This window comes from Xenopus tropicalis, chromosome 6 (assembly GCF_000004195.4).
Source record: "Xenopus tropicalis strain Nigerian chromosome 6, UCB_Xtro_10.0, whole genome shotgun sequence".
NCBI classification, from domain to species: domain Eukaryota; kingdom Metazoa; phylum Chordata; class Amphibia; order Anura; family Pipidae; genus Xenopus; species Xenopus tropicalis.
This window is the reverse complement of record NC_030682.2, coordinates 121072859-121144947: the sequence shown is the minus strand read 5'-3', so window position 1 is coordinate 121144947 and position 72089 is coordinate 121072859. Positions and strand designations below refer to the sequence as shown.

Here is a 72089-nt window from a genome sequence, read left to right as displayed (position 1 = left end):
GCATCTTAAAGCTTAGTGTAATGGATTGATACAACACAGGTTTTTACATGGCAGATGCAACAAGGCTGAAATTGACACCGTTTATATTTCAAAGAATGTGCAAAGCTAAACATACAAGAAAATCTGCAGATGTATTAGAAAAAGCTTAGCATACCATAAGTGGAAACATATAAATTAAATAGATTCTATTAGACAAATATACTTGTTGTCTATATATACACAAAACACTGATGGTGATATCTCAGGATAAAAAAGCTGACCGGTCTGTGAAGAGTCTGGCCATATCTATAAATCAAGCTTCCTTTTAAAGCTGAGTCAGTGTAGATTAAAATGAGTTATTCAGGCTTAACCTGGCCACATACGGGCAGAGTTAAGCTGCCAACTCAGCACCTACAGACCAAGTCAGCAGTTTATCTGCCCAGGCATAAGCCATCTGGAATGATTTGATAGATTGGATCAGCTGCATGTGTATGGCCAGCTTTACAGTCCGCTCATTTGGCAATGTTGAGCTGATCTACCCTCAATATGGCCACCTTAAGTGGGCGATATCGGAGTAACTTGATCGTTTGGCACTTGGTGCAAATGATCTGATTACAACAACAGGAATAGGAGCCTCCAGAACGAGTCCCCAACATGGGCAGATAAGATGCAAATCAGTCTAAAGTTCTCAAATCGTCAGCTTAAATCTACCCGTGTTTGTTGCATGAAACCCATGGATATTGAATGACTTGTCCATGGCCATAAGCAATTGACAATGGAATCATTCAGGCCTTAAGCACTAAGCCATGTTTATAAAACCATAATTTTTCACACATCTTTAAGGAGGCTGGGGCATACCTTTCCTTGCTGATCCGTTTGAAAAACTCTCTGAATGTGACCTAAGGTGGCATAATCAGTGGTGAATGGGTGGGGGGGGTCACATGAATTGCTTCTGTTGCTTGTGTAGAAAAGAATACAGCTTTCTTATGCAATTAATCTGCAAGGTATCTGGTATTATTCTTTTTACATGAGATCATATATTCAGAACCAATTTAATTGGGTTTAGCAAATACTATTTCAGAGCTGGATGCTGTAATATTAGGGCAATCTTTAGGATCACTGCAATGTTATGGGAAGAGTTGAACCACAATGTAGTTATTTGAAGCCCCTACATGCAGACCAGCATATGGCCGTATAGCTTGCTCTTTATTCTATCACTCAAGGCACTAAACACCTGGCACAGCTCTCTATATAATTACAGGAAACTTGTTGCCGCCTGTCCCCAGTGTATTCTAGATGGAGGGACAGGCAGGACCTCTAAGGAATGGGGTAAGAATTTAATTTTTCTGCTACAGAGAGATGCATTCTAGATTATTACACTATATGCCCTTCCATCAAGGGAAATATATATACATTAGGGATATTCATGTTTTTTTTATCACAGGGGCAGTAGATTGCCTGGTGTTTTTAATCCTTGCTTTGCTTATCCTATCATTTAAGGACTAAACATATTGATGTTCACAATATCTGAGTATGGAGCTTGTGCTGTACCTTGCTTTAGAAATAACCTCCCTATTTTCGCAAGGCATCAAAGGAAGTGGAGTCATTAGCTGGATAACTTTACTATAAAATGCACATACATTGTTACAGATTTTTTCTGATTTTTTTGTTGTTCTGAACATCTAACACATTATTAAAGGTTGTGTTACCAATCCACGGAGGTGATCCTTTTAGACCCAACCATACTACCATGTTGGACTTTTCCTAGCAGGGTATCCAGTACGTGCCATGAGGGCACTCCTTCAATGTATTCAGCAAATTACAGCAAGTTAGGTGTAGGAAGTTTCTACAAAATAGAGGCTAGTGATGGCAGAACATGGCCCACACTTGACTTGCTTACCCAGATGGGCCCTCCCTAAATGGAAGAAGAAGGGGAAGCAGTTGTACAGCTACATCAGTTCTGCTGCTGGGAAGAAATTAAACAGCAAGAAAAACAAAAAGGATTTATTGTCAAAGACACCCTAAGGTTTGTACTCACAGATCAAATGAGTAGTAGTATTGTTATTGTCAGTCATGAGTTGACACCACTGAGGTTCAGAAGCAATAGTCTAAGCCTGAATCCCTTTTCAGTACTGTGGTCCCTTCACTTTAGGCACTAAACCTCGTTCATAGGGTCCCTGTTCCCTGACTCTCTCTAGAAGGATTGTCCCTCAAGGGTAGAACTCTTTACTGGGCTTTGTTGACACTAGGCTCCCTGGACACATCCACCTGGGTCAAAAGATGGAGGCCAAAGAGGAAGAACCAATCCTTTCTTATCCCTTTATTAAAGTGTGACAGGAAATGGTCGCAAACTATGGTTATGGGCCAATAGCATAGATTTGCCTAGCAACTAGGGGAATAGCACATGTATGTTATTTGCATCCATAGGGACTGTTAACCCCTTGGGTCCCAACATAAATAAAGGATAATAATATATTGTCTGTATTTGCACGTTCATTTCTTCCCAGTGCTTTTGACAGGGACATACCCTTAGCCACATCTCCGTGCAGTAGTGATGCGTGGCCCAAGGAAAACTCAACCCACACCTTAACACGCAAAACTGTAACCCGCATCAATTTATACTCTAATCTTTTGTATCACGTTTTCCATTCTTGTATAGCTTAATTCATTGCAGGCTCCAGTATAAGCAAAATCCTTTAAATGTATAATTTTAAAAAAAAAGGAGTTAAGTCAGCCAAGCCCCAAGCTGTGCCAACGTGCTAAATAACATTATATAAAGGCAGAATCTCCTGGGCATCTACAGCTGTTAAGCTACAGTGCCCAGTGTTTTCCAGCTGTGTTGGGAGTTGCGGTTAAGAAACATCTGTAGAAGCACAGGTTGGAGACACTGGGTGTAAATAATCTGGATACAGACAATCATGTTCAGATGCAGATGTGAAATGAAATGTTATTGTGTCAATAACTAATAGATTACTATAAAATGTATAGAGAATAGAGCCATGTAAAGATTAGGCACGTCAGCCTTTTATAACGTAACAATGAAGAAAATATCCAGGCATGAATCAACAAGGCTGTTGTAATTGCAGCTGTAATATCCAGGGACAATTTCTATCCTCATGAGGATTTACCTCCTATTCTCTCATTTGCCCTATGCATCATGCTTTACTATTAGTCCTCTCTCTTTAGAGCTCTGCTAATCCTCTAGTCTGCTTAGTTTAGGAATTTCCTTGGGCAGAAGATTGCATTGTGAGTCCCACGTGAAAGAATACATTCTGGTTCACATTCAAGAATGTGTGATATATTAAGTAACACAGACTTGGCTTCCCAAGGTAAATTCTAACATATCTGATTACATTTGGCTATCTGCACATTCAAATAAATGGAGATCGAAACGCAGGAAAAAAAGTCTCTTACTAGAGAGAGAGAACATCAATCATTAGCTGCACCGAGGTCCAACATAAAGCCCTCCAACTGTTGAGCTACAGTAGGGTAAGCTGCACTTTTGGTCCAACAGTTGGAACCCATATCGAACTTCAGTTGGAGTTAATGGCTATGATTCAGTACTAAAAATCTAAGCAGTTGGATCTGGTATAGAGATTATCAAAGTATTATAGATCTGCTGCATCCTTAGTATGCAGTAAGTCAACAAGACATTTTTAAGAATAAAGGATCACTTCCCTCAAAGTCATGGGGCCATACTATATACTTTGGCCAACACAACCCAAGTTCAGTAGAGCCATATTCACTATTCATAATTCTTCCTTCAACATAAAATCTACTCTTTCGGTAAGTAAACCACTTAAAAACCTCTCAGTTTGACTACCAGCCTATTGTGCCATTGGTCACCCATTGAAGGTGAATATTCCTCTTGCTGGACTTCCTCATGAATTCTCAAAAGGCTTTCTCTAGTAGGGCTATCCAGCTGTAGGTCTCTAAAGGGCCCATTATATGAACTAGCTCTGTCCTTTCTGGGCCTCCCTGACACTTCTTACTCTCTTCCTCATTCTAGAATATTTCAGGGTGAGCTGGGTTTCTGCAGCCTGTACAAAATTTTACCTAGCAAAAAGAGGTGAATGTTTACCATTTTCATGAAAAGGTAATTTGCCACAACGTGTCCTACTGTCCTTTTAGTAAATTGGTAATAATGTGGCAAATTTCCAATTATGGTAAAAGTACTCCAAATTTTAGCTTTCAATTGGGAATTAATATGCCTTGTAATGTGCCAGCAGAAAGTAATTCAAAGCTGACAACACAATTAAGTGCAGTATCACATAGATATTTCTATAATCTAAAGCTCATGGAGTTTAGAAACATATATTTAGGCGCTAAACAATGCATTCAAATAGAGACATTTATTTACACAATATTTTACTTTTCAGACACCATGGGGTTGATTCACTAAAGTGCAATAATGCTTATTGCATGCTTTTTTATGCGTTAAAAAGCATGCAATAAATAACGACTGATTCGTCAAATTAATTTTGCATGCGTTAAATCGCATATTGCAGGCGCTAAACAATGCATTCAAATAGAGACATATTTATTTGAATCAATATTTTCACAATATTTTACTTTTCAGACACCATGGGTTTGATTCATTAAAGTGTAATAATGCTTATCGCATGCTTTTTTTGCGTTAAAAAGCATGCGATAAATAACGTCCGATTCGTCAAATTAATTTTGCATGCGTTAAAACGCATATTGCATGTGTTAAATCGCGCACTACTGCAATGAGTTATTTTTAACGCATTGCATTCATTCGCGCGTAGAAATAATCCTAACGCATGATTCACGAACACATATGTAGCGCTAAACGTGCTAAATATCGCATTAGTCTGTGCAAAGATTTGGGGCAGGCGGTACTTAAAGAAAATTGTGGTTGGTGAGCTTTTGACAACACAATATGGACTTTGCAGTGAGATTTTTTCAAGTCTGTGTTGGCCCTAGAGTGATGCAGCCTCCAGTTTTCAGGGAAATGGTAATAATCTGAACAGTATTTTTCCGAAAGTAATGGTTACATGCGTAAAATTGCGCGCTAATATAGCACGCGGTGAAATATATTGCACGCGACAGGAAACGGCATTGCGTCTAAATTTTGACGCATGTCCTTTTAGTGAATTACGCGTTAAGTCGCAAAAAATAAGAAGCAATAACATTTTTAACACATAAATAGCGCTCGTTTTAACGCACTTTAGTGAATCAACCCTCATGTATGGAAGCTTTGCTTACTGGAGGAAACCAGACAAACTGTACGAAATATAATCTTAAATTCCATGCTTTTGCTTGTCTGAGAAGCAGGTAGTGGACGCTCATGAGTATCATTCAGAGCTGCCAATACAGTGTATGGTAGATGGGGTGATTATAAAATAGTCCAGGATGCTGTCAGGAGCTGGAATGGCTCCAAGACTATAATATATTATTAGGTAAGTGCTTTCACATTCTCATTGCATTTATAAACTTTCATCTAACCAGAGGTTAATGTAGACTTGTGCCCATCACTTTCTGCAAGGACAGACTACGGAAATGATCAGACATTTGCAGTGTGACAGACTAAAATGTGTCATTTTTACTATTTTCTTACAATATGATGTTCAGTAAGCTTTCAAGTATCCTATGTGTTAATACCTAAACTGGTTCATTGGATATAAGATTATATTTCTTCCAATTATAACAACCATATTTTGATAGCATGAAACATGGCATTGGTTAATATGCTATGCTTACAGTATAAATTAAAGGCACTAAGCTTACTTAAAACCTTACTTGAAACCTTACAAATAGAATTTCTTTTCGCTGTGTCTATTATGAGATCACAAACTGATTGAGGTCTGATTTCTAAAAAGGTGTGGATGAGAAAGGAAGCTTTTATTATGTTGTACTGGTATGGGATCCATTATCCAGAAAACCATTATCCAGAAAGCTCTGAATTACAGGAAAACCATCTCCCATAGATTACCTTTCAATGAAATAACTACATTTTTATAAATATGTAATAAAAAAATACATTGTACTTGATCCCAACTAAGATATAATTAATCCTTATTGGAGGCGAAACAATCTGATTGGGTTTATATAATGTTATTTAAAATTATTTTTTGGCAGAATAAAGGTATGGAGATCTAAATTACAGAAAGACCCCCTATCTTGAAAACACTATGTCTTGAGCATTATGGAAAACATATCCAATACCTGCACTGTATATAATCAATATATTCTCCGAATTTATGCGACTTCAATTTGTGTCCTTTTGTTTTCCAATTTTTTTATCATTGCCTTTTAAAATTATTTTGAAAATGTAAAATGGTATTAGATGTGAATTTTGTATTTTCTTTATCTTTCTATCATATTTGTTATTAGTTTTAAAGTAAATGTTTGATTTGCAACATGACAAAATATATTTACAATTGATACAAATCAATAGTCATGTTTCAGGTTTTTAGCTTTGACAATAAGTTTGCTAGGATAATTACATCATTGGCTCATTTGAGATACAATATCTCAGTCTCTTAGTATAATGCCCAATTCCTAATGAATATCTGTCTAATTTTGTGATTAGAAGATCTAATTTTATTGCTCCTTGTGAGTATACATTTTTCAAATAAATATTAACAGTTTCCACTTTAATCCAATATAAAATATATTGACTGGGCTAGGTTATGGACTACTGCCATAACTAAATATAAATAATTATCAAATTTGGTATAACATTTTTTTATAGTCAGATGTTCCTTCATAAAAATGCAAGGATTTAGGACAATATTTAGCTTTGTTTTAGCTAAATAAGTTTTCAACCAGATCAGAAATATTTTGGACAGGACCAAAAATAGAAAAAAATGTCTATATGCTTTACATTTCAGACATAAATTGTCCAAAATATCCATGTTTTAGTATACCCTCATAGTATATTGTTTCTTATAACCCATATGTAAGAGTCTAAATTGTTGATCTCTTCAATTCTCATTAGTTGTACATTTGACCATTTTTCAGCTGCTTTCTGTAACAGGATGGTAACAAATCAAAATGAACCAAAATGAGTTTGGTCAAATAATTCTAATTTTATTCATATTTGGTTCAACTAATTGTAAAATAGATTTATATAGTGGATGGCTATCAAAATATATATTTTGTGTTAATCCATATGTAAATTGCAAACTAAATTATTCAATTCATTCATAAGGCTGTTTGACCATATCCCAATGGAATAACTGCCATGTTTTTTCATCTCTTAGGTGTCTAATAAGTAAAATTACTCTCTTTTTCCTGTATTTTATATTTTTCAGCTTTCTCTGTTATTATTCTAGCTGGCTGTGTAATCCACAAAATGTCTTGATGTCTTAATATTCATATCATGTCAGTCTCTGGCACACAACAGCTTCATTTTCTGACTGAATTCCTCAAGGCAAAAGGATACCTGCAGCATCCCATTATAACATTTCTGAATAATGAAACGGACTTTCATCTATAAGGATGTCATCTAGCAGCCTTTTAACTTTGGACTGAAAAGAATAAGGCCATGGAATCGGGGAAGTTTTGATTACAAAATGGTTCCAATTCCACATTAGTGCTTTCTGCCTTCCATTAAGAAATGGCTGCAGCTTCACCTATTGACGCATGGAAACTCTGAAGTTCCCACTACCTCTTGACTAGGGTTCCCTCAGCATTCTGCGTCAATAGGCGCAACACACTTGCACCAAAAGAATAGGGCACACACTTTTCTGCCAAACACCAGAAATAACACGAGGCAAACTTAAAAAATATTAGGTGCCCCATTTTCGGTGAAGTGCACACACAGCTGTGTCTATTTTGGGAATCAGACAGTAGGCACAGTGGAATTGCATCAAGAGGATCGCTATTTGAGCCATAATGATACAGGAATTCTGCTAAAAAATGTATTGTGGCAAAGAAAACATGCTCTCAAAATTACAATTTGAACACTGCATCAAGACCATTGAAGGCCATTAAATGTGCCCTTAATGTTTTGTGAAATGGTTGCACCTAGATAAAGACTTGCAGAGAGCTGGCATCAGGGAAATCATTATGGAATTCTCTAAACCAAGGATACCATATGTGTGCAAAATGCTATATCCACCTTAGACCAAAAGACTGTCCTCTCATTCTCAATTTGTTTATTAATTCTGCATGTTGCTGAAAGTTTTTCAACCTTCGTAATTCCTAATTATAGTCAAAGTATCTTCCAGTAACTTAATTTGTGTTTCTTTAGAAAACTCTACATTTATTCAATTTAGGTTTGCATTGTGACTTGCATTAAAGGCAAGACTCTTTTGTTTTGGGCTTTTTTGTGTTCCTATTCGTTTGCAAATTCTGGGTACAAAGTCAGTTGCCTTCCTTCCTGTGTATGCCTTGTATGTGTTTGCCAAGACAGGAGCCCAGTTAAAGTGAACGACTGAGAATATGGTTTAGTAACTGATGACTGCAAGACAGCTGGTTCTGTGTTATTCTTGGTTTAAAAGGAAAATTGCTCTGCTTTCCTTAATAATGCATTGGATTACTGCTCCTCTCTATATAAGCCTGCTCTGTTTCTCAGGCCATTATTCCAGTTTGCAGAAAGATTTATTCAACCTGAAAAGAAAAGCATGGAAAAAGCGATTATTTAATATTTCCTGACTTATCCCTCGCTAGTGTAAAACTTGTGTTGTAGCTTTTTAAATTAACTTTCAGTTTATTAACTTGTCACAGTGAGCTTCATTGCTGCACGCAAAAACAACAAAACAGCCCAATTGTTGCTAGTGGGACAGTGCTAACTCAAATTACAGCCCAGTGGGCCCAGACACCCCAGCCTGACACTGTGAACAGGAAATATATACCGGTAGGTTTCCCAATTCAAAGGTGATTGTTTTTTTGCTGAGAGCACATTTTCCCATAGGTGACAAGACCAGCCTGTGTTATTCCCCACTAAATGATCCTCAGTAGAACAGTATCATCATATTTAGTTAAGCTTCTGAGCTAGGCTCATTTGGGCTTATTTACAAAGGCAAGTGCAAAATTAAGGGGCACATTTATCAAAGTACGAATTAGTCTGAATGAAAAAAAATTGTATGTTTTCTGACTTTTAGAACTGTACGTGTTTTCTACGAACTTTCTGTTAATTTTCGTGACTTTTTTGTACTTTGTGAAAATTTGTGTGCCAAAATCGTATTTGTTGCGCAGAGTACGAAAGTTTCTGATTCCTTCAAGCTCCAGTATCGTGACTTTCCTTGGGCTAGGTTGGAGTGCCATTGAGTCCTATGGGAGGCTTCCAAAAACATGTACAGAAGGTTCAAAGTCAGAAAGTTTTTTGCGCCTTTTACGATCGTTCGGATACGAAAATTTCAGAACTTTCGGATCGTACAACAATATTTTTGTATGACCACGATGCCATCCAAAATTTTCGTATTTTATATGATTTTTTCTTAAACATGTACATAAGCATCACTGGGCTGGTGCAGCTTGATCTGATAAATTGTAAGTATTGATGCATGGGAAACTTAGATTTACCTGCACCCCGGGCCTGGCAGGAATTCCAGGTCTAAGTGGCTTGGGTACATAGCTGTATACACCAAAGCACTGCAACTGGCACTCGACTTACCAAGGCACAAAGCCGTATCTAGGTCCAGTGCTACCCTACCTCCTTAACCCCCATGCTCTGTCACTGGATTCCCAAAGGAGCTCTCCAGTATTTGTAATTTTATTTCCAAAAAAGATAATTTATTATATAGGCACTAGTGATGAGCAAAATGTTTTGCTGGGCACACATTCGCTGTGAAATTCCGCATTTCGCCATTAATGAATATTTTTGCGAAACTTCGGCACAACAAAAACTTGCAGAGTGGGGAAATAACTCATGGTCGCGCCAAAAAAAGTTGTGCAGTAGTTGAGTTTTGCACATTTTTCAGCAATTTAAAAAATTTTTCGGCAAAGCAAAACTGGACAGATTAGCTCATAGGCCCCCAAGGGACACCCCCAAAAGCTGCTGCCTTAGGCGTAGAACCTCATGATACCTATATATTAATACACCTCTGCCACGGCAGCTGCTAATTTGTCTCCATATTGGTGCATAGTATGCATGTTTTAGTAGATACCATTTAGTATGTGCCCATTATAGGGAAAATGGCAGCAATGGGAGTAAAATACATATCAATATGCTGCCAAATTTTGCATTGTGTTTGTAAATGAGCAATGGGAGGTCTTTTTTGGTCTTTTCTGTATGATATTAACTAGTTTTGTTGCAAGCACAAGTTTCTCTTTTGCATACATATATACAAATATACTTACACACAGTCAAGAACAACTTGGGAATAGAGGGCCTGACATCCCTGCCAAAGCCTGTCTGGCTCCTAGCAAGGATCTGTCCTGCCATGTAATGTAGGGACTGAAATGAACAAAAAGAGTGACTGGTTTGTAAAAGAAGACTATGCAGAAGGCACTTAGGTAATATCATGGGCTGTTGCTTCAGAAGAAAATGCTGATTGTTACAGCTGCTTTGCAGCAGTGTAACGAAGTAAGAAAGTGCAGTGATCTGGTCACACACACCATCCTTTTGTCTCTTTATGAAAGATGATAAATGGATGCACACAGGCAGGCTTTCTGCTCTTCTCCGCTACCTTCTTTTGATCTTTTCAATCAAAGGTGGGGATTTCTCCAGCAATCCAGGCTCTTTTCATCCTCAATGCAAAAGAGGACAAATGTTGTGCCCTGGAAACAAAAGCACCTCAAAACAAGCGTAACTGGATCTAGCCACAACAGCAGCACAATTTGTAGAAATAAAGAGGCCGAGATACTGTTCTCATAAACAAGATCCTCTAACAACAGTAGCTTTCTGAGGGATACAGGAGCTTCAATGAGCCCTCTCCCTTCCCCGTATGCTATAGGTCATTGTTGGCTATCAATGAAACAGACTCTGGCTCCTCTGCAAACCGTTTTTAAATCCAGTGATAAAATATACAAAAGTATATTTTTTCATCCCGTTTACTGAAGCATCAGAAAATGTTTCCCAGCCTGCGAGTTTAGTTCTACCGCTGTGACAACAGATCAGGGCTTCCTTTCAAAGTGAGCCAATGCTTCAGTTTTTACATCAGAAAAGGAAACAAACTCGCTAAAACCCTTCATCTTAAGCTGGCCATACACATTAAGATTTTTAAAAGATCTTTTCTTTTTTTTATTATAGGACCAAGCTTATCCTAAAACAATCTTTTAAAAGTACAATTTGTCCATCAACAACAACCCTTTCAAATGATATTGTCTAGTTGAAGCTAGGAAACGACTTGCTTGATCCTGCAAACAACTGGACAATAGATACATTTCACTGTTAAAGAACAACATTTTCAAATCTGCCTGATTTTCTGACTGATGTTGGATGAAAAATCATTAGATATACCATCATTCGGTGTCCTCTAACCTTAACATGGCCACCTTAAGATGACATGGCTCTGAGCAACAAAGACCTTCTCCAGTAATGGGTTTGGGTTCAGTTTGTATAGATTGCAAGCAGAAATGGTCTGAGGAATAGTATCTAGTCTCTCATTCTCTCTGCAGGGTCATGCAACATGGTGAGATAACACTGACCCAAGCGCAGCTGAAATTTCCTTACAATTTCCAATTCTCAAAGGTTTATCTCACTGAGATCAAAACGCAGCTGTCACAACGCTGTTGGCTTCTCTCTCATGGTGCCATGGAATCATTTACAGCACATTCACTTTGAAAATACAGTGCCACCATTGTAACCATTTGTATTTTAACATAAAATAAAAAGTAATATGTGAGAAAGGGTATCTAAAACAAGTGGCACACATACTGTAGAGATTCTGGATGTTTAGCCCACCACCATACATTACATGGTACTAAAATGCCTCAAACAGTGGTGCTCAAAGTGTGGGAATGGCCTTCTTGCTGGGTCTGAAACAGAGGAAAGGGGCTAAGCCTAAAAGCCTATTAGATTGAGATTTATGGGAGAATGGCCATTTGCTCTTCTAGATACACCTCAAAGTGCAGCTTGAAGTTTAGTTTTGGAAGATATCTGAGACAAAATGAATTTGCTATTTACCTTTCCCCCCAGTTTCTGTTACCCTAGTTAAAATGACATTACATAGTAACATAGTAACATAGTAAGTTGGGTTGAAAAAAGACATACGTCCATCAAGTTCAACCATAATGCCTATATATAACCTGCCTAACTACTAGCTGATCCAGAGGAAGGCAAAAAACCCCATCTGAAGCCTCTCTAATTTGCCACAGAGGGGAAAAATTCCTTCCTGACTCCAAGATGGCAATCGGACCAGTCCCTGGATCAACTAGTACTAAGAGCTATCTCCCATAACCCTGTATTCCCTCACTTGCTAAGAATCCATCCAGCCCCTTCTTAAAGTTATATAATGTATCAGCCAGCACGACTGATTCGGGGAGGGAATTCCACAACCTCACAGCTCTCACTGTAAAAAATCCTTTCCGAATGTTTCCCTTCTTCTAAATGGAGTGGGTGCCCTCGTGTCCGTTGGAAGGACCTACTGGTAAATAAAACATTAGAAAGGTTATTATATGATCCCTTTATATATTTATACATAGTTATCATGTCACCTCTTAACCTCCAAATAGATGATATCTACTGCATCCCCACTGTCCAGCTTCTTACTTACCTCATCATAAAAAGCAATTAAATTGGTCTGACATGACCTGTCCTTCATAAAGCCATGCTCATTACTGCTCATAATGGCATTCTCCACTACATAATTTTGAATGTGATCCCTTAACAAGCCTTCAAATAACTTGCCCACCACGGATGTCAAACTTACAGGCCTATAATTGCCAGGCTGAGATCTTACTCCCTTTTTAAATATGGGAATGACATTCACCTTCTTCCAATCCCTAGGTACCATACCTGATGAAAGAGAGTCTGAGAATATCAGAAACAAGGGCCACTGCAATTCTGCCCCTAGCTCTCTCAGTACCCGAGGGTGTATTCCATCTGGCCCAGGTGCCTTGTTTACATTTATCGTGTGTAACCCTTTAAGCACCATATCCTGTGCCAACCACTGTGTAGTTGGAGCTGAGGCAACAGTGCAGCTATTGGGTGGGACTTGGCCCACTGGTTCCTCTACTGTATACACAGAAGAAAAGAACTGGTTAAGCACATCTGCCTTTTCTGTATCCGCTGTAACCATATTGTTACTATAACTCAATGGGGCCACACCCTCAACCTGCATCTTTTTACTATTAATATACTTAAAAAACTTTTTGGGGTTAGTCTTGGCCTCGGCCGCGATGCGCTCCTCATTTTCTATCTTTGCCTTCCGGATTGCTGTTTTACAACACTTGTTATAGTGTTTATAATCATTAAACGCAGCTACTGTCCCCTCTGACTTATATTTCTTAAAAGCTTTCCTTTTTCTCCCTATTAACTTCTTTACCTCAGAGTTAAGCCACATAGGGTGATTCTTAACACTTCTACTTTTTCTTATTAATGGAATAAATTGAGAACAGTAATGATTTAATATCATTTTAAATGACAACCATTTCTGCTCTGTATTTTTATCAGAAAACATAATGCCCCAATCTATGCCCTGAAGCGCTGCCCTTAAGGAGCTAAAATTTGCCTTCCTAAAATTCATTGTCTTTGTTGCCCCCGTGTAAATTTGTTTCCTGCACCAAACATTAGGTTTTGTTTATTTATAACTCTATGACAAAGGAGCAAAGTTCTCCCTTTTATTTTATTATTGCTTTTAATATATTTTTTTCCCCTGATTTTAAACATTGCAAATTCTTACACCAATGTTACATTAAAAAAAATAAAAGTTTAAAACTGCTAGTTGATCCAGAGGAAGGCAAATACCCCTTCTAAAGCCACTCCTGACTCCAAGATGGCAGACCAGTCCCTTCTATCTAAAACAATGTAAAGAAATAGCCCCTTAATGAACTGCTGTGGTAAATGCCTGAAAATGCTGACTGCTGCCATGGACTTGGCAGTTATGTTTTTGGAGCGCGCAATGCACATAATTCTTCAATTACGAATCATACCTTTACACGTAGCTAAAAGATGATGATATTGTATTCTTTTCTACACAACTGAAAATATTTTGTGCTCACTGGATCAAAAAGCAGTGGGGCCCTGTCCTTAGCACCTGTCCTGTGGCAATCGGTAATGACAGGGCTGCCCTCATAAGGCTTGGTAGTAAGTAGTGCAGAGAGATATAACCTGAGTGAAGTGGTTTTTTTTGCCAGCCTCACTCTGCTGGTGTATGGGGCCCTCCGACAGGCATCCCCGACTATCTTGCAAAAAAATCATCCAGATGTCAATCAGGCAGGCTTGATTTTTCTTTTGAACCAAGGACTGCATCAGCTCATTGATGCATTCCTTGCTCCGACTTCTCATATCCCCTCGGGTCTAATGATCACATTAGCATTATATTACCCACCCAAAGTGGGCATATTGGGGGGAAAGATTTGCTTGATTGGCGACGTTGGCAAGCAGACATTACCGTTTATGACCACCTTAACTAAGGTGCAGATTGTTGTGACCCAGTGTTACCATATAAACGATGGAGCACAAAGAAAATAGACATGAAATAAAGTGGTAAAGTGGAAAACATCAAGGTCAAAAAAATTCTGGTACCTATAACTGGCTTTTATACCCTATACAAAACAATTTTCTAATTTTAAAAATGTATTAAAAATTTCAAAAATAGAGCTCTAAAGTCTTCAGTTTTCTGCAAAAAAAAAATGATACCTATTGCCAGATACCTGTTCCAAGTGGGAGGTGCAGTTCATCAATGATGGGCATCCGGCTCGCTATAACTGGTATAAATCATAAAAAAGTTCATTAGAAAGCGTAATTGACCTTCAGGCTGGTCTAGAGTGTTCAGAAATATGATTTATACAAATACTGCCAACATAAAAAAACTGCAGACTTGGTTTTAACATTATATATATATGCTTATACGGATTTTTCATTTCCTGGATTTCCTGCTTTAATTCTGCCGAACACTTGAACTAAATTCAAGATTAAGTGCCAAGAGTTAAGAGGCACAAGAAAAAGAAGGTCTTTACTCAACAGAGCATGCCATCTAAGTGAGTAACAATAGGGTAAGAAGTACATCAGTTTACAGTGTTTGAGGCGTACTGTAATATAATAAGTGCCAAGGCTGAACCAAATGTTATGCCAGTGCTTTAAGGAGATTGGGGGGTATTCTCTACTGAGGAATTTGGGGATAGAATTCTAGAGGGAAGGAACAGCAAGACAGAAAGCAGGGATACAGCAGGCCACAGAAACTGTTGGTGTGACCCAGGTATAGTTCTGAGAGGAATGAAGGAATCGGCCAGGATTAAATGAAGAAGCAAGTGAATGTAATGAGGTACAGGGGAATCATGGGCTTTGAAGGTCAAGTGAACGATTTTGTCAAGTGAAGGAAAGTTATTCTTAATGCATAATGGCCATAGCTTTGCTTCAATAAGACTTATCCCTTTGGCATGGGATTTAAAACGTGGCTCCCCATTTCTTGATGTTGCTCCTAGTGACCTCAAAGAAAGTGCCCATTTTTTAATGTCTGCCTGGGAGGCAAGTTTTTGAAGCACAAGGAAACCGTTTTAGAGGCCCCTGCAGGCTATCAGTTCACACAGGGGTTCCAAATAGCCAATCAAAACCTCTTATTTGGCATCCCCAAATAACTTTTTTCAGGCTCGTGCGGCTCACCAACACTTTTTACATCTGAGTGTGGCTAATGAGTAAAAAAGGTTGAGGATCCCTGCTGTAAAGAATTTATTATTTTGCTGCTATTGCCATTGTGAATGGCACGGAGGCATTCAAGATGGAATCCCCAGTTCAAGACCCTTAGTAAATCTGTTCAGGTTACTCTATCTCGAGCACAAAGCACCCTATGATGGCTTTCTAGATTGGTAAAAAAACATGTATACCTATATGATTCAGGAAGGCACTGTAAGGCTAATAACTCCACCTTTCCTTCAGCCAGTGACTATTTTTAAAGTACAGGTGGCCCAGTACCACACTGCTGACACAGCCAGAGGTCTAGTAAATAACATATTTATTACTGGGATGCAACAATAGTAATTAGTGAGGGAGAACACCAACACTTCTGAGGTGTCGGTAGGCCCTGCCAATTATCTCCTTAGCACCTGGTATTTACCAAGCTGCTATTTTATAAATACTGCCACAATTCCTTCGCTATCCTAAAAAATCTAAAATAGGAAACAGACACAACTGTGTGCACCTAACGATGAATAATATAAATTAAAGCAGTAAGGAAGGAAAGACACAATAAGCATATTTATCCCTATTTCTAATGCTGTAATGACGCCATCCATTTGAAAGTGTTGGTGATGTGAAGCCCAAATCAAGATATCTTTTCACAAGAGAGAAATTATGTTTTCACTTTAGGGGCATATTTATTTATTGGTTTATATTCACTTTCACTATATATATTTCATTTTATGTGGACTATTAGCATTACCCTTCAGTAACAATTTGTGCAAAAAACATTATATTCCCTCAGTTAAATGAGGGCTGTGCCAAGATACAGTGAGTAGATATGTTGCTCCATTCCTGAGCAGCAGCAATTATTTTTTTTTTTTTTAAATAGCTGTATTTACAATGTTTTTTTCTGAGATAGAGATTAAGCCATTCAAGAGCTTTCCCTAAACATGAAAGTCGTGGAAACAATGAAATTATGAAAAAATACTGAATTGGGATTGAGTTGGGATTGTTTTCTTTTTTTGCAATCAAGTGAAAATCAATAAATCTGCCCCTAAATATCCTCAAATTTAACCTATTGTATATATATATATTACAGGAGCATGGGCTGTCATTACTAAACCAAAGGATCTTATTTAAGAGAACTCAAGCTAAGCTTGTGACAATGGATTAACCTCTTTGAGCCAACCAAGTGACCCATTTCTGTTAAGCGATACTCTGAAAAAAATAATTGCACTTTTCTTTTTGTAAATCAGTAATTTATACAAACAAGAGGCATGGAAGGGGCCATAGTTCACAGCACAAGTCCGTGGTGGGCAGGATCACAAGAGACACAATTTTGAATTAACTTTTGCAAGTGGTACCTGCAGGTCTTTAATTACACAAAATTGTTAAACATACAGCAATACAGTTTGTCATGTGCCATCACTGACAGTCACTAAAGCTGTTTTTTCACTTATCCTGGCCTTTATTTTATTGTGCCTAAACAGGGTGCCATCTGATAAATTCTTGACTTGGAAAATGAAAAAAACATTTTTTTAAGGTGATGCACTGTCAAAAGACCTTAGAAAAACCTTGATCGTAACAGTATAAGTGTATCGAAATCAGCGCAGTGTGCAAAGTGTAATTTCGGACACAAATAACCGCTTTACCTATAATGCATTTTTTTTTCATAATTCCAATGTCATTTTGCATGTGTTCTGGAGTTGTGTTTGGCACAATAGCGTTTTGCTGCAAGTTTTGTCTAGCATTTTCAGAGTGGAGGTTGCGTCACTTCGTTGCACATGTTCCCAATGACTTTGCATCAAACTCACTGGGGGCAAGTCTGGTGCACCCATTGATGCAGCCCTATGAGGGAACCCTGGAGACAGCACTAAGTCTAGGGATGTGGTAGCTCCATAGTTTCCAAGCATCAATAGGCTCAGTTGTGGACCAATCTTTGGAAGAGGTAGAATAGATGCATTGGCCACCGCGTGGAAGTGCAGGTGCAAGTCCCTTAATGAACTATGTCAATATGAACTCGCCACTGCTTGCATTTTAGAGCCTCCACATTTGTGGATGCATTTGGAAATAACCCTATATAATATCATCTGTGTTTGAATAACATTTGATACAATGGGAGGGCGTTATGGAACAAACTACCCCAGCTCTTTTTGGTCACTGCACAAACAACTTATGACTTGTGTTTCAGATCTTCCCAAAACCCTCAGGCGGTATACAAACCACCTTCTATTTCCCAGCCAGCACATGAATTGTGTCTTTAGCAGGTGTCCCCAGCTTGTTCATACAAATATGATTTTAGTAATATTATGCCCTAGCTAACTAGCTTGAGTGTAATCTGAACACATGCACAATTTAAATACACTGTATTGTTAATCGTGTATTTCTCTGTAGTCTAGGAGCTCATACCTTATTGCCCCAAAATACTTCAATGTGTGTGCAGACACACTCACTTTGGGTCAGCAAACACTATTTTTCAAACTTTGATAACTACGCCACTAAAATGTAATACAATTGCTTAGAAAGCTGTGAAAATTCCCTTCGGATGAACACTGAAAGAGAATGCTAATTTTCACTCTAAGACAAATATGTCATTTAAACCGTGTTTGCAGATCTGGTGAGGCATAACTCCTTCTCCTTACAGATCATAATTAAAACCAAATGAAGCCCCGCTGGGGATATTATTCTAACATAGCAAGTCCATTAGTGTTTTCTGTACCTTCATTTGGTAGAACTGCGCTCCGGAACCAGTGAAACATTTCTAAACAAAAATTGTTTGAAGATACCACTAACCCTTAATTTGCAATAAGTGTATCGATTAGGCTTTACAAATATAAGGAAAGTAGATATAACCAGTTGGCGGATGAGTACTCTAAAACATGGTCAGAACAGTACAAATCACAAAAAGCTTTATAGTAATTTACAGAAGAATGGTATACATTTAGATACAGAGGTAGAAATTCAGTTTACAATGGTTACTATCTAGAGTTGCTAAATTCAAGGCACAACTGTAAAATATTTTTTTGTACAAAAAAAAAAAAAAAAAAGTGACGTTATTCTACAACACACAAAATTATTTTTACAACTTGTCACATGTACAAATAGAGCGACATCCCCCCTCAAGAGCATCTGTTGAAATCAGATCACTGAGAAGATACAAGATTCCTTTTTTGCTTTTCATATCCCCCAGAGTCCACAAACAAAAAGCAGCCGTGATCTCTTCAATTGCTTTGAAGGCTGGCATACCATGCAACAATGTGCATATGGAAATAGGAGTGCCAATAAGGAATAGGATACACCCCTCCCAAGAGGTGTTAACGCTGAATCCCTTCTATACAGGACAAGCAAGTACCAGGGTTAAAGATTCAGTTATTCCTTCTTGCAAATGCTGGATTTCTATTCAAAAACCTTAGGTGGGTCTAGTGTTCGTCTAATTTTTTATTTATCCTTTTTTAAAATACATATTAGTGTAACAGTGCATTGAAAAAATGGTTTGAAAGATTTACTGCCTGTATATTAGTGCTACAGACAAAATTTATTGCTACATTTAAGCTTCATATATATTTACTGGTCACATTTTACAAGTAATAGTCAACAGTGTATAAAAGAGTTGAGGGGGAGAATAACCACATGTGCATTACGGTCAGTCCACACAATGCAGAAAGTGGAACGGTGCTCATGAACAAGTGCCTCTCCCAATCCAGTCGGACTGACAATTATAAAGTTCACCTGTCAACCAATTATAGATAAAAAAAAAAAAAAAAAAAAAAAAAAGGGTGGTGGTGGTGGTGGGGAAATCAATACTAAATACAATCAAATGTTAAATTCCATTTTTTGCTTCATTGTTGTTTGTGGCCTGTTTCCTTTGAGCAATAAAAGGGTACATGCACTTGTCTGCTCCCAGGAACCGGTACATGCAGACCACAGCTTCGAATGGCAGGATGCTAAGGAAAAAATAAATCAGAATGGTGATTAGTAATCAAGAATATGCCAGAATTAGAGAGTCTGCTAAAGACTTAAGGGGTAATCTCCTTTGGGTAAGTAAACTATTGGGTGCAAAGTTGTCTGCTACAAATAGCCAATCCACTGCTGCCAACTGCCTATGTTCCTGCACCATGTGCCTGACAGTGCACAAACAAGCAACTGTGCATTTAGGCATGAAATCCACCATGTGCGGGCATTGCCAGGCAGAACTGTGCATTTTTGTGCTGATGGAACATGGGGCGGATGGAAGCAGGTAAAATTTCACGTGCAACATCAGTTTTAGAGACAACACTCTAGATCACAGTGTTTTGCATTGTTATAGTGTCTTTATGTCTCTAGCTTTACAGAAGACACTCATGCGCGTGTAGGTCAGACTATTATTTCTTGAAGACATGTCATTCACAGTTTCTCAGCAGTAGATGACACAGCCCTGCTGATACACTTGCAGGTCATGAAATTTGCAGCAATAGCAATCAGTCTGCCACCTACCCACTAAGGGGGATAAATGGTGTAAGAGGCAAAACACTGCCAACTGCCCCTTGTGACTGAACTGAAATTCAAAAGATTAGTTACCTTTTCATGCATGTAACTATGTACATGAGGCGGGGTGTACAGATCATAGGCTGGTCTGTAAGGATTGCTCTCATGGCCTGCTTCACACAGTAATCTGGTTTCAGGGGTGGTAGGAATGGCTCAATTTCTTTCCTGAAAAAAAGAATGTTTCATTTAGTTCTATTTACACATTCCTGCCTGGTGTCTGTCTTTAGACTTCATAACAGTGATAGGATAACAAGATGCACCTGGGACAGGGTTGGAATTGCTCAGTGAAGATGAGTTCAGAAATATGAGGTTAAACGCACACCGTGCCTTTTCAGGTCTGCTCATCTGGCCCTGATACCATGCCCGGGAACATTTTTCATGATTGTGTTGCTCCCAAACTCTTTTATATTTGGTTAAAAAAAGGTTGGGGAGCCCTGTTCTAACTTCTGATGGTCATTAATCCACCTTACTTGCATTATTATTATTAGTTGTATTTGTCTACATCTGTATTCCCATAATTATGCGGGACTGAACATATTCATCTTGAATTAAATATGAAGTTAGGCATTTTACTATGTATTGGAAAAAGCTGCAGATTTATGCAGGGTTATGTATTAATTGAATGTCAGTCACCCTGCATGGGGTCTTCCACAGATCAAAAGACAACCCAGCAACATAGTAGCAACTTGTCAGTGCAACAGATATTACATTTAATGGGTTAAACTAGTGCCCTAAACTAATTTTATTCCTTGTACCTCCACTGTCAGTCTCAGTGCTTCATTCTTACCCAAGTATACTCTTCCTCTGTAATAACTGTAAATATCTTTGAATGTATTTTAGGCAGTTACAGAAAAACTCCAGATCCTGGACATCCCTAACATTACATCCTATACAGTAATTGTCCAAGAATAAAGGGAGAGGGAGAGCAGTTCTCATAGAACAAAAAATTTTGTAAGTTGGGAATAAAACCGAATGATCAGTTAAAATAACACGGGCACCACCGCTTACTAACCTTATCCTGCACCCGCGGAACATGCCAGTATCCACCAGGTAGGGACAAACCAATGTCGTTTTAATGCCATCTTTATCTGCAGCTTTTAGTTCGTGGCTAAGAGACTCATGAAAACCAACGACACCAAACTTGCTGGCACAATAATCCTATAGGAAACAGACAATGCAAAGTATGACACATCAAATCATGATAGCTTCTCTGCTGTGACCCACTGAAAAATATAAGAGATATATATATATATATATATATATATATATATATATATATATATATATATATATATATATGTGTGTGTGTGTGTGTGTATGTATATCTTTATTTATAAAGTGCTACTTGTGTATGCAGCGCTGTGCAGTAGAATCATATTATTTATGTGAGAAGGCATTAGGAGTGCAACAGGACGGAATAGGAGACTAAACAAATGGATATCAATGTTACAAACCTCGACTCCTGCAGTGCTGAATAAACCCAACGAACTGGCAACAGAGACAATGTGTCCATGATTCATCTCCATCATTTTGGGAAGGAATGCTTTCGTGGTCTACAATAGAAAAGGGGCAGCGGTTAAGAGGATTGCTCATGTGTGCCATTATCTTAGATTCCACAGACAGCAGTTGGAAGATTAGTTTGGGATAACACTATCACAATAGCACATAAGCAAGATGCCAATAATCACTCTGCATTTACATTTAAAGGCATTTGTGGCAAATAGCAATTAATTCAAGATGGCATTAAAAAAACAAAATATATCCGATAATAGTTTACTGTAGTTTTCTTTAGCTTTCACTGAAATGGGAATATGGGAATGTACAACTTTCATTGCTCTCCAAAGCTCAGAAACCATGTGTGTGAACAGCGACCTCTTGGTATTTCAGCATGTCAGTGCAACTTCCCCTTACAACTGCAGGCATTTTATTTCTGCACAAATGCTATTAAATCGACAGTTTGTAAAAAAAAAAAAAAAAAAAAAAAAAGTGGCAGACTCAGGTTTATATAGTAACTATCCATGAAGGTCTTGTCATAACATTATTTAATGTACAAACGTTCCTTTTAATTTATGTAACTTTCATGCCTAATCAGTTATTCACACAAAATTGTTTGTCACCTTGAAAAAAAAAAAAAAAAAAGTTATGGACAGAAAAGCGCAAATTGTTCAGCTCTTTATTTTCATTTTATCCTATTTCCTGTTATTTATATAGCATCGACATATTCCCGCAGGGCTTAGAGATTATTCATCATTCACATCAGTCCGTGCCCTTTACAATGTAAGGACCCTATCACATTCACACACACTATAGTCAATTTAGCCAGAAGCCAAGTAACTAGGGATGCACCAAATCCAGGATTTTCAGCACGATCTGGCTGAATCCAACCGTTAAAATCACGTGATTTTTGTAACTTAAACACGAGAGTTGGAAATTTTTCGCCGTGCGGTTCTCTTTGACCCTACAGTGGCCCTATTTGCATAGGCATAGATTCTGATTTGGTTTGATATTTTTCTGAATCTTTCACAAAGGATTCTGGGTTCTGCTGAATCCAAAAATAGTGGATTTGGTGCATCCCTACAATTAACCTGCATATATGTTTTTGGGGTGTGGGAGGAAACCCACTTAGACATGAGGAGAACATACAATATACTTCTCTACATGGAAATATTATAGTGTAAAAGGAGATGATGGAGGCTGCAGCTTATCCATGGTATTGTAGGCACAGTGGCTAGAAACCTGTGCAGGTTTTCTAATACTATTCAGTGTGTAAACTGAACCTTGGTTCATTGTATTACTCTGTATTTTCCTGCAAAAGTAAAGAAGCAATATTGCAGAAGGTTTAAATAGGAATGGCAGTCTGGTTTAATTATGGTAGGAGTAGAAAATGTCAGAGAGGTATGATCAAGTGTAAACAGTAAACGCTTTAGCCCACCCCCGCATATTCAATAAAAGTGCCATTTATTGGCCTTAGGCTAAATAGAGGTGCATAATACTCGGGACCAGGGGTTTTCTGGATAAAGGCTGTTTCAGTAATTTGGATCAACATACTTTGTCTACAAAAAAAAAAAAAAAAACACACAACATTTAAACATTAAATAAACTAAATTGTTTTGCCACCAATATGGATTCATACAACTTAGTTGGGATGAAGCATAACGTACTGTTTAATTATTACAGAGAAAAATAGAAACCATTCTTAAAAATTTGATTTGTTAAAATGGAATCCATAGGAGATAGCCTTCCTGTATAAAAAAAGAAAAAAAAAAAAAAAAAGAAAATAAACATACAGGAGGAAAGATGTAACACTGGGGTGGCAGCCCTGCTCTTTATAAAAGTTTCAAGGAAGACAAGAGAGCTACACTTTAATAAATAAATACAAATGGCCGCAGCAAGAGTTGGCCCAGACCCTTACATGGAAATGTAGTGTTCTCACAAACAGGCCAAGAAAAACAGGTAGTTTCTTTACACTTTAAAAGATTTCCCCGGTAATTCTTTGATGCATACTTAATTTCTGGCTAACAAGATTATCACTGTGTCCCCTGAAATCAAATCTGCTGTAATTTCTGACTCTATGGGTGCCAAATGCTGAGCACAGAGTAATCATTGTAATTTAATCAACAGACTCCTGAGAACCATCTTGTGTTTGCTTAAGCCCAAACAAAGTTCTGTGATCGCTTTATGTTCTTCCTTCCAGCACAGCTTCAGTTGCGACACTGGCCAACTCCGGAACAAAGAAGGGAAAAAAGCTGAAGGGAAATAAGCAAACGCTACAAGTGGAGGGGAAGCAAGACTCCGATCTCTTCACCTGATTTAGGGGTGGGTTGGAAGAGGACACCCATATAGTTGTAGTCTAAAACCATATCCACATGTTCTTTTCAGAGAGCAGGTGCTGTACAACACTGACAGCTGGCAAACAATGAATGAGCTCAAACCTTCGAAACTACGCTTTTCCATACTGTGAAAATTTGTTCCTAAATTTGGTTTTGCAATCCCCTATTTTTCGCACACAATGAACCACATTCTATTACGATTCCCATGAATGGCGCTCTAAAGCAAGTTCCATTACATTTATTTAATTTCCTTGTGCTGCCATCGGAAAACGTCTGTTTAAGGTTCCGTTCTAGTGTTGCACCTGTGGCATGGTTCAATACCACAATACCACAAACTCTCCCGCTAATTATGTAGATATGTGTACACAACAATGACATTTGCCAAGCTACATTAGGCACAGGGCACCCCCGTTATACAGAATGTTTTGCTGTACAGCAGCCAGCTCTAAAGATTGATGGGTGATTCTGCGCATTGCTGTATTATCTGGAACTTGCTGCACCAGTATAAGGATGGGCATCGCTGCCAAAACTGTAATAGTTTGATGAAGTCATTAAATGAAACGACTTTGGCAGTGGACCTCTATACATATATATCAAGACCTTAAAGCATAAAGTTGTATCTCATAAAGGGGCTGTATCACTATGTTAGTGGGGGGAGTAATGGAATTCATCCATGCAGTCAAGCATATGATCCATGTGGCCAAGCAGATGATACCACAAGTTATAAAAAAAACATTTCAGATATAAGGTTTCCAAGGAACTGCAGACTCCTTTTTAGGGCAGTGGCACATGGGGAGATTAGTCACCCGCCTCAAAAATTATATCTTGCTTTTTACTGCACACATGGTGGTCTTCCAGCTCATGTAAAGCAAGTTGGCAACTCAATGTATAAATATTTGATGATAACAACAGTTGTGTCCAATAGGACCAGTCCCACCACTCATTTCCACCCTGCCTTGACATTCAGGTTATTTATTTCAGTAAGCATACAAACACACACACTTATTAGACACAAATGTGTGAAACCAAACAAGCATTTACATGTCACTTCATAGCTTTTGGTAATTGGTTCTCAACGTTCTCGTTTATGGCAAATTAACTTTCAACAGTCTAGCACTTCTTCCCAGCCCTTCGCTAAATTCTTTAGCGCTTTTCTCTGGGTGCTTTCAATGAAAGGAGAGGTTTAGCTGCACAAAGGCCTGCCACAGCTGTGGTGTCAAAATAAATTAGGCGAAAGTAAAGCAAATGCGGAGATAAGGAAATAACGTATTGTGCACAATAGGCACTTTCATAATTACATTTTTTAGGATAATGACTTTTAAAAGCCAGATTAACAAGCCCCCATTTCTGCCCTGCTTTGTTTAACCTTTCTGCCACCTGGTATCTCAACTGTTCAGAATGATACAACTTCCTTTCTTTCTAGGGTTGATCAGGAAATTCAGCAACAGAGGCGAAATAGCCAAATTATTAAAGACAAAGCAAACTAACCAATCATTTCTAAGCTTGTCATTCATAAAGTACATGTTGGTGGGGAGCTAGGAAGCGAATCCCAAACAAAGAAGTCTATCTACAACTAAAAAAAAACGAACAGATAAACACCATTAGTACAACAAATATATCTCTATAGATCAAGACCTACTTTCTTACTAATTATCACACAAATACTGTTTAAGTAAAAGCACAGATAAACTAGTAAGCCTGTGGGAATAATGTCTTGTTACACTGGTCACATGCAGGTTTAGGGTACTTTATCTGGTACTGAAAATCTTTTCTATAAGCAGCAAGATAATTCCCTGCCAGCTACAAGATGCTCCACACCCACTAATTTATGAACTTCCCTGGTTATAATTCTTACAGTGGATTCTTCCTAACAATTTAGAACGCCAATTTAGAAAAAAAAAAAATAATAATAATAAAGATCAAGGGAATGAATTAAGGGCTCATTACTGTTGATGTGATATGTACCAGGCACTAAGTTTTTACAAACAATATGAAGATGTAAAATGCTATTTAATAAAAAAACCAAAAAAAAAAACCCCACATGCGCTTCACAGGCCTCCTATTGCCATTAATGGTGGCTAGGGAAAGGTAAAAGGAACAATATGTACAGCATTGGGAAAACACCAGTATGTAATAGGCTTGCTCACAGCTGAGCAGCACGGCAGAGCAATTTCCAGGTAACTCTGATCTTGAACTGAGTGGAAAGCTCTGTATGTATAAGTTGCTGGGACAGGTCAGGCAACAGTTGTGCAACAGCTGAAATGCCACTTTGAGGCAGGGAAATAGTTACACGAACTGTAATCTTAACTGTGGCTTGGGGCACCAGAAGGTATGCCAAGGTTAAACATACACAGCATGTCAAGCAATGAAAATATGAAGACCCCCTTCAACATATTAATCATCCCTATAGGTCAGCGATCCCCAACCAGTGGTTCATGAAAGCTCACCGACATCTTGGATGTTGCTAAGTAGCTTCAAAGCAGGTGCTTATTTCTTCATTCCTGGCTTGAAGGCAAGTTTTGTATAAAAAGACCAAACAGAAATAAACAGGTATACTGCCAAACAGTCTGCCACTTAACACTGAGACTACCAAACAGCCAACCATAGCCCTTAATTGGAACCCCAAGAAACATCTTTCATGCTTGTGTTGCTTCCCAACTCATTTTACACTTGAATATAGCACATGGGTAAAAAAGGTTGGGGATCATTGCTACAGGTCTTGCCAAACACCCCTCACCACCCAAAATAAGATAGAAATGACCACTCTGTTAAGAAAGGTCTCTTCCTCTCACCATGATATTGGACAAACTAAACCAAGCCAGTGTTTTATATGTACTTCAGATTAACGAAAGGGATATTATTAAGTTAGGTTATTGTTACAATCCACTCACTATGGTTCTGTCTTTGGATCAGAATGATAAAAGGCAGCTGTTGCCAGGGTGATAAACTCATTTGACCCAGTCTTATTTGGTTGAAGAATAAATACTATGGAATCTCAACCGACTCCGGGTGCATACTGAACCACCTGAATGATCTTGTGTGATAATAAGCAGGCCTAATCTGCGAGTGGTGGGCCTCTGCCAAGACATGATTAATGCAACAAGCTGCCATGGCCAAAACACTAACAAAACAGCATTCTTTTATGACGACAGACAGAAATGATTTAAAGCAGCAAAGTGTGCACGGCGGACATGCCAAAAGATGACCATGGCATTGCTCTGCCAGCCATGAACTAATCAAACATTTGACGAAGAATTACAATAAAAAGCTACTTGCCAAATAAACGGCTCAGTCATTTGGGGGCTGAGTACAAGATCTTTCATGCATTCCTCCTTAGTGGCTAAGTTATTTACTTAAGTAAGAACAGTGGTAAGATGTTGGCTTTCTTGGTCATTTCAAAAGCTTGGATTTGTAACTTGTAGCAGTTCAGTCATGATCAATATAGTAATTCATAGGGAGCTTAAGTTTAGCATCAAGGGAAGTGGAGGAGGCCAACACTAAAAGTGATCAGGTGATCAACTGCATAATAGGCTCTACTTGTAACACCCAATGCCCCTTATCCCCATTCGCAGAACTCTTAGGAGCAACACAGCAAAGCCAAAGCTAAATACCAGACTAACCAATCCAGAGACTGTTACTTGGTTGGAAGCTACACAGGCTAATCCAAATATCCAGCTCAGCTACAGGAGTACCCTGCTCCCTTGGCTTTTTTGGCTTGCAGCTTGAGCGCAGATTATTAAAGTCCTAAGTTTTTAGTTCCATAGGAGGTGGTAAAATTATACCCCAATGTAAGCAATTGATCTTTTAACTAGAACATACTGATTGTAGATACGCATGAAGGGGAGGCAATGTCACGGCACTTAAGCATCGGTGAGAGAATGCGCATTTATTACAGCTATGTCAGTCTGGAGTTGATATGAAGTCATTACAGCACGGCGCACAGCTGCTGGGAGAAAATGTGGCGTTATTAAATGAGCTTGTTACCGGTGGAATTGGCTGCATGCAGGCTGCAGATGGCTTTCGTCACAGGAGGTGCTACATGACATTGGGAGATGCTTGTAGACATCTGCGTTTTGCCCAGTGGAGTAAATTCATTATATTTCACAAACGTACGTCAGTTTCCTCTCATTTGGGAGAATAAGATCCTTAAAAGCCAGTGCTAAAGTGACATATGGTTTGCAGTCATGGGACCCCAGCAGCGGAAATAAGTTATGTTTCACTGACACACTCTTGTGAAAAATTCACAGACTAAGACTGTGCTCTTTTTTTTTTTTTTGAGGGGGGGGTGCAAGTGGGACATTAAGGAGAACATGGGGAAATTAACCACTCATTATTGTCTAAAGAACCCCATTTGGTGCTTTATAACTTAACCACACAAATCAATACCAGTTCTCAAACTTCATCAGTATTTGCAAGTTATTTCTTTGTTGGCCTTCTAGATTAGAGCACTATGCTATGGCACAGTGAATGAATTGCCCCCTGGGAGAGATACTTAAGCCGGCCATACACGCACCGATAATATACGAAACCCCGTTTCGTACGATATTTGGTGCGTGTATTGCAAGTTGGCGAGTTGACCTATATCGCAGGAGGCTGCTGATATTGGTCGACTCAACGATCGGCCAGGGTAAAAGATTTTGATTGGGCGCCATAGAAGGCGCCTGAGCAAAATATGCCTTCAGGGCCGAATCGGCAGAAGGAAATCCTATTGTTTCTACCTCCTTATCTGCCGTTTCAGCCCTGAACGTTAGTGGCGGATTTAACAATCTTTCGTGCGACTGATGGTGTGTGGCCACCTTTAAAGGGTAGTATATGTGCTTTCCTTGTTGCATCCCAAACATTCAGTGAGAAGTGACCCACTGCAATGGTGTGCTTCAGGACATGTCTTATCACCTAACTAGGACTATGTAAATTAAGCTAGTGTCACACCAGGTGGATTCTCTGCCAGCTGAAAATTGCCTGGAATTGTAAATGTTATTGTCCACAGACTTCCTACGTAGTGGTGTGATTGCCTAAGAGGCATACATGAATAAGGAGCCAATGATGTTATTGCTATCTTTGTTTTACTATACAGTTAAATTATCTTTACTATAGAACCTCTGTAAATCATATCATTAGCATTCATTTCTTTCAAACCATTCAGTGTGCACCGAGTAGTATTTTCATGACTAATTTTAATTCATTTAATTTTGTCGTTATTGAGCCAAAAGCTGCATTAACTGGAACCGTAAGATAGAAGGTTAGTATTGCCTACTATGACAAGATTGTTAGGCTCCAACTACTCCTTATTCCATAGCATTTAGCATTATCTCACAGTGGGGCCAACTTTTTGCATATCCTAAAATCCCACTAGGTGGAGCTAGTGCACCAGTGTGTAAAAAAAAAAAAAAATGCTCTGCATGTAAGCAGGGACCCCAAGAGGGAATGCAAAACTGTGTGGCAATACAGCACCCACCCATCCGCCCTAAGTTACAATATAAAAGTGGAATTCATTATTAATCACACTAGCAGCGTGTGCCCCATGTGGTTACTGTTACTCAATCATTGTACTAGTGAGGTGTGCCTATTTGTTTCGGTCTGCCTGAATGTGGGCATACACAGGCAGATTTCAGCTGGCGATTTGGGTCCTTCAGACACATTCAGTGACTTATCTGCCCGTGTATGGGCACCCCTGGCCGATATCTGGCTTCCAGTCGACCAGAACATGATCAGGAAGTTTTGATATGACTGATATCGAACACCTTAGGTGGTCGCCAGATGAGCAGAGCTTAACGTGCGTGGCCTGCTAGGATGTGAATTACAACCTCGCAAACCCTACCAGGTGTTTGAAGAGAATCCCTTCACTAAAGAGGCAATTAAAAATGTCTAGAAATCAGTAAGGATATAGCTAGCTAGTTTTTCCAGGAGGTACCAGAGGAAAATCTTTGTCCTGCCCCAGCAAGGAAGCATATGGGCAATTAACTAGAGCCTCGAGAGGATTAAATAGTTAAGCAGCTAGCATCATTTAAAAAGAAGAGTCCTAATTGCTGTGTGTGGACAGCAGATACCTACACTGTAACTCCATAAGCTAAAGAATAGGAGCAGCCAGGGCGCAGGTGTATTAATGTACAGCACATAGGGAGACAATATAGCAGTATTTGTGGTAGCCAGGTAACCTGCAGCTATTGCAGAGCGACAAACCCCCAGAATCCACTTTCATTACAATGTAGTACCATTATCGGTTACATATAATGTTCTACATTTTGTAGGGACATTTACTAGAACTGAATCCCCCAGATTTTCTTAAAGTAGGTTTTACCCCTTCTCTTTTGTTACTTAGTGAATGATTGTTGGGCTTATAGCCAGCTCTCTAGTACTCCAGCCTTCAGTCGCACAAATTCAGCCAACAATAACCTCCGCCATGTTCCAAGAAAGCCTTATAACATGCTCTTTGCTACCTGCAGAAGTGGTCCCTATCCATTAATATAGGACAGGAGTCAGAAATGGGCAGGAACTGAAAATAGATCCTAAACAGGATCTCCTTACTTAAACTGGAATTTCTTAGCCAGTAGCAAACCTGTTTTAACCTATTAATACCTTTGGTTCAGACATGACATACTAAATACCGATACTGAAATCAGCACTTTTAATCAAATGGTATGCCATATGGGCATAATATGCGCAAATATAGTTTTCATCACCTACTGTGCCACAGATTGTCTGTCCCATCACTAAAGTGTAGTCACCCTCTGGGTTTTAAACTTCATTCTTTGCTACAACAGAGATGATCATATTTAGGTATTCTAGTTCCAAATCTGTTGCAGCTGCAAGATTCTGTGCAGTTTTGTCACTGATGCTATTAAAGCTAAATTGTATAATAAACAGCATCAAAAGTGCTACCAACATGCATCTACATGAGTGCATAAACCCAGCATGTGCAAAATGGCTTAACAGTTACCTATAGGTTAACCCTTATAGACAAACATTCAGTTTCATTGGTGCAAAATGAACCAAAACTGGTGGACCAACTTCTTTATTTTACTAGGGAAACCATGGGCTATTTGCAAGGGTAAACTGTAGGGCAAAAGTGGATTGAGATTTGTTAATTTGCCTCAGCACTTTTCTGACTGGCCCACACAGCATACTAGTACTGAACTAAGCAAGAGAAAGTACAGACATCCATTTCTATTAGACATAGGCAGATGATGAGAAGTAGCAGTAAAATGTGCTTACCCAGAAGTGCGCATGGCAGTTCACCATCATAGTCCTCTCAATAAGCTCGTCAGGACACTCGAGGAGGTGGTGCCCAGAGACCACCCCGGCATTATTGAGCAGCAGATACACGTCTCCAACTTCCCTGCGGACTCGCTCAGCAGTTGAATAAACACTCTCCCGCTTGCCTACATCACAAGTGTATGTATACACTTGAAAATTGCAGCATGGCTGAACTTCTTCCTCTGTGGCATTGCCAGCTAAATGCAAACAGGAGACAGACAAGCTCCATTAATATTCAGCAGCTACGGTACAAGCTAATTGGCACGGTCTGATCATATATAATATATATCATAAAGTGTAAATATAAGCCATGAATATGGAAAGTTTACAGATGAAGAGGATGTACTGTACCTTGTGAGTTTGGAGGGCTACAAAATGCACAACTATCTTTGCGCTTAGGATTCTTTTTAGCAAACCAGAAGGGGTTAACAAGTGCAAAGACTTGTAGCTTCTTTACAGAACATGATCCAACACAAACAGTCACTGTACTTTGTTCATTAGGGACAAATGCCGCTACTAAGAATACAATATTAAACACAAGGCAAATAGATGTTGGTGCAGGCACAATCTATTCCCGTTCTTCCCAGTATGTACATACAAACAGACAAGATTTTTATATAAATATTTTACATGGACATATGAGCAGCACATCCAAGACGCTCATATAACTGAAGGTACCCTATTTGCCCTGGATCATGTTCTGTAAAGAAGCCACAAGCAGTCAGCAGTCTTTGCACTTGTTAACCCCTTTGGCTTGCCAAAAATGATCCTGAGTGAACAAAATCCCAGAGACCTCTATCACGTGGTACAGCTTTAATATTGGTCACATGAAACGGGGGGGGGGGGGAATAATGGGGTTTGGGGAATTAGAGATAAAAGTTTATGGTCTGTGACCGACGGACTCTGTATCTGAAGCTTAGAAGTTGTCAGAGGGATGCACAGATTCTTGTAATGATAAATGGCTGGTGTCACCCCATGAGGCTGTGAGCTGTCACTGGGTTAAACACAACAGTGAATTCGCTCCAGGTTTGTGCAAGCTAAACAGCTAATTAAACAGTATAAAAGGTCCCATACCTGTATTCTTAGTCTGACACATTATATCCCCTCCACATACTTCACAACGCAAGATCCAGACAGACCCTATGCTACTAAACTGGTGTCCTACCTGGCATGTCCGACCAGGAGCAGTCTGGCTCATAATGGATGCTGGAAGTTGCAGAAGAGCAACACAGGCACCACACTTATTTGAGCAAGGTTTCCAACATGGCTCCCCCACCCAAATATACAAGACATTTGTGTAAATAATACATTTAAACTCTGCACAACAGACTTTGGATGTATGGGGTCAGTCAGTCCAACTAAAGTCTGGACTTTTGTGAGAATCTAATTGGTCTCTTCACATTGTGCAATGAACTTCAACCAGAACCTGAGGGTGTAATGGGAGATAACGCAAAACAACACATATCTGTGGACTTTAGATTTATTTTTTAGCCCCAGAACACACACACACACAATATAAACTGAATTTCTGAATGAAATATGGTTCATAGTCATCTGACTGCTACACTGCCCAATTTAGGCATGACTTGTCTGGGAAACATCTGTATTAAAGCCCATTAGAGAGGCTGGGTTCCTGGCCTTCAGGGGCAGAATTAGACCAGAGTGGAGACTGGGGACCCCTCACAAAACTCCCAGGATTCCCCCCCCCCCCCAATGATGCTGAGGAGCACAGTGCCCTTATGGCTGCAAATCCCTGAGTGTATGTATATCAGTTACTCTCATCCGTCCCTTTAACTACAAGTGTCCCGGGGCAAATGCTCTTTGTACCCAGCCAGTGTGCCCCTAGATCCCCCGCTAGTACCCGCTTCCCTCCCTAACCTACAGCCAGTGTGGGGCTCCCTGCATGGCCCTGTGCCCAGCTACCTTACCCCTCCGTGCCGAGTCCTCCGCCTCCAGCTCCCGGTAGATGCTCCGCACCATCTCCGCCGTCTCCTCGTTACTCTGGGAGTTGATGTCCCACAGCACCAGCTGGGCACGGCGCCGGGCAAACTCCAGCGCAAAGAGCCGGCCCAGCCCGCTGCCAGCCCCGGTGATCAGGCACACCTGGCCGGCTACACTCTTGTCCTTGGGGCGCACTAGCCATTTGGCCGCGGCCAATACGAAGGCCCACAGGACCTTGAAAGTGACCAGGAAGAATTCCAGCACTATGTGCATGGTGCGGGCAGCAGGGCACTCAGGTACCGGGGGAGCGGGCAGGGAGTTTGCGCTCTGGAACTCGTCAGACTTGCGCCTGGGACGTGCGACTCCTTCCTTCGGCTCCGGACAACGGGACCCGGAACAGGCGCTGTTAGTGCAGGTATTGGCTTAGGCTGGGTGTCCCGACTCTCTCCCCATGTCCCGCTTGGCTCAATCAGACAAGAAACCCCGGGGCAGAGCGGTGCAGAGGGACGAGAGGATGTACAGTAAGTTCCGTGTGGCTAGAGCCCAGCTCCTCCCGTACTCTCCGTGCCTTCCCCAGCCCGCTGCCGCCCTAAACCTACAGACCTGGGGCCCAAATTGTACATGTTGCGCCCCGGCACCGCTCTATATACCCGGAGCCCAGCCTGGAGGTACAGTACGCCCCACCCCCTGCAATCGGGACGCTCTAAGCACACACGGGTGGGCGGGGCATACGGCACAGGGCTCCGGGCGGGGGAGCCGGGCATTTATTTAACCCTTGCGTTACTTTATACATCGTGTAACTGCTGGCGAGGTGGGTCCGGCATGAGTTTCAGTCTCAGGAAAGCATAGTACCGGCCTGCGCCATCGGCAGGAACTGGCCCAGTTAAAGCCACACTTCCAATGTAACATATGCACCCCCGGTATTATTATAGTGATCCAGTGGCCATTCAACCGTACTTCAAAGAAAAAGTCACTTCATATCCCATACAAAGTGAACTTGCCACTGTACCTAACACTTCAAACTACCATTCTCTTCTACTATCCTAACTGGCCTTCGGCCTGGGCACTCAGAGGGGCACATTTACTTACCCACGAACGGGCTCAATGCGTCCGATTGCGTTTTTTTTTTTAATGATCGGTATTTTGCGATTATTCGGAAAATTGTCACGCCTTTTTCGTAGCCATTCCGAAAGTTGCACAAAATGTTGCGATTTTTTCGTAGCGTTAAAACTTGCGCGAAAAGTCGCGACTTTTTCGCAGCTTTCGCGCCGAGTACGAAACATTCGGATTCATTCAAGCTTCAGTATGGTGACTTTCCTTGGGCCAGGTTGGAGCTGCAGGGTGCCATTGAGCCCTATGGGAGACTTTCCTTGGGCCAGGTTGGAGCTGCAGGGTGCCATTGAGCCCTATGGGAGACTTTCCTTGGGCCGGGTTGGAGTTGCAGGTGCCATTGAGCCCTATGGGAGACTTCTTTGGGCCAGGTTGGAGTGCCATTGAGTCCCTATGGGAGACTTTCCTTGGGCCGGGTTGGAGCTGCAGAGTGCCATTGAGTCCTATGGGAGACTTTCCTTGGGCCAGGTTGGAGCTGCAGAGTGCCATTGAGCCCTATGGGAGACTTTCCTTGGGCCAGGTTGGAGCTGCAGAGTGCCATTGAGCCCTATGGGAGACTTTCCTTGGGCCAGGTTGGAGCTGCAGAGTGCCATTGAGCCCTATGGGAGGCTTTCCTTGGGCCGGGTTGGAGCTGCAGAATGCCATTGAGCCCTATGGGAGACTTTCCTTGGGCCGGGTTGGAGCTGCAGAGTGCCATTGAGCCCTATGGGAGACTTTCCTTGGGCCGGGTTGGAGCTGCAGGGTGCCATTGAGCCCTATGGGAGACTTCCCTTGGGCCGGGTTGGAGCTGCAGAGTGCCATTGAGCCCTATGGGAGACTTTCCTTGGGCCGGGTTGGAGCTGCAGAGTGCCATTGAGCCCTATGGGAGACTTTCCTTGGGCCAGGTTGGAGCTGCAGAGTGCCATTGAGCCCTATGGGAGACTTTCCTTGGGACAGGTTGGAGCTGCAGAGTGCCATTGAGCCCTATGGGAGACTTTCCTTGGGCCGGGTTGGAATTGCAGAGTGCCATTGAGCCCTATGGGAGACTTTCCTTGGGCCGGCCGGGTTGGAGCTGCAGAGTGCCATTGAGCCCTATGGGAGACTTTCCTTGGGCCAGGTTGGAGCTGCAGGGTGCCATTGAGTCCTATGGGAGGCTTCCAAAATCATGCTAAGTCTGAAAGTTTCGCCCGCCGCTAACGAGCGCTCAATACGAAAAAGTCGCGACAAGATACGAGCGAATCGTAATGGCTACGAAAAACTCGCGTTTTTTCGCGCAAGTCGTAATGGCTACAAAAAACTCGCGTTTTTTCGCGCAAATCGTATTGGTAACGAAAAACTCGCGACAATTTCCAAAAAGTCATAAAGGCGACGAAAAAATCGCAAAAAATACGAAAAAGTCGCAAAATGTTCGTTTTCCAATCGGAATTTTTCCAATTCGGATTCGAATTCGTGTCTTGGTAAATCAGCCCCAGACACTTTTCTAGCCCCCTTAGGCTGAAGTACCACAATATATAGCAGGAGTACAGGAGTAGGGCGCACAGAAGTCTAATCCCCCCACCTGCGCCCATGGCAGATTTGCTGCTGGCTCATTGGGTCACACTGGGTCCCCTCACCCCCCTCACATTTGTGGGGACTGGTCTCCTATTTTAACTACTAAATTGTTGTACTATGGTGGTCAAAGCACCCAGAATTACTTATGTTTCCAAATCCCAAAGCAAAGCACAAGAAATACTTCCACTGTAAAAGAAAGCAAGGAAGACCTCTCTCAGAAACATGTGAGAAGCATGTAACTGCTATACTATTAGAAATATTTTTTCCACAAAATATTTAAATGTATTTTAAATATGGGCTCTTCTTTGAGATAAGTATTTTAATTATTTTATGTACACCTCCAATGCTCAGCGGTACACTGGTATGATGTAATAGCACCATAAATTACATGACTTAAATAATATGGCTCTCCATGTGGTTCTTCACATGGGGAGTTGTGATTTAGCCTAATCAGGATCAATCCAATTTATTCTTACTAATTCAGTAGGACCTAGAGAGCGTAAAACCATGATAACTGGCAGTTCAGGCATTTACTAATATGGTGCTGCTAGTGGTGTAATCTTTGTAGTCTGATGTGAAACTTTCAGTTTGTTTTTTTTCTTTTCTTTTAAAAGGTCTGTTGTGGAATAAATAGTTTTGTGGCACTTACAGCCTAGAGTGGCACTTACAGCCTAGAGTGGCAATTAGAAATCCAATTTGTCCATTTGCATCATGTTGGGTAAACTTTTCTATGATTATGATCTAGAGCCAAATATTACCCATGTGGACACAGTGTCAGACTTGGGTGCCTGGGCCCTCTGGGTACCTGAGTCAAGGGCCCACCACCCAGCCACTGCTGCATTGAAATCCACAACCTTAGCCTGTTTCCACCCTAACTCGCCCCCTTTCTACTACACCCCCCACACGTAGATCAGGCTGAAAGGGCGGACGGCAGGGCCCAACTGAATTGGGGCTCATCAGGATTTTTACTAGTATTTCAGTGGGCTAAAATAGCCTGATTAGCTCCTAACTTGATAAGCCCTGCACACTAATCAAAGTACTGGCACCCAAGGCATTACTGCTTGATCTGGTGACATTCCTGCATCAACCACCCCACCATTGTATGCCTGCCCCAATCTGCTGCTCTTCACTTGCTATTACTCTTGCAGATTCCTCCCTTTCTAACTGGGCATCCCCAGTTGTTGCAAAGGCACATGCTTCCTCTGTCTACGCCTAGTCCAACTTGCCATAAACCTGTGGCCCCCAAATCATTTTAATTGCTAAAACGCTCTTTGGTGACAAAAAAGCCTATTGACAATTTAGTGCCATTGGCTGCCCTTCACTCGCTGTTATCACCGAAACCTGCCGGTGTGTATTTTCCAGCGATAATTGTGAATTTGTTGCTGTCCAAGATGCTTCCTATTGATGTCAGTGGGAAGTGACTCATGGAGAGTTCTGGCATTTTGATCAACTCAGCTTGTAGCGTCAATTAAAACACTTAGCGTGCCATAGCCTTTAAATGTTTCTTTCTTGAGACAGTCATCCAGCCCTTGTTAATGCTTAGCCCTCTGACACAGAGAGGGGGTGATAATAGGCATATTATCTGTACTGAATAGTAGATCCCCAGGGTGCCATCAATCATTTCACCAGCAACTGTGTGACAGAAGACAGTGGGGATGATCCTGTACAGTGTATGAGAAGAATTTGTTGCTAATAGGTTGGCAGAGAGGTATTCTTACTGAAAGGAGTCTCCCCAGTTCTATGGATAGAGAGGGTATAAGCTGTGCAAATCAAATTCCACTGGCCTAGTACAGGTATTATTACTCATTTATATAGTGAGTTCCAACATTATATGTGCAACTTTACAAAGATAGTTCATCATTCCCTGCCCCAGTGAAGCTAAGGGGCACATTTACTAATCCATGAACGTCCGAAAAGCGTCCAAATGCGTTTTTTTCGTAATGATCGGTATTTTGCGATTTTTTCCTAAATTGTCGCGACTTTTTCGGAGCCATTTCAACTTGCTCGTAAATTGTCGCAACTTTTTCGTAGCCATTACGACTTGCTCGTAAATTGTCGCAACTTTTTCGTAGCCCTCGCGCCGAGTACGAAAGTCTCGGATTCATTCAAGCTTCAGTATCGTGACTTTCCTTGGGCCAGGTTGGAGCTGCAGAGTGCCATTGAGCCCTATGGGAGACTTTCCTTGGGCCAGGTTGGAGCTGCAGAGTGCCATTGAGCCCTATGGGAGACTTTCCTTGGGCCGGGTTGGAGCTGCAGAGTGCCATTGAGCCCTATGGGAGACTTTCCTTGGGCCGGGTTGGAGCTGCAGAGTGCCATTGAGCCCTATAGGAGACTTTCCTTGGGCCGGGTTGGAGCTGCAGAGTGCCATTGAGCCCTATGGGAGACTTTCCTTGGGCCAGGTTGGAGCTGCAGAGTGCCATTGAGCCCTATGGGAGACTTTCCTTGGGCCAGGTTGGAGCTGCAGAGTGCCATTGAGTCCTATGGGAGACTTTCCTTGGGCCAGGTTGGAGCTGCAGAGTGCCATTGAGTCCTATGGGAGGATTCCAAAATCATGCAAAGTCGCAAAGGTTTGCCCGCCGTTTACGAGCGCTCAATACGAAAAAGTCTCGATAATTTACGAGCAAGTCGTAATGGCTACGAAAAAGTCACGACAATTTACGAGCAAGTCGTAATGGCTACGAAAAAGTCGTGACAATTTACGAGCAAGTCGTAATGGCTACGAAAAAGTCGCGACAATTTACGAAAAAATCGTGCCGGCGCCGAAAAAAATCGCAAAAAATACGAAAAAGTCGCAAAATGTTCGTTTCCAATCCGATTTTTTCCCATTCGGGATTCGGATTCGTGGATTAGTAAATCAGCCCATAAGTGTAAGGGTCAGTTTCATTATGCTCCAGTATGTGTTGTTAGAATGTGGGAGGAAACCAGAATACTCAGAGAAAACCCCTTGCATACAGTGCACCCCCAGCCAGGTCATATACCCCTCTCCCTGCCTTCATGCTCTCAGGTGGGGGAGCGTCTGGGGAGGGGGATGTCTCTACAGCTACAGAGGAAGCAGACCCTACGGTCCGGACCCTCCCTGCCCCCCCACGCGACCATGATGTCTGCTTCCTATATAGTTACCCCATGATGCCAGTGCTGCAAGGCTTCATTGCTAACCACTAATCATGCTACATATAATTGTTAAATATGTGTAGTCTATATGTATTAAATATTTGTATTACATATTAGTCAGATACGTTTTGTGTTTACAACAGGAAAGTCCACCCAGAGGCCCCCGCCCAGCTCTAAGCATCTCATCAGAATTAATTTAACTGCAAGTTTCTTCTCTGTGGAAATGAAACAAAGGGAAAGGCAGCCACCGGCCCCCTTTAGAGATAAGAAATACAGTCTCATTTACTCACACACATAACAATGCCAGTGTGGCTTATCATGCCACTAAACACATTAGTTTGCTTATACAACTATCACAAAAAAAACACAAAACCTTTTTTTTTAAAGCACTCTATACCCCGTTTTTCAACATTGGTGCAAATAATATGGCTTGTGCTAAACATATGTTTTGCCTATTCTTATAAATAGGAAATATCTATGGTTTTTGTTATTTGTTGCTCTAAACAGGACTAAATTTGAAAATGAAACTAATAAATGAAGCCACATTCTGCTTCCTGAACCCAAAGAGCAAAGTCAAATAAACCAGCAGACCACTGGCTTTAGTTTTATTTTAAAATGTTGCCCTGTTTAGAGTAAGAAATAACAAAAACCATAGACATTTCCCAAATGAAAAGAATAGGCACAAGGCACACATACATGCTAGGCCCCATCAGCCAGTTAATGGACCAAGTTCTGTCCTTTACTCCCACACTCCTGTTACAGTTAGAGCTGCATTATTTCTGGTCAGCTGATCTCTGAGGGAGCACACAGCCCATCACAAAACGGTGGATAAAGGGAAAGGATGTAAAAGTGCAATATTTACTGATATATATATATTCCAGTTTGGTGAAATTCTTTATTAGGTCACATAATATAAACTATATGTTGGTTACGTATTCTGGGAGTATATTTTTCCTTTAAGTACTTAACTAAAGTGGGAAGTGTTGAGTAGGCCCTAGTTTGGAAAATGGACTGTAGAGAGCTGATTTACACTTTCAGATGTACAAAATCTCTATGCAATGTACATCTAAGCCTGTCACACATTTCACTTGCTGCTTGCTGGCTCTCTTATTTCCTGCCTGATCGCTGTTACACATAAAACAATATGTTCATATCCTCTGCATATGCAGGTTTAATTTACAGACTCATTGCATCTAACCATTGTGCCCCAATAAAGGCAACACATAATCTTACCTTGGCAATAGAAATTAGAAGTTCTAGATTTGGTTATAAAGTCATTACAAGGGCTTTGCCAAAGACTAGAGAAGCATCCTGTGATGTATCTTTTACCAGACAGCAAAAGAAAAATAACTTATCTATCAGCCATTTCTTTCCATGAAGTACAAAACAATCCATTATTCTGGAAAGTGCCTTCTAAGCCAAGTTCATATTCAATTTACTTTTTAACTAATTGGTTCTAAAGTTGAGTCAAAAGCTGGCTCAAGAAGCAGCAGGCAAATGCATTATTAGGTCCTATTTGGTTAAGCAAATTGTATCAGTTGGTTACACTTCATAATTAAAGCTACCCCTGGCTCCATACAAGAATAATCACAGGAGAAGAAAATGCCGGACAGTGTCTCCATAGGCAATAGCTTGTGTTATTTGTGCCACAGGAAATAATGATACCTACAGTGCTTGGTGCCACAGGGCACAAAAGGATCATTTTTGGAACTGGATGGAGGCCTCCAATAGAAGGAGACTCCCCCAAGCTTTGTTATGTGTGTTAAGTTATTTACCCAAACACTTAGGGCTCTGGCACACGGGGGAGATTAGTCGCCCGCGACAAAACTCCCTGTACGAAATCGCGCCGCCACGTCTGCCATCCCGCCGGCGACTTACATGTTCGGCGGTGGGATGGCAGGGGTAGGCAACTCGGGGAGATTAGTCGCCCGCGAACAGTGAGTTTTGTCGTGGGCGACTAATCTCCCCCGTGTGCCAGAGCCCTTAAGGCATCCCATCCCTATAAAGTTTTCAAAAGTAATATAGTCCAAACAGGCCTGGACTGGGATTCAAAATAGGCCCTGGAATTTCAAGTACACAGTGGCCCAAACAGCCCCACATAGGTCCATGAAATAGTATCTCTCTATGGTATCTTACAGCAGCCCCTCTGGGATTTGCCAGAATCCACAGACTTGTGGATGAGTCCAAATTACCTAAATACGTACCTTTGCTAAGGCTGTAAATACTGCAAAGTGCAAAAAAATTTTTTAACCAACATATACTATTCCATTGTACTGTGGCCCCTGCATACTTACCTTATATTATATATTATATTATATATTGAATTATCTAGCACAATTTTTGTTCTGGCTTTGTGCTTCAGCAGTTATGAGAAGTCTATAAGCAATACCTCTTCTGAGTTAAGGAATAAGGCAGCTTCTATATATATATATATAGTATACAGGAAGGAGCACACCCTTTACAAGTCCAAATGCCCTTGGTGCAGGTCAAAATATAATAGAAAGAGTGCCGCACACATAGGGACTTGATACAAAAGAAAAAGTGGTTTTATTGAAAAAAACTTTTTCAATAAAACCACTTTTTCTTTTGTATCAAGTCCCTATGTGTGCGGCACTCTTTCTATGATATATATATATATATATATATATATTGGAGCTACCTTATTCCTTAACTCAGTGCATAAATGCATAAATTAAGAGAGAATATGTTTGGTGTATACAACAATTTATGAGTTATTATTCTAAGGGACTAAGGGAAAGGAAAATGTTGCATATTATACCTTTAAAAAAAATTAAAAATGACATTTGATATTAATCAGGTAATCTGAGATTACATTAGAATGATATCTGTAGTGATTTTGGGTCTTTGTAGTTTGTTTGCTGTTTCTGTGCTGTTGTGGTGATGTTTGACCACAAATGGTTACTGACAATGAACAGGTAGTGTGTATATCTGTGAAACAGGTGTTCTTTTTAACTTGTGCTTTTGCAGCTTTAACCTGTGAGTGCCACCTAGTGGTGATGTTTGAGAGAGGCCATTCAAAGAAATCATGTAGCCATTTCCAGCAAGGATTTCTCTGTCTGTGATTAAAGTACAAGTAGGGACACGCACAATTTAAAACCAGAACACCCATGTAACATGTCATTTTATTTTGTACAAACCATCCACTCGCCCCCCTAGCTTGCCATAAGATGCAAAACAGTTACAGGAACATATTCTAATTTATAAGGGTTTTCTTTTTTTTCTTGTCAGAAACTAAATAAATGGGAAGACACTGATTACTGTGTAGCCAAAGCATAACACTAGGTGCTTATTTATATGGCATGAAATCTGCACATTCCTCAGTTGACCAGAAAGGTTGGGGATCTGGTAATAATGTAAGAAATTAATATATCTAAATGCATGCAAAGGAGTCATGCTAATTTAAGGTTCCTTCTGCAACAGACAAATAACCAGCTCTATATTGCTTTACTGCCATATGGTAAACATGTCCAAAGATGTGAGTCCCCTTCTCATTGTGCATTATTAGAGACACACACACACAAATCTTCATTCAGAATGTTGCATGCACTGCGTGGTGCCCAGCTTCCTTTAATTTCCATGTGTGGCTCTGATTAGGTTAACACTTTCCTTTAATTACAAAACACATACACTTCTAATTAAAGTGTGCTAGGCATGGCATGATATTCACATCTCATTGGATAATGCAGTATGCATGCTTAATGCAGGGGGGCTACTTGTACCAGGAAGTACTGTGCAATGGGTGGTGTGAGCTGATATAGACAAACAGCCCTATCACATAAACAACAACATTGGGAACTGCAAGCTGTAAACACCCTTCTTGAATTAGTCACAGACCCACTCAGACAAAAGACAAATGTAAATAAGAAAAGAATGTGATGAAAAAAATTTTTTGTCAAAAACTACAGATATTTTTTATTTTACATTTATGCAGTTTTTAGCATGGCAAAAATATTTATATATGTGTATAAACACAAAATGGTAACAATGTATTTATGTGACTTTTTTTGTCTGCTGCTTAGAGCTTATTGGGGAGTGTTTCTATACTGATGCAATGCTGGTGCTGCACTTTAGCTTAACATAGATAGATATTGATGAATCTACAGTTTATATCCATAGGAAGTGTTTTATGGACCCATAAGGAGGACTTGGCTCTCTATGTGCCCAAAGTGGGAGCTCATCAAGACATGGCCTATATAGTAGGTAAATACTGTAAATCTGATATGGAGCAAATTTACCATTTGGACAAGAAGATAAATGTGTAAATAATGTGTAAAGTTAAATGTGTAAATAATGTCACTTGTGCTTTAACGTGGTAATTGTTCCTTAAATTAGCTTTTTGTGTCACTAGCTTTTTGTCATTTAAGTCCTGTAACTCAGTGCGCAGATAATATTCAGGGGCTCATTTAATAATATAGGTGCTAAACTACACCAGTATAATTACCAATAGGTAAGTAATGTATGTTTATGGATGATGTTCCACGGGGGAGATTAGTCGCCTGCAGTTAAATCTCTGCTACTACCGCCGACTAATCTCCCCAAAATACCTTCCCACCAGTAAGGGCTCTGGCACACGGGGAGATTAGTCGCCCGTGGGCTGGTTGTGCTCTGAGCCTAGCACCGAATTGGAAATTAGGCACTAGGTGAAGAGCACAGTGCCAGCGGACACAAGGCATACCTGTCAATACTGCCTGCACCCCTTGCGTGTCTCTGCATTACATTTGCGGCGACTAATCTCCCCGTGTGCCACAGCCCTAAAAGGTTGTGTGTGCACAATGGTATGTGCAACTACTTTACTCTCTGACCAATAGGAGAGGCCTTGCTCTAAAAGAATAATAAACCAGTACTGACCCCAACAAATAGGTAGGAAATGGTAACTACAAATTCTTTGAGAATATCAGTACCTACATCACACAAAAAGGCTATTCCTCTATACAACACTTACAAATCTGCTATATTGGATAACTTGCCCTCTATATCTTGACATCACTGGCCTATGGGATTGTAATGAACCATAAGCAGACACATGCAGGAAATTCCAGATTAAAACAGAATTACAATGTGTTAATTGGTCCCTGAAGGCCAGCAGGGAATAATCATATTACCTGCACATAAACTTGTGATTTTCGATGATGCACAGATACTTTGCAATTGATATTGGATGCCTGTGATATGCCAACATTTCAGTAAAGGCCACAATCCCTGCTGCTTCTAAGGAGTAGCTGGTGCAAAAAGCAATTTGCACAGTTTGAGACAAAAGGTCATGCTGTGAAACGCGTGGTCTCAATTGAAAATCTCCTGTTTTACAGGAAAGGTAAATAAATACTCAAAAGGGTTAACCTTTTCCCATACTGTAGGATATGTTTTGGTTGAACGTATGGCTGTAATCGGACACTCGTTGCAAGATGTATGCAGTTATATCCATCCTTACAAAAGAATTAATCCTTAATCTTATTAATTCCTATTATTTTATTTAATGTTTAACATACTAAGGTATGGAGATCCAAATTACAAAAATATCTCTTATCAGAAAACCCCATGTCATGAGCATTCTGGATAACAGGTCCCATACCTGTATTTTCTAATCATTACATCAAAACATATACATCCCTCTATGTAATGGGTGTTGAGTCAGGGATAACAAATCACTGCATCAAAACCAGTTTATCCAGTTGATAGGTGCCCCACATACAGGCAATGGCGCTCTGGACTGAACTCAGACAGGGCAAACACTACACAGGAATGTGGCCCATCTGTTAAGTTGTCAGGGACCCCAAAAATTTTGAATTAGTCTGTTGATAGGTGCCCCACATACAGGCAATGGCGCTCTGGACTGAACTCAGACAGGGCAAACGCTACACAGGAATGTGGCCCATCTGTTAAGTTGTCAGGGACCCCAAAAATTTTGAATTAGTCTGTGATAAGTACATAGTAAAAATTAAGGTGTTTATATTACAATACTGATTTCAAGTCAGTAAATCTTAGCAAGCCAGGAATGAGCCAAGAATATGTATCCCTAGGTTTGCAGATAAAAGTGTCATAACATAGTTTTCAGTTGTCATATTTCTGCATATTTCACTGTTCATGTATGTAAACCATGAGGTCAGTGTATCTCTCTCAGAGACCAGCCCAGTCTCGCTGGCAGTTTTAACCAAAACATTGTACTCTGACATAACCACAAAATGTCATGTTGTGGTGTGGGAATTAATGATTGGGAGATAGATTATGTCAACAAAATTACTGTCATTTATGGGTTTGCGTTTGGCTCTGAGGATTTTTAGTCAGGTTATTTCCAATCATTCACTGATAATGTAAAATAACTATATCTTAGTTCCATATTTTATGAAGACATTTGTAAGGGCACAGAAAACTGTCTACATCCCCGAAGCTGGATTTGATCCATTGTGCAGTAAGCATTGCATGACATGGACATCATACCTACCTGGGAAGTTAGGTTGTCAAGAAAAGAGAAATTTATAAACAAAATACTGATTAGATTACCACCAAATATTTACCAGCAAAAGGAAATGTGCCATTTCTATCACATCACAATGCTGTTCACCTCTCTCTATCAATTGTAAAATACCTCACTGCATAGGGAAATTTATGCCATTACACATGTGATTAAAGATAACATAGCTGCAGGCAGTTGGTACTTTTAGGAGTAGCTGGATATCTTGAATATGCACCTGAGTGCCGGAAAGCCTTTAAAACATACAAAATAACATTACTTTACTTTCCATATGCAAGCATAAAGGCTATAACTTTTACATCAAAACTACTCTAATGTACTAAACATTAAATAATATTTTCAGGCACAAAAATGTTATGTTTTGATAATGTTGACCCTTATCAAGCAACTAATGCAAGTCTTAAGCTGGCCAAACAGATTTTAGTCATCGTACCACAATCGTTTGGATATCGACTGTATGTATTAATGCAACTATCTAAAACTGAAATTGTAGGATTATAGTCAGAAAAATATGAAATCGGATGATGTTTTCAACAATCATTGCACTTGCAATAGTATTGGCAGCAGCACATCAGGAAAAGAAGAATATCTTTAGGCAATACATGCAAAGATATTATTGTTATCCAACAGAAATTTTTTAACCTGTCCGAGCGACTAAACGACCGATTGCCACGGTACAAAACTTGTTGGGATGATTATTCAAAAACCACACACAGTACAAAAATTGCACTAAACTTTGTTTTGTACAATTATACTGGCACATGTATGGCAGGCTTTCATTAGCAAGGTCACCAAACATGCAGATCTATACCCGATTTGGTCACTAATCATGAATGCTGAATGGGTTAGGGTTGCAAACATGGCTCAAGGTGGTTCTCAGAAATTGGGATATTCCACCATACAATAATTTGTTAAATTATTTTTAGACCTCTGTTTGTTATAAATCTATAGTGAAAGCTGCATAATGTGCTGGTCCTATCTAAATAATGATATTTGAACAAACTCTAATCAGATAAGGCATTATTTTGGGTACATACCCACCTTGCCTTCAGGCTGCTCTCCACAATCCTCTCTTATGCCCCTCCCATTGGGGAAACTGCCACACAGTTTCCCCGTATTGTTATACACAAAAAGGGGGCTATATACCAAAACACAGATCTTTTTGTGGTCACTGTTTGTAACATTTGAATATGTGGTTTACACACCCATGTGCTTACATGTCTTAGGGTGGATGCCCTAAAATGATTTTGCATCCAAAATTACAATCCCCCAAACTGTAAATACAGCACGTTGTCACAATAACCCTTACATCTGCTAGGTCTAAGAGGGTATTTATATAGTACTGACACGGCATTTTTCAGAGATAATGCATCATTCACATCAGTTAGTGATGAGTGAATCTGCCCTGTCTCGCTTTGGTAAAAAATTAGTGAAACTATGGAAAAATGTGCGAAACAGCAAAAAATTTGCAGTGCAAAACTTTTTTGATGCGGCCGTGCCTTTTTGTTAATGGGACTGCACCTTTTGATGTGACCGCACCTATTTTTGCACGACCGCACTTTTATTTTTGATGCGATTGCACCTTTTTTTTAAGCCGTTTTATTCCCAAAAAACAATATGCCAATGGTGAAATGCAGATATTCGCTGCAAATCCATGCCTGCCGAAAAAATGTGCTCATACTAACATCAGTCCCTGCCCTAGTGGAGTTTAGAGTCTAACATCCCTATCACATTCACATGCAGTAGGTCCAGTTGCATTGTTGGTTTCTTGCAGTGGTACGCTCACCACAAGGACACTATGTTACTATTGTGCATGTTATAGTAAGGAAGGACTGGCCTTAGAGTACATAGGCCCCTTTGTTAAACAGTGCAATGGATGGTACTTGACACTATGAAAAGCAGTAAACAAAATATAGAAACTACAGCAGTTATTATTTATGTATACTTTTGAGCTAATATTTAATTATATTCACTGTGTGTTTCTGGTGTGTCTACACAGTATATAATGGTTCAGCCCTGTTTAATGCAATTCTTATATGGTACAAAGGGCAATATGTCACTGACAAAAACATTTTGCAACAGGTATGGGAGCTCTTACCTAGAACCATATACACAAAAATCTACAAATTATGGGAATTCCCTCTCCAATAGAGTCGATTTTAAGCAAATAATTCTAATTTTTAAAAAAGGAAAGATTTCCTTTTCCTCTGTAATAATAAAAAAGTACCTTGTATGATCCTAATAATGAACCTAACAAAAACTGAACTGATCATCTTTCCATATATGCCTTGTCCTACTTCCCCTTTACTATATCTATTGATGACACACTCATTAACCCTGTCAATGCAGCACATAGTCTGGGGCTGATCTTTGACTCCTCTCTCACCTTCTCTGACCATATTAACACCACTGTCAAAACCTGTCACCTTTTCTTATGCAATATTGCCAAAATCCATCCCTTTTTTCACCTGCAACAGCTAAGACACTCATGCATGCCCTCATTCTATCCTCGCTAGACTACTGTAACCTGCCACAAACTGACCTCCCTAACTGCCATCTCTTCCCCATACAGTCTGTATTAAACAGGGCTGCCAGAATTCTCCTCCTCTCATCCAAGAAAGTATAGGTCCCTCCCCTGCTGAAGTCCTTATCCTGGCTTCCCATTAAACAAAGAATAACTTGCAAACTCCTCACAACCTTCAAAGCCCTCCATTCCTAACTGAATCCTTTACTCCTCACTGAGCAACCACTTGGTTGCAACCCCCAAAATACTGCTATTTCCCATCTTAAACCTTTCTGCCTTGCTGCTCCTTACATTTGGAATGCCACCCCTGATTTCCAGAGAATCCTCCCTTAAACTGGCCATACATATACCAATAACTGGGTTTCCTACAATTTTCGGACTGTTTGTGGGCTCTTAATTTTCATCCCGATAATTTTCTTACCATGGCGATTGGTCATTTAGTCAACCAGCCAGGTTAGAACATTTCGGTCATATATTGATAAATTCTGCACATTTATTGTGTATCAGACAATATCCTTGGGGGACCTAAAATGGAAGTCACTTTCGTACGATTACTGCCTGCCAACTATTTCATGTTCAGAACATTCTCTGATGTAGTGGTTGTTGTACAGCACTAAAGAACATTGTGGCACTTTATAAACATGTTAATTATAACTGCTAGTCTCTCGTATGAATCCTGTCATGCACAATTGCACCCCATTGCTCATTAATTGCAGGCTATTGTAGAGTAATAACGTATTACTAAGTTTCAGGGAGCGTTTCATTCACACGAGTGTTGGCCATGACTAGAACACGTACGAAAGCTGTCTAGTGACAGTAAGAACGCCTCGGTATGCCACTCATAGTAGTCCCTATTTCCCGCTGCTCCCTATTTGTCAGTACAGTAGTATCTGTGCGCCTAGAACAGTTTATATGGCGCATGTGCAGAAGGTGACGTCCAGGCACTTCCTTGTAGCGTCTTTAAGTGGGATCTGCGCATGCGTGCCGCCCTCTTTTTCCGGTGATGAACATGGCGGGTACAGAGTGAGTATTCAGGGCCCTCTCTAGAATCCTATGTAATCTTGGTTTCAGCCCGTTGTTTTTTATGTACAGACTCGCTTTATCGGTTCCTTTAACATCAGCGATGCTACGGTGTTTATTATTTTGCCGCGATTCATCTGCCCTGCTACTGGAGGAGTGTTAAAAAGAGAACTGTGATTTGCCCTGGCGGCTGTGGCCTGCCACTAAGTGAATACCGGCAGCGTCGCATGCCTGAAACCCACCAGGCCCTGTAGTTAATGGGACTCTCTGCAGAAATGACTGGCAGCGAGTCGCTTTGTACTTAGTTTGTTCTGGGCCCTGAGTGCTGGATTTCTAGCTACTATCGACCCCCCTCCGTGTGTGTGTAATGGCACAGTCTGAGAGGAACACATTAATACATGGGAATTTGTTCATTGTCAGTGCTGTGCCAAACACTACCTGCCTCTATTTCTTGCCCTGTCTTTGTTACTCAGGCACTGTGCAGTTTAATAAATGATATACTGTAGGGTTGCCATTGCTCGTATAGCAAATGCACAGGTATGTGCTGTACATGTAGTGATCAAGCAAGCACTAGTGCAACTACACATCCCTTGCCTACAGCTTAAGCCTGACAGATTTAGGTACTCCGGCTTCTGACATTGACAGCCAATTGCTGCTGTTGGTTGCACATTTCTAGCCCTGACTGTACTATCTTTCTTTTTTGCTGCTATTTTGCTGTGGTTGTGTTCTATTGTGAGAAGTGTTGGTCTGTGTACACAAATAGGTGTTCTAGAATAATTCTTATAATTGGGCTACTCATATGCTTAAACATTAAAGGAACAGTAACACCAAAAAATGAAAGTGTATAAATGTAACTAAAATATAATGTGCTGCTGCCCTGCACTGGTAAAAGTTGTGTTTACTTCAGAAAGTCTACTATAATTTATATAAATAAGCTGCTGTGTAGCCATGGAGGCAGCCATTCAAAGGAGAAAAGGCACAGGCACATAGCAGATAACAGATAAAACACTATTGTATTCTACAGAACTTATCTGTTATCTACTATGTAACCTGTGCCTTTTCTCCTTTTTTCCAGCTTGAATGGCTGCCCCCAGGCTACACAGCAGCTTATTATATATATCATAGTAGTGTTACTGTAGCAAACACACCAGTTTTACCAGTGCATTATATTTTTATTACTTTAAAGCTCTTTCATTTTTTAGTGTTACTTTTCCTTTAAGGTAGGGGGAGGTAGGACAGATTACTACCTGGTCTCATGTATTTTAGTTCCTGGCTTCGCATTTCCCTACATGTTACTGTGTTTTTACTGCACTTGTTTAGGGGAACTGCAGAGCTGGTTTGGGTGCTAATAAAAATCTGGCAATAGAAATGTGAGAGGTATTTGTTTCTTACTCATGTTTATGAATGAGGTAAATGTGTGTATTTTTTTTTTCTTTTTAGGGAGAAGAAAGTGCCATCTGTGCCAGAAAGCCTTTTAAAAAGGCGAAAGCAGTTTGCAGCTGCAAAGCTCAAGAGAGTCAAAAAGATCGTGGCTGAAAAAAAGGTGAGTACTGTGGGACGACACTGTCTCATGGGGTATATTTATCATGCTGTGTAAAAAGTGGAGTGAAGCATTACCGGTGATGTTGCCCAGGGCAACCAATCAGGAATTAGATTTCAACAGTTAGCAAAGCACCTGATTGGCTGCTATAAACATCATCACCGGTGATGATTTACTCCACTTTTTACACAGCATGATAAATATACCCCTTAGTGTATGGAACTTGTGTAAATTGTATGAACTGCATCACTATTGTCCAGCCTGTGCGCGTGCACACAAAATTCTTGTGCCTGATGTGGGTCCACACATCTTAAGGCAAAGCTTGGCTTGAGGATGCATACATTAAAGTGTTTTAACTGTTTTATTGCAGCTTCGCAAACAGAAGAGGAAGATCATTTTTAAGAGAGCTGAAGGCTACTACAAGGAATACAGGCAAATGTACAGGAAAGAAGTTCGTCTGGCCAGGATGGCTCGTAAAGCTGGAAACTTTTATGTACCTGCAGAGCCCAAGCTCGCTTTTGTGATCAGAATTAGAGGGTGAGAGTCTGTACATTGGTTCAGTATAGTTCTGTATTGGGTAGCATGCCATGAAGCTTTATTAGTGCCCCAGGTGTCATGCTTGGAGATTGTTCTCTTTAGGTAGGGCGGCAGCAGACCTAGGCAATAGCTTGGATGATGAGTTGTAGTGGGCCTGTTTTTAGAGATCAGCCAAATCTTCCTAACTTTTTAGAAAGTGATGCTTAGCCACGTAGATGTAAAAATATTCCCATGGTTTCCCAGATATGTACTGTGATTAGTTGTTAGCCCCATATGGACTATCAGCCTGAAGCAGTGCTTGATTGAAGGTAACCTATTTGTTCAGCAAGAAAAATTCCTGCTAAACCCCTGATACTTTCACCTTCTGTAAGGCTTTAGGGACATAAGTAATAGCTCACAGTCCCATTGCAGACTCCAATCTTTTTTCTAGTTGCTCATTATTCCATATATATATTTATTATATTGTATTTTTTTTTTACTATGATATGCTCAACATATACTTTGATAGAATTCCCTCAGATGAGCGCTGTTTTTGTTTTTTTTAACATGCACTGCTAAAATGTATTCCTTATTTCATTTTCAAGTCCTGAATTTGTATGTATTGTTTTGTTTCAGTATTAACGGAGTCAGCCCCAAGGTACGCAAAGTACTGCAACTTCTCCGCCTGCGTCAGATCTTCAATGGAACCTTTGTAAGGCTTAACAAGGCCAGCATAAACATGCTGAGGCTGGTGGAGCCCTATATTGCATGGGGGTAAGGTTTCTCCAGTACATGAAATATAGCATGCAGTTGTAATACACTTTTTATTTAAACACTTAATGTGTGTTAGAATGTTCTCAGAGAAGCTTGGCCTACATTATTCTAATAGTTTCTTTTTCAATATATGGTTGAGGTTGTCTTATGGACATAGGTGTTTAAGTAACAATATATTTATGCCCACATACTTAATGGCTCTGCCTACCAGGTTTTGTTTGTAAAGCAACTGGTGACATTTCAAAGTCAAGTGCTAGTCTTTTTACTGGGTAAAAAAATGCTGTTTGTGGGCATGGTGGGTTTACCCTGAACTAATTCTGTGACACTTCCACTCCATTCTGTGTGACAGCATATGCCCATTAACTTCTTGTAAGCCATGCTTTTAAACATCACAAATGAAGGGCATAAGCAGCAGCTTTAGCTTTGTGGTTTATGTAAAATATAAAGGAAATACATTTCAGATACTTTGAAAAAACAATCACATTTTAAACATATTTTTATTTTGATCAGAAATAATTCTAAATGACGGTTATGATACATTTTGTTCTTTGTTATAAAGTTAAGAATATATTGGTGACTTATGTACTGTCAGCTTGGGGTAGCTCACTCCCACTGAATCATGTATATTACATGTTTGGGTAAGTGAGAAAAGGAAAGAACTAACAATGCAGGGAGGCTGTTTGCTGCCAGCATTTTATTAGTTGCTTGGTTAGTGCTGGCTTTAATGGTTTTTACTTATGCACAAACTTTTGCTGCAGCTTCCAAATATAAGTTTTTGGGACTTATGCCCTTGATTTGCCATTGATAAAAATTGGATGCACACTATTTAAAATATCTCCCCATGGTTAGTGTTTTCTAGTTCAATGTGTTTTTATCATGGCGTACCAGGAGGTACTTCCATGTATCTTGCTTCAGCAACTTGTCTTTGGAAAAGCACCTGGGGCATATCTCTTGTGACAACCTCCTAATGTAAACTTATACTAAGTATACAATAACCTAGGATAGACACCCAGTAACCATCAATGGGGCCTTAAGGAACATAAAGCCAGTGTGTTCAGCTGAACAGTGGTTTTGGCAATTATATTTGGAAGTAGTCGCCTGAACCTGGTGTCCTCCAACTCCAAGTCAGTGAATGTGATGCGCTTGGAATGCAGTTGCACATTTTTGAGAATTGCCAATTCTTATCCAGGTCATACATGACATTAGTTTTATATAACTTCTCATTCCTTTGCAGTTACCCAAATCTGAAGTCTGTGCGCCAGCTGATCTACAAACGTGGGTACCTTAAGATTAAGAACCAGCGTATCCCTCTGACTGACAATTCCCTCATTGAGAAACACCTTGGTAAGCACCTGTTAAATATGCTCTAAGAAGCAAGAACATTAGTTTATACCTTAGCAGTTTGTTATATAATAGGGAAAAGTCATATACATGTGGGCTGAGACTATTTTGCTTTAATCTTTTTCTCTGTACCTTGTTAAACCACGAATAGGAAAGTGCTTTAGAAGTCATAAACCTGTAACTTAGGAGAAGTGAATCCTAATTCTGTGTTAATGCGAATGCTTCCCCTTATTAGTATATGGCAATGGTGCTGCCTGTTGCAACCTCACAAGCTCTGTTCTACAATACACTCCAAGTGCCATATTCAGCTACATTCCAAAACAATATAATGTGAAGCACATCAGAGTATAGAGTACTTTAGAGGTTCCCTGTAAAGATGAGGCGGTCCCACTGCCCTTATGTATATATTTTTCACCTACCTGAGCTGTTTCTCAGCTTGTTCACATACCTGCCAGATACAATGGTCTACTTGACTACTAGAAAAGGAAACAATACAGTTACATATTATGTAATATGGGCAAATCATCCAAAGAGTCTTTATTTGTATTGTAGAATATAGGGGCTACCTGCTGTTTCCTGCTGAGAGGGAATTACTCCTATTAACTACACTTAGCACTGTTTAAAGGGGCCACGTCAATGAAAACCCACTCTCCTGTGCTACTATTTTTATGCATGGCCAATTTTATTAGGGTTAATTCTTTTCTCATAGGACCCCCTGCTAGACAAACACAAGCTGGAAAGCAGATCAGTATATGCTTTGCTTGATACACCCTCCATGCACATGTTTCAGCATATTTCAGTTTTTCTTTGTACTTTAAATTTATAGATAGTTGACTTGGAAATGTTTTGAAACAGTGAACGCATCTTGAAAATTTTGAGTTAAAGAAAACTGTCAAATACATTTATTGTATGTATCTAACAAATGTACACTTTTTTGGCTATGCGTTTTGATATGTCATCTAAATCATGAATTATATTGTCAGTAATTGATATTTTCTTTCCAAAGAAGCCTCTTGCGCTCCCCTATACTTCCTGGCTACATGTATATCTTTATTTATAAAGCACTACTTATGTATGCTGCGCTGTACAGTAGAATATGTATCATTAAAACAGTGTAGCAGTAGTTGCCGCTGCTCAGCCAAGAACACTTCCCACCATGCCCTACATGCTCCTGTAATGGTTTTCTATTAAAGGACTTAGACATTGTGGGAATTTTAACTATTTTTTTTTTTTTTTTTTTTTGCTGGATTCCTTTTTATAAAGGGGAAAGGGTCCAGTGTATCTGTCTGGAGTATTTACTCCATGTATATCCGTCTGGAGTATTTACTCCATGTATATCCAGGTCCATCTCCATTTGCTATGTGTTTGATAAATAATGTTAGGAATAGAAGTAGTTTGAGCACAAACCAAAGTGAGTCTAATGGTGACAATGCTTTTGTATAGGCAAGAAAGGCGTCATGTGCGTTGAAGATCTGATCCATGAAGTCTACACCGTTGGCAAAAACTTCAAGGCAGCAAATAACTTCCTGTGGCCCTTCAAACTGTCCTCTCCCAGGGGAGGAATGAATAAGAAGACAACACACTTTGTGGAAGGTGGTGATGCTGGCAATAGGGAAGACCAGATAAACAGGCTCATTAGAAGGATGAACTAAAGGTGATTTTTTTTTTTCTCCTCAGTCTGTGCATCACTGCATTGAATTTAGGAATGGTATTTATCCGAAATCTATATTTGTCATTAAGTTTGTATTTTAAGGACTGAAGTCTTGGCTTTTATTTTAATTCCTTGCCTTCAATTCTGCTTTCCTCCTTTTTTGAAACTTAAATATTGCTGACTCTGTAGGGACTGACGGCAGCTTTTTATCACCCATGTATGGCCACCCTAAAGCTGCAATTCCAATGCTGAGAATTTTGTTACTTGTAAATGTGCAGTTATTGGGTAAAAATAATAGACAACCTAAATTCACCAGCACTGACTGGTCAGTTAGAAAGAGCTGAAAAAGAGCCATAGAGGGGAAAAAAGCAGTGCCATTATAGGACCTATAGAACCTAGCCCCTTGTTCTACATTAGTGCTTGGGCACATACATGATTAATTTAAGTGGTATCCCTGAGCTCTGGTGCAGCTGCACAAATGGTATATTCTCTGCATTATTAACTGAAGTCTTCATCCAAGTAATGGTAGAATGTGGTGTTCTTACCAAGAATTCAGTATACTTTGATTAAACATTTTTAACTTATGTGTATATGCAGTTGAAAGCAGTTTTTTTTTTTTTTTTTTTTTTTTTTCTGTTCTCTGGTTCTGACTCTTGAAATAATGTAGCAGGAGTGTATTCTCCGGGTTGGTTAATCAGCTGCCTTGGCTACAGTGTCAGAATACAAACAATCTCAGCTGCTGCTTTAATTTGCAATTCCAGTTACAAATAACTTTAAATTCTAAGAAAATTAGTAATGTTTATTGAAATGATGCTTAGGATTGTTTTTCAGTTAAAGGACCCCTTTTAACTTTCCATGTCTTAACAAGTCTCAATATGAAGGTCCAGACCAATCCAAGCAGGAACAAATTAATTTTACAGAAACTACATTTCTACACCAGCTCTTTCATTATGATCATATCTGGACTTTTTTATCTTTGTATAAACCTAAAGCTCTGCATTCAGTATTGAGGTCCCCATACACGGGCCGATCTGCTCGCTTGGCGATGTCACCAAGAAAGCAGATCTTCTATCGGGAGAATCCAGGCTAATTCTAACCCTGGGGCCAAACGATCGAATTATAACGACGGGTATAGGAAAAGCGGTCCGGGGACCGCATCAACGAGTCGATGTGGTCCCCGATCCGACTAGATTTTTTTAACCTGCCCGATCGAGATCTGGACAATTTCAGGCCAGATAGTGGTTGGGCAGGACCGTCGGTAGTGCCCATACACGGGCCGATTAGCGGCCGAATCGGTCTAAGGGACCAATATCGGCAGCTAGAATTGGCCCGTGTATGGGGACCTTTAGTGATGTGGGAGAAGTTTGCTGTCCCTAACCCGGCCCCTTCTCAACCCTGATCTGTCTAAGAAAAGTTACTGGGGGCCAACCCTTACTGATTGTTTGCTTACATGCTTCCCCAGGCTGGTGCTTTCCCTGTTTCAAAAACACACCAGCCCGGTTACTGTTAACTGCAGTTATAAAGCCTTTACCTAAACATATTTTTCTTTTTCCTCCCTGCAGGTTTTCCCATGATGCCTTCAAGTCTGTCTGTTAATAAAATCTGGTTTAAAACAATTGATATTCAGCGTCTGTGTGTTTACAAAACCAGGAATATTATTCCAGCATAACTGGTTATTATAACAATCCTTTTGTGTTATTGGTGCATCAGAAAATCCTATGTGAGTACTGCAAAATCTTGAACAATAGTAAAAAAAAAAAAAAATTTCACATGCACACCCAGGCCTCTTTCTATTTCTGCCCAGTGCTCGGTAATTGTGGGGGACAGCACCCCCTTACCAATATGAATTCCCAAAGCAGTTACCGGCACAACGTGGTGATTCTGTCATGACCAGAAATAATGCAGCTCTAACAGGCAGAAGTGTGGAAGCAAAAGGCAGAACTGTCCATTAATTGGCTGATGTGGCTTAGCATGTATGTGTGCACTGTGAATCCTATGAGCCTAGGAGGCGGCCCTTAATTCTTAAAATGGCAGTTTTCTATTTAGGATTACTCAGTAGCACATACTAAAGTGTATTTTTTTGCAAATGGCTTATTTAGATGAAGCAGGGTTTTACATATGAGCTTGTTTATGCAGTATATTTTTAGAGGCCTACGTTGTTTGATGATATAGTTTTTCTTAAAACCAACCACAAGGATAGCAGTGTATTGAGAGAACTTTAAACGACATCCTTTTTCCATAATAAAGTCGTTTTCTGGGATGTTCTATGGGAACAAATAAATGCAGTTTTCCAAGTCCATGCTCTGGGTACAAGTATATTTAAAGTACAGGTTTGTAGCAATCTCATTAACACTAGGGGGCAGATTTATCAATGTGAGATTAGAGCTCACCACAGAAAAATTCACCCACTTTCTATTCATTCCTATCGGATTTTTAGAATAGATGTTCTAGATATTTATCAATGGGTAAATGAGTTTACCATCTGATAAATAAGCTTCTAAAATCCCATAGGTATGAATAGAAAGTTGGTGCATTTTTCTGTGGTGAGCTCTAATCTCACATTTTGATCTGCCCCTAGGTATGGATTGATGGGCCAGGGCTAACTTCTGCTGAATGGAGCATTCGTCCTCATAGTTAACTATTTATCTGGCAAACTAATTAGTTGCATGTAAGGCACTCCCTTTGCCGACACAGGTATGTAAGTGCGCAGCCATGTAATCTAACAAAAGAACTTGGACTGAAGAATGTGTTGTAGTAAAGAGCTTGCTAAATATTACCAACTTTCTAAAAAGTGTTGGGTCTCTGCCCTGCGGGAGCTGCCTCGCTCAACTGAAGGTAATGCGGAAACATACGTGGCTACAAACACTCACAAACTGGTAAGTGCTGAAGCATGTGTAAAACTTGCGTGTTGTCTGAACACTGCTTCACTGGAAGCCATTTTGGCACAAGAGCTAAATGCAGTCTTGTGGGTGGCTGCTTGCCTTAAGTTCCAACATCACCATGCACAATACCTGCTGGGCTAGTGTAGAGCAACTATTGGCTGTGCAGCAGTAGAGCTGTGTGGGTGTCTGAGGATCATGATATTACAGATGCTGTAGGAGACCTGTTATCCAGAATGCTCTGGACATGGGGTTTTCCACATAAGGGATCTTTCTGTAGTTTGGGTCACCATACCTTAAGTCTTCTGAAAATCATTTAAACATTAAATAAACCCAACAGGATTGTTTTGCTTCCAATAAGGATTTATTATATCTTAGTTGGCATCAATTACTGTTTTATTATGACAGAGAAGAAGGAAACAGTTTTTAACAATGTTAATTATTTGATTAAAATGGACTTAATTTGGGCCTTTCTGCATAACCGATATCTGTATGTGAAAATGTTGCAGTATCAGCAGTGCAAAAAGGAGTTGAACCTGACAATACAGGTGGAGCACATATGCCATGCACCTTGTATAGGCTAGGATTTAGTACTCATGTCTAGGCTTAAAATGGACAAGGCTAATTTTTCCATATGGCATATCATTTCCAATAAATGAAGAAACCATTTTATTTAGAAAAGGAGTCTCGGTGTTCCTGTCTTCTCATCTAAAATTTGGCATCTGTTATTCAGCCATAATTGACCATAGGCCAAAATCTCACCCTGGCTGGCCTTCAGGCTGAGGCTTTAGGATTAAATGACCCCTTTTTGTTATCTAACTCTAGTTAGTTACAGCAAGACCCCTATAAATTAATGTAAACTGTTGCATAACTTTTTCTATGTAAATAAATGGATGGATTCATGTAAAATATAAAGCACTGAGTAACCAGTAGATGTCAGTATTGGCTGATCCAAAGAAAGTGACTGGTCCTTTATACTGGAGTGCTGTCATCTTAAGACAGTGTTGCCCAACCAGTGGCTATGGGACAACATGTTGCACTCCTACCCATTGGATGTTACTCCCCTGGCCTCAAAGCAGGTGCTTGTTTTTGAATTTCTGGTTAGGAAGCAAGCTTTGGTTGGTAAAAACCAAGTATAATGCCAGAGCCTTCTGTAAGCTGCCAGTCTACATAGAGGCTATTAAGTAGCCAATTATAGCTCTTATTGCTACTCCCAGGAACCTTTTTTCGTGCATGTGTTGCTCCCCAACACTTTTTGCATTTAAATGTGTCTCTCTCTGGTATAAAAGGTTGGGGATCCCCTGTCTTAAAGGAGATGTCAACCCTAATTTTAATTTCATTTCTAATGGATAGGGCGCCTTACCCCCATTTAAACCGCATAAGTGCCGCTCCCTCAATCTCCTCCTACAGCCTGCACCACCTCATTCTTTTCTGCCCGTTTTGCGTGTCACCCGGTGGCCATTTTGCCGAGTGACATCATTGAGAGCGTGCGCCTGACCTCTTCAAGGATTATTTTTTTCAAGCTTCTGCTTTTTGAAACAAAGCTGTACACACAGCTTTTTCCTTAAAATGAAACTGTTAGGGCATTAAACAACAATAAAATTAAACAGGAATGAAGTGTACAAGTATTTCAGCAAACACTGTATAAGCTTGCAAGACTCAGTTATAAAATGTCTGCAGATCAGATTCAGCGGTGAAAAGGTTAAACTTTCCTGCCTGAATAACTGTTCCAAGAGAGGGAGAAGAGAACTCTTGTTTACAAAGGCAGAGTTGGTATAGCAACTGCCTATGCGATCGGCTCATTGAAGGATTGACTGTGGGCATGGTTAGAGTTCAATCCTCTGCTGTGTAGAGAAGAGATTCATCTCAACTGAGCATGCTCATAAAAACGTCTTGGAACTGGGCATGTGCACCAAGCCAGGCAGACAAGGAGATTCTGAAGGGAGGGGTGAGAGGGAGTTACTGAGCTCTGCAATGAGAGAAACTCCAAGGGATCCCTGCAGCTTCAGTGTCTGCTTCTGAGGGACAGGAGTGGCAGGTATTTAAACAGTGCTGTGAGGCTTTTCTCTGCTAAAATTTTTGGTTGGGGGGTTGACATGTTCTTTAAGAGATAATTGAGGGTGTAATTGGCAATGCTGCTGCCAGCACCCCATATCCTTTGACATATCTCCCCGTTACTGCTAATCCTTTGTAAAGGCAGTGTGCTTTATTGCAGTAAAAGAAAAGTATGTAATATTTGCCTCCAATTACTCTGGTTTCCCCAAGCACTCCAAAAACATACAGGCAGCTTCATTGGTTCCTGATAAAAGTGACCCTAATAGCAACTTTAGATTATAAGCTCCCCGGGGTACAGAGGGGTGTAATTGTAGTTCTAAATCTAGTTAGTTGTAACCCGTATAAACCAATCTTCAATTTGTTCTGGCCAGTCAACTGTAGTAAAGCTTGTGAAAAGCAAAAGCTACCTGTTCCTCTGATGTGATACACTGCGGAATCCCCCAGCACCAAATAGACACAAAGCAAGGTCGTAATGTGGCTATAAACAAAAAATGTGGATGCCCCCTTGTTCCATGACAGCTAGATACCACAATGTTATTCATCTGGTTGAAGTTTATTTATAAAAGTGTGTAAATGTTTAATGCCCAAAATTGGTGAATAAATTAGTGTTAAATAGCATTTTTATGGATCTCTGTTGCTGCTCTCATATGTGAATTAATGCCAGGCATTGCAACCTTGGAGACAATATATGTCTATATTATTTATTATATATCTTTATGCCAGATATACTTCAAAAATGGCCCCATTGTTATAAGCAACTTCAAACCTTGTATAACCAAGTCAATAAGAAATAAATCAGGCATAAATTGTAGCATGAAAAATGGGGTAAAAAGCACGTACCATGGTATTTAAGTGGTGATGTGTGTATACCCTTCAGATGGGTCCTGCTCTGGATCAAGGTGGTTAAACAAAGCAGATCTGCCTGAGGTTTCTCATACTTGAAGCACACATAATGCCCGATACATTCAATTAGGTATGTGTGCCCAAATGTTACTAAAAATGCCTATTCTGAATAAGCAAAGATTGAAATATTCATATGTTTCAGCCCGTGGCTTAGTGATTGAACATTATTGGTGGGAGGGACAAGACAGAAATGCCAACCATGGAATGCACATGTCAATGTGTCCTCAAGCTGGTAGGAATTTCTAGCCTGCTCAAGCAATATGAACTCCATTAGATATTGAAAGTGGAGGGGGAATAATTTTGGATCAAGCACAGGGCAATAAATTGCTGGCAGCCAGTATCTTCCCTCATATGGGCACCTTAATTTTGTAACAATAGGAGTAATTCAATTACATTAGGAATATTATACACTTTAAAGTACTAATGGACCCAGTGCAAAGATATGGTGGGCCTCTGGCAGTTGAACTTAATAAGGCAGACAAAAAAAAAAAAGAATGATTTGTGTGTACCAAAGAAGACATGCTATGTGGTGTGGTGGATTCAGTTGGACTGCTATTAACAGGATAAACTGTATGTTAAAAAAAATAAGGTTAAAAAAATAAAGCCTAAGTTAAATGGCCAAGTTATTCTCTTTAACCATCAAGAGAAAACCCCCACAACCTATCGCTACATGATACACTACAAGAAAAAAGGTGTGCACTTGTAAGGTGGTGAAATAATTTTTTTTTTTTTTTATAACTTCTTTTATTATTCAATACAACATCATTATTACATTTGTTATCAGTTTTCTATTACAGTTAACATTGTTATCGCATTTATTGTGTATCTGCATTTCACTTTAACAGTATTTATTTACAGTTTTGTTAGTCTGTTTGAAGCTTCTTTTGTAGTGGTGAGTAGTTTAAGCTAAACAGTAGTTCTGGGTCTTTCGGTATATTGATTCCCAGGTAGGTAATGGATTTTTCTTTCCATTCAAATTGGTATGTTTGTTGCAGTGTTTGGTAGGATTGGGGTGTAAGGTTGATTGGTAAGGCCTGTGTTTTACCTGGATTGATTTTGTACCTTGATATTTGGTAAAAGTCTTTCAGTTCTAGCAATAGATTAGGTACTGATGAAGGTGGTTCTGTGAGGGTCATTATGATATCATCTGCGAATAGACCTATTGTTTGCTGTCCCTCCCGGGTTGGGATACCTATGATTTTGTCTGATTTTGCATGCTAGGGGTTCCACCATTAGTGCTAATATGAGAGGTGATAGTGATAAAAGTGTTACCAAGTTGAAATTTATACAGTGTGTTTGCCATATAGTCCCAGTGGATCCTGTCAACCGCTTTTTCTGCGTCAAGAGAGAGTATTAGAGGTGGGTGATTATGGCGTTTAATTACATTAAGTAGGTTATGCAATTTCCTAGTGTTGTCCGGTGCCTGACGGGCCATGATAAATCCTAGGAAGGAATTCTGAGTTTATTTTGCCTGTATCCATGATGTTTTGGAAGATTTTAAGTAGATGTGGCGCTAGTGTGTTTTTATAAATTTTGTAATATAAATTTGTGAACCCGTCTGGGCCTGGGGCTTTGCCCACTTTCAGAAGTTTAATTGCTTGTAGCAATTCTTCTAGGGTGATAGGGGCATTGAGAAGTTCTTTTTGTGAAGAGGTAGGGTGAGGGAGTTGCAGGGAGTTAAGATAATTTCTAATTTGTGTTTTGGTTGGTTTGGGTTCATTTTGTTGGTTTTCTAAGTTGTAAAGGGTCGTGTAGTATGAAGCGAATTCATTAGCTATCTGGGATGGGTCTGTAATTTTGTGATTGTTTTTTGTTAAATGTGATATTCTATGTCTGGCTTGTTGGTTTCTGAGCATGGATGCTAAGAGGCGGTTCGCCTTGTTGTTGTGGGTATAGTAGAACTGTTTTAGTTGTTTAAGTCTATGCTCTGTTTTGGTTAGTAAAAGCTTTGTTAGTTCCGTTTTGTCAGTTTGTAGTTGTTCTCTTAGTTGTCATGTAGGTTTATTGTGGTAGGCTATTTCTGTTTGTTTTATCTTCTGTTCTAGACTTTTTTGTCTTTTTTTGTGTTGTCTACGTATTCCTTTGGCTTTTGTTATAAGTTCCCCTCTTAAGGTTGCTTTATGTGCTAACCATGTTATTTGGGGGTCCATGTTCTGGTATGTGTTGTGTTTAAAGTACTCTGTTATTGTTGTTTTAACTTGGTTTTGTGTTTCTGGGTTTGCTATTAAAGAGTAATTTAAGCGCCATGGTGCTAAATGTTCTCTCAATTTTGTTGTGTTAGTTTCTATTCCTACTGGTGCATGATCTGACCATGTTTGCAGGCCTATCCATGCCTTAGTTATTGTTGTTGTTGTTTGTCTGTCAGTCAGTATGTAATCAATTCTGGAGTACATGTTGTGTGTAGGGGAATGTTAGGTATACTCTTTATGTTGTGGGTGTTTGGCTCTCCACACATCTATTAATGCTAGTTTATGAAAGAGGTCTCTCGTTTTTTTAGTAATTTTCCCTTGCTGTTTGGTGGTGGCAGTGTTAGTGGTTCTCTGCACATCTAGTTGGGGGTCCAATATACCAATATACAGTTAAAATCTCCTGCTACAATACAACTACCTTTTTTATATTCCAGTAAACCTGATAATGTTCTGGATATAAATTGCAGTTGGTTATCATTTGGTACATAGATATTTATCAGTGTATATAGCTGGTTGTCTAACATACCAGTTACCATTAGATACCTGCCTTGGGGGTCTGCTATTACCTGATGTTGTTTGAATGCTAATTTAGAACTAATCAGGATAGAGACCCCCTTTGACTTGGTTTTTGAGTAAGCATGAAAATTATGCAAGTAGTGTTTATTCAGAAAGTTAGGGTGGTTTGCCCTTTTGAAGTGTGTCTCCTGATAAAACAGTACATCTGCTTTTGCTTTATATGCCTCATGAAGTGCTAAGTTTCGTTTTTGAGGTGTATTTAGCCCTCTGGCATTTAATGAGTAAAAGCATACTATGATGTTACATTTTTTTCCTGCTTAGCAATACGTATTAACTGTAAGCATACATTATAATCATACATATTTTTGACAAAGACCTGGTGTCTGTTAACTAAAGGCAAACATATAACATAAATATTAATATATAACTTCAAAAACATTATGACAATGGTATATTGACAGTTATTGTTATCAAGACAGTTACCGAGGTGCTTGTAAGATAGTACTTTGTTTTGTATTTACTGCCTTGTGGCGCAGTAGCATAGATGGCGAGTCTGCGCCTTATTATTGTCCCAAAGCTTCTCAGCTTATGGACTGGGGGGGGAGAGACTAATGTATAGTCTGCCGGAGTGTTCTGAGTATTTTGGAGCCCTTGTCGATTCTGTTTTAAGTATTCTGATTTAAGTATGGGAATAAAGTCTTTTACTTCAGTGTTTAGGTATACTCACGCCACTACTCCACTTGCCATTCTCTGGTTAGTTTCCTTGGCGATGGCGTATTTGGTGGGGTGCGTTTTGTTATGATCCAAGTTCCATTTCTGCATTACTTTGTAAGCTTTCTCAGGCGTACCCATCACTATCAGTGTTCCGTTCTTGATGATTATTAGTTTTACTGGGAAACCCCATCGATATGGGATCTTCTTTTCTCTGAGTTTCGCTGTTATTTCCATAAAGGCCCGTCTTCTAGAGAGTGTAGCTTGTGACAAATCCGTGTATATTTGCAAGTCTGTGTATTTTGCCAGCCAGTTTTCTTTTTTCCTTGCTGCTTGTAGACGTTTCTCTTTAGTTCTGAAGAAGTGAATTTTGGTTAAGACATCCCTTGGCGCCGATTCTGGTGCTGCTCTAGGCTTTGGGATACGATGTATTCAGTTGATTGTTAAGTCTATTCGGGGTGCGTCTGGAAGTACTGTTTCTAGTAGGCCTTTTAGATAGGCCTCCAATTCTTGTGGCTGTACAGATCCCGGGACCCCTCTTAGCTTGAGGTTGTTCCGTCTGGAACGGTCTTCCAGGTCTGCTACTTTGTCACTTAGCTTTTCCACTTCTGTTTCAAGGCGGGTATATGAATCTGCTAGGTCATTATGGGCCACTGCATATTCTGCCATCTTGGTTTCCACATGGGCCGTGTGGTCCCCTATTTCTTGTATCTCCCTTCGTATATCATTAGCCAGTTGCTTATTATCAGCTTGTAACGTGTTTTTCAGGTCCAGGATCATATGCTTAAGATCTTCTACCGGGGATGTATATGGGATCACCGGAGTGCTAGCTTCTGATGGCTGCGTTTGTGAATCCAAGATGGCGTCTGGCTGCTGTGAGTTCGTCTGAGGAGTGAAGTAAGCTGTCACCTGTTGCGGTGATTTTTTATTTTGTTGTTTGGGACCCATGGTGATCGGTGGTGATTTAGCGATCTAGCGGGGTCCTGTAGACTCGTTCTTTAGCTCTTTTCCCTGTGCTTTAGGGGCTCTGTCTCAGAGAGCTCCGTTCTCATGCGTCCATACTGGATGCCAGTTGGCTCCGTCCCCCGTGAAATACATTTTTAGACTGATGCCTGTGAGAATCAGCCCTGTGGCATCAGCCTCCTACCTTGCCTGCACCCTGAACAATTGTGTCAACCCAGGTGCTGACAGACATGTCGGATATCCACTCTGAAATGTGAACGCTTGCAATTATTTGCAGATATCTGCCATGTGTGCCTATACCTAGGCCGACAAAATGGTTCAGGGTGCAGGCAAGGTAGGAGGCCGATGCCAACGGAGGGACTGATTCTCGGTCTACCTTGTTCTGCAAGGCAAGAATCAGCCCCATGTAGCATCAGCCTTGTTTAAAATTTTGTTAAAGGCAATATTGAAGTTAGCCAGCAGGTGTCACCAACCCTTAAGGTTGCCTTGTAGGGTTATTCTACTACAAAAGCCTATAAGGAAGTGCAGGAGCCAGGAACTTTCTCTTTGGCCTAATAACATCAAAGACAAGAGCCAGACCAGGTAGCGGCTGCACCCTGCTAGAACTAGGCAAGTTAGAAGATCTGTTCCAGGCTTATCTTAGAGGTCAGCATTAGCTGTGCTAGTCAGTAAGGGCAGCCTCATGCCCTGACATGGAGTCAGTGTTTGGGGTAAGACCCTGGGAAATTAGAGCGTTCAGGTGTAGGTTAGTGGGAAACTACGGGAGCTGTAGTGAGACAGCTCAAGAGAAGCTCATGCACTGTATGCTTGACATGACAGAGAACTATAGGGAAGGCTTTATTGGGTGTGGAAGCCCCCTTAGCAGTTAATGGCACTCTGCTAGTGAATTTCCAGTGGCACTGGAGGCTTCTAGAAAGGGAATGCTGTGCATGTGAGGGTCCTCTGGAGAAAAGAAAAGATGCTGTTTTAGGGAAATTTGCAGATCTGCTGATTGGGTCCTCAGAAATATTTGGTATGTTTGTAGGTCTGCTTATTAGGGTGCACCAAGAAAAAGTATAGTGTTTGTGTGTCTGCTGATCAAGGCCTACCAAGAAGATTTAGTTGGTATACTTGCATGTCTGCTGATCTAGACCCACCAATAAGATTTAGTTTTGATGATTGCACATCTGCTGATCAGGGCCCACCAATAAGATTTTGTTGGGATGATTGCACGTCTGCTGATCTGGGCCCACCAATAAGATTTTGTTGGGATGATTGCACGTCTGCTCCTCATGGCATATAATGTGCTGGTTTTGTATATAAAGACTGCGTCTCTCTGCATATAATGTTCTGGTTTTGTATATAAATACTGCGTCTCACTGCATATAATGTGCTGGTTTTGTATATAAAGACTGCGTCTCACTGCATATAATGTGCTGGTTTTGTATATAAAGACTGCTCCTCATGGCATATAATGTGCTGGTTTTGTATATAAAGACTGTGACTCACTGCATATAATGTGCTGGTTTTGTATATAAAGACTGCTCCTCAAGGCATATAATGTGCTGGTTTTGTATATAAAGACTGCGTCTCACTGCATATAATGTGCTGGTTTTGTATATAAAGACTGCGTCTCACTGCATATAATGTGCTGGTTTTGTATATAAAGACTGCGTCTCACTACATATAATATGCTGGTTTTGTATATAAAGACTGCGTCTCACTGCATATAATGTGCTGGTTTTGTACATAAAGACTGCGTCTCACTGCATATAATGTGCTGGTTTTGTATATAAAGACTGCATCTCACTGCATATAAAGTGCATGGGATGTCAGTACCAGCTGCCTCTCTCTCTATAAAGCTAACTTAAACACATCTAAAGGTGAGGTTCACTTTTAAGTTAACTTGTAGTATGTTATAGAATGGCCTATTCCTAGCAACTTTGCAGTTGGTCTTCCTAGTTAATTGTTTTATAGTTTTTGAATAATTTGCCTTTTGCTTCTGCCTCTTTCCAGCTTTCAAATGAGGGTCACTGACCAAAAAGTATTGCTCTGTGAAGCTACAGTTCTATTTTTCCATGCAGGCCCCTTAACTATTCATATTCCCATCTCTTGTTTAAACCACTACCTGATAAATAAGACCCTAGCAACCAGATATCTGCTGAAATACCAAATGGAGAGCTGCTGAACAATAAGCTAAATAACCGAAAAACCATTAAAAATAAAAGAGGACCAACTTCTCAGAATATCTAAAAGTTAATTTAAAGGTGAATTACTCCTTGAAGCTAACAGATCACAAACACAAATGTATAGAGAACCCCTAACAGAAGTGCACGTATGAATGCTTTTACATCCTAAGCATTTTAGGGTTAAAAAAAGCACCCCCACCCGCACTTTTGCACAGTATCCCTGGGAGTCAGTGGGAACGGCAAGAGGTAGTTGGGAAGTCTCACATTAGCTGTAGGTCAGTCTATGTATGGCCCATATTTAGCCTCCCCAAACAAAAAGGTCACCCTCTACCTATGTTGGGATGATTGCACGTCTGCTGATCAGGGCCTGTCAATAAGATTTAGTAAGCATGGTTGCATCAGGTACTGTCAAGAATATTAGGTATCAGTTTTTATAGCAGGTGCTGATCAGGGACCACCAAGAATAATTAGTGCCATTTATCTAGTGATTAGGGTCCACCAAGAAGCTTTAGCATCAGGCCTATGCATCAGTGACAGAACTGTCCTATATCTGGAAAGAAAGCAACAAACTAAAACAAATAAACTTCCAAAAATAATTATACCAAACTGCACACAGATCCTACAGTTACCTCTTTAAGATACAGAAAATCCAACATTTTGCCAGTGTATATACTTTGTTTAAAACCAAATTCTTTATATTTCATCTTTTAGATGAAACCAGATCACAAATATTTGAAAAAAAAAAAAAAAATCAGGTGACCAAAAAAGCTACCATTCATTTTCTCCTTACCTTAATTATTGCTCCATTTGGAGATAAGTCAGTGGCCTGGTGTATGTAACCTGAAATGTAGAAAAAGCACCCAGATAACAGGGCCTTAGCTGAATATTAGAAAGGGATCTGGAACTGCTTCAGCATGCCTGTAGGGGCCTACATGCCCACTAATAGTCCTGATTTTGTGATGGGCAGGTGTGGCTTGTTTGAAATGGCGGACATTCTGGATGCCTTGGTGTATAAGACAAGTGCTGGGGGTTTAACTAATAGTCTCATGATCAGTATATTGTAACTGTTGGGAGCCAAGACTGAGGCAGCAAAAATGTGTGGTGTAGCATCTTAAATGGCAAGGTTGCTGTGCACTTCCAAAACTTTTTGATATGGACCTAGAAATCTGGCCAACTATAGTACCAAAAATAGACATTCTTTAAAATGTCATCCCCAGGATACCGAGTCCAGGCTCTGTTCCTGTACGATGCTGAGCCTATTTCCTGTACTTGCCTGTAGAAATGTTGGTCTCTTACTGGTTCCTATTCTGCCCTTGCTAACCTCAGATTCCTCTTTATCAGTATACATTTGATTTCTCTAAGGTTAAACTTGGGTGAACCTCAGCTACTGTATCACTCTGTTATTTTGGTTCTCACAGAGCCTCAGCAGTTGAGATACAGAACTAGCAGAACTGGCACTCTCTGTAGAGTAGCACTGTCCTTATCCTGACTTTCTATAATTGTGTGCTTATTGCACCTTTGGAACCAAATATCCACTAAAGCTTTTATGTTACTGATGTAATTTTCCTTTAATACATAACACAATAATTTGCCCAGCATTCCTTTGATTTTGCTTTGTCCCCATGAATTCGCATTCCCAGGCTTTTTAGACACGCTAATTTAATCCTTAGAATGAAATTGGTATATTTGAAAGGATCAGGTTCAATCAGCTGTATTGCTAGTGATGAAAGCAGCCTTTATTTGACCTTGCTGAAGATGGTCTGTTTTATTAGGCTTATGTTTTTCTGCCATTAGATAAAAGTCATACAGTGTTCTCTCCTCCTAAAATGTAATATTGAAATATATTTAGACAAAATGGCTGTACTAAACTCAAAGATCTTAGCAAGGTCAGGGAAAGAATAAGCTAGCTTGTCTCTTCTCTGAATGCTTTGAGCCATTACTCTTTCTTTTGGTTTGTCTGCATTAACAGTAATATAAATTCAGATCCCCAAGCTGCTTGGGGCATTCATACAAACTGCTGCTCTCATTCTGTGTACATCAGGATGTTAAAGGAGAACTAAAGAAGCAGGCTAGAAATGTTGTGCATTATGATTTGGGCTTCTGTCCCAGCCTGAGGCAACCAAAGCCCTTTAGCAGGGAAGATCTGTGCCCCCAAAGTTGCCCCCAGTAACCCCCCCATCTACTTTTCTGCTGATTCCCTGCACATGCTCTGTGCTGCTGTCACTTACCTGAGCTTAGGGACCCACTCACAATAACTGTATATATAGAATATAAATGTCACAATATAAACTGATTAGTATTTAATACAGATAATTACTACATGGCAGCTCAGAAACCACTGCAATTAGCATCAGGTTTTATTAATCAGCCCTGAAGCATCAGCTTATTTTACAGGCCAACCTTGATAATTTACGAGGACCCCTAAGCTTAGCTTTGCATATTCTTATTTAGGGTTTAGTTTTTCTTTAACTGCCTATGCAGAATTAATAATTGACAGTTACTATTTAATACTTGCATGGGCCTCCCTCCATCATGTTTAGTGGCAGGACAAACATGAGTCGGCATCAGCACACTGGCATCATGACACTGCTGCACTCACCAGCATGAAATTAAATGTAAACACACACCCCAGAGCAGGGGTCAAGGCCCGACTTTTTGGAGAGTTCTTGTTCGCACTATAATTCTTTGACTGCTGATTTTTACAGTTGTTGACACTCTGGACTTCAGTACTGAGCTTCCTTCTATGTCCTGACTTCCACTCTATAGGCCTTGACTAGACCTCTTTTAATGGTGAAACACATTCAAGTCAAGGCTAAACATGCTTGTAATCTCCATTGAGCTTCCAGGTTTATTCCTAACTACAAAACAGAGCTCTTCATTATTCTGCTTCAAACAATATAGTATTCTTAGGGAAAGGGTGTATGTTAGCCTTTGTGGTGCTGCCAAGATCTTCCTGAAGCTTGCAACGGCTGTGTCATGTGCATCCCAGAAAAGGCCTGGAAATGAAAACAACTTCTGTGTTCAGTTGTGAAATGAAGGTTGGGCTTGGGGGCAAGAAAAACACATTTGCACAATATTTGGAAGCACTCCCTTCCTGGCCTGATGCTCTGCACGAAAATCCCCCAACACAATGTGCATCTTATCAGAAGAGAAACTGTAATCCAGCAACTGTACCAAGCACATCAGTAAATTGACTTATTTTTCTTAGGGCAGGGGCACATGGGGTGCTTAGTCCTACTGAAATGCCTTCCCACCAGCAATAATGTGAATCACTGTTAGGGAGGCACACACATTGCTTCATTTTCCAAATAACTTTAGAAAATTAAGCAACATGTGTGCCTTTCCATTGGCCATTGACTTTATTGCTGGTGGAAAGGCATTTCGGGGAGATTAGTTACCGGTGGTAGCCGAGATTTAACTGGGGACGACTAATCCCCCCCTGTGCCCCTGCCCTAAGGGCTAAACTCCATGGGAGGCTTTGTGGGACAGTGTCGGATCATCAAAGTACATCCTACAAGTCAGATGTAGTTGCGTGGGTTAAATTATAATGGAACTGATACAAAATTGACATGCAAACTACATGAAAGATTTGCCATCAGACACAACACAAGATAAAATCTGATCGTGTCTGACAGATTTATTTTGTCATTGAAATACATTGACTGTCGGATGTAAATGCAGGAAGAAAATTCACCATCCAACTTTATTTAATCTGACTTTACATTACAGACTATGGAGAGCAGATTTTGTAGGATCCTACAAAATTTCATGCTGTTGCATGGTGTTGCATAACAAGAGCAGATAAAATCTGACCCACAAAATCTGATCAGAATCTCCCACGGAGTTTAGCCCTGATTTTATTAATCTGGAGAAACATTAGTAACTAAATGTTTAGAAATTTTACAGGAATTCATAGTATCTCCGAGTGCTGACAACCAACATTAGACATTATAAAGCAGTCCATATTTTAACGGAGATGTCCCATGCAAGATGTCTATTTAGAGACTCTAGATGGACTAATCTTCGCTTGGTTATCAAGGTGGTTTTTATTAGGGATGCACTGAATCCACTCTTTTGAGATTCAGCTGAACCCCGAATCCTTTGTAACAGATTCGGATGAATACTGAACCAAATCCTAATTTACAAATGATGCAAATGAGGCAATGGAAGGATTAAAGAGAACTACGTGCTGTGTGTGTCGTTAAGAAATTTTAACTTACGTGTTTATATGACGACAAAAAGTCACATGAATCCAAATCCTGCTGGAAAAAGGCATAATCATGAATCCTGAACCAAATCCTGGATTTGGTGCATCCCTAGTTTTTATCTGGTCACGCCTAAATTGGCTTCTTGATTGCTGCCTGATCTGACTTTGGTCTGACTCTTGATTTCAATCCAGTTCCACCTACCCTGATCTCAGCCTGTCTGAGCACTGCTTTGCCTACTTCATGGTACCTTACCTTACTCTTGCCTCTCTCCACACCACCGGCTTCCTGCCCTCAATGCCAGCAAAGCCTGGTGTCAGTGTGGGCTGCTGTGCCTTACAGTATATTATTTATAGGACAACTAACTGCAATATTGCATGTTCACATGATTGCTAGTATTATTATTCAAATGTATATGAAAACAACATGGTGGCACACAAAACACAGATGGCAAATTGTTGCACTACGTCTAGGGTATGATTCTGACCAGTGCGTTTACTCTTGTCCCCTATTATCACAGGGAATTCTATTGGGTAACAATACTGTACTGAAATGCAACTCTCAGAAACTGTCCTCCAACAGATGGGACACCAGCCTTTCTGTATTACCAGGGGCCATCTCCTTTACTAGAATGTGGTCCTGCAATTTGCCACATGTATCATTCAAGGCAA

The 72089-nt window shown here is 40.1% G+C and overlaps 2 protein-coding genes across 2 annotated transcripts; one reads left to right on the top strand and one right to left on the bottom strand.

Annotated features, from left to right (window-relative positions):
- Positions 1-19450: 19450 nt before the first annotated feature.
- Positions 19451-33828, bottom strand: rdh10 (retinol dehydrogenase 10). Its single transcript, NM_001011091.1, is given in 6 exon segments — positions 19451-19617; positions 20231-20362; positions 21210-21355; positions 21652-21750; positions 31240-31478; positions 33210-33828. Coding segments are annotated over 6 exon segments (1026 nt in total). The 5' UTR covers positions 33496-33828; the 3' UTR covers positions 19451-19493.
- Positions 33829-48991: 15163 nt separating this feature from the next.
- Positions 48992-56445, top strand: rpl7 (ribosomal protein L7). Its single transcript, NM_001005020.1, is given in 7 exon segments — positions 48992-49010; positions 50448-50550; positions 50918-51084; positions 51700-51837; positions 53072-53181; positions 54622-54832; positions 56392-56445. Coding segments are annotated over 6 exon segments (741 nt in total). The 5' UTR covers positions 48992-48996; the 3' UTR covers positions 54831-54832; positions 56392-56445.
- The last annotated feature ends 15644 nt before the right edge of the window (positions 56446-72089 follow it).